The sequence below is a fragment of the Muscardinus avellanarius genome (assembly GCF_963383645.1).
Source record: "Muscardinus avellanarius genome assembly, chromosome: 14".
Taxonomy (NCBI): domain Eukaryota; kingdom Metazoa; phylum Chordata; class Mammalia; order Rodentia; family Gliridae; genus Muscardinus; species Muscardinus avellanarius.
Window position 1 is genome coordinate 8,969,728 of NC_137800.1, and position 57,041 is coordinate 9,026,768.

The 57,041-nt window shown below is 51.8% G+C and overlaps 2 protein-coding genes across 2 annotated transcripts; one reads left to right on the forward strand and one right to left on the reverse strand.

Moving 5' to 3' along the window:
* Positions 1–17,726: 17,726 nt before the first annotated feature.
* CLU (clusterin) lies at positions 17,727–30,153 on the forward strand (the record flags this gene model as incomplete). The annotated part of the gene is made up of 7 exons (XM_080709800.1): positions 17,727–17,838; positions 19,892–20,040; positions 21,863–22,033; positions 22,671–23,079; positions 24,566–24,670; positions 28,179–28,408; positions 29,977–30,153. The coding sequence occupies exons 1-7, from the start codon at positions 17,745–17,747 to the stop codon at positions 30,151–30,153; spliced, it is 1,335 nt and encodes a 444-aa protein (XP_080565926.1). The 5' UTR covers positions 17,727–17,744.
* A 5,954-nt stretch (positions 30,154–36,107) lies between these two features.
* LOC308273084 (L-gulonolactone oxidase) lies at positions 36,108–56,123 on the reverse strand (the record flags this gene model as incomplete). Its single annotated transcript, XM_080710201.1, has 14 exons — positions 36,108–36,236; positions 36,912–37,002; positions 39,066–39,230; positions 39,352–39,501; positions 40,879–40,955; positions 41,864–41,971; positions 44,530–44,715; positions 47,698–47,788; positions 49,947–50,041; positions 51,542–51,667; positions 54,467–54,568; positions 55,242–55,440; positions 55,759–55,881; positions 56,083–56,123. The coding sequence occupies 14 exons, from the start codon at positions 56,121–56,123 to the stop codon at positions 36,108–36,110; spliced, it is 1,683 nt and encodes a 560-aa protein (XP_080566327.1).
* Positions 56,124–57,041: the final 918 nt, after the last annotated feature.

Sequence of the window (57,041 nt, forward strand, 5' to 3'; positions counted from 1 at the left end):
TTCACTTGCGACATCTGCTTTGGTCTGCTGGCCTGGGCTCTCCTAGTACTTGGAGGCCTGGGATAGAGGACCCGGCCTGCCTGCTCAGGAGTGGATGCAGTCTCACCAGCCAAGCCGTGGGGCAGACACAGAACTGGACTTCCACAGCCCCTGTCTGTCTCTGCCTGCCCCTCACCTGGTCACTCCTCTTGCGCTCAGAAGCAGCCCAGTCCCAGGCAGGCGGGCAGGTGAGCTCTCTTCCCAACACCCACCACGGACTCACTTCTGCTCCCCAAGTAGCGGTGGGACCCAGCGTTGCTGGGCCTCAGGGACCACCCAGGAGGAGACTGAGACCTAGAGAGGGATGATGCCAGGACCGGGAATGGAGCCCACACCCTTGGCTCTCAAATCAGGCATCTTCGTGGCAAGCCAGGCTGCCCCTTGGGTTTCTGGGAGGGCTCTTCCATCTAGACCCTCTTGCAGGCGGGGTGGACGCAGGTGTTAATGGCTTGGACAAGGGGTAGGAAGCTCCAAGGTGGGCTTGTCACCAAGGGGCTGGTGGCAGCTGCGCGCCCCTTAGGCTTACACGTGTGTGGGACCAAGTGCCAGCTTACATCAAAAGCTGTGGCTGCCTGGGAGGCCTGGCTGCCTGGCTCTCAGGCAGGAGGGGTCTGGGGGTGGAGCTGGCTCTGCTGGAAGTGGGGGCCCTGGCACTCGGCCACTGGTGTGTTTGCTTGTGTAAGCACGCTTTCCTCCAACGCCCCTTCCCCACAAAACATCACATCACCATGTTTGTTTTGCGCAGGGACCGTAATGCTGCCGACAGATGTGACTGAAGGCTGGCCAGGCCAGCCTGCTCTCGGGGGAGGGCCTCTCTGGAAGGGGCCATAGCCCAGCTCCAGGGGCACTTTGCTTTTTCTACTTGGGTGAGAAAAACCCTGGCTCTTCGCACTCCGCAGATCCCAAAGGCCAAATATTTACTGTCTGCTCTGCCGATTCCATCTCAGGTAGAGGTGGCGGGTCCTCCTGGCTGCTGGGGAGGGAGGTGTGTGGGAAGGCAGCCCTGGCCTTTGCACCCCGAGGGGTCCTGGGGGGTCACGGGAGATCACTGAGGGTTTCCAAAGAGCTGCCTTAAATGGCCAGTGCTGGAGAGGCGGCTGGAGAGGAGGCGAGAGATCAGGGCTGGGCCTTCTCTCTGCCTCCTCGCCCCACAAAGGAGGTCCCTGAAACCCAGCGACACATCGACACACCCGCGGCTCCATGGGCACGCCTCCTATTTACTCACCCTGGCCCTCTCCTCCTCCTCCCACGGGATTTTGGCCCTGCCCGTCCTGCCTTCGCTATTTTCTCTTCCAGGGTTTGTGTGGAAAGTTAGTGGAGTCAAAGCCATGCTGAGAATGTACTGTATCTTACGGCCCTGTCGTGTCCAGGGCATCCAGGGCGCCCACGGCCCGCAGGCTCCAGCTTTCCAGAGCCTTTTGGTAATGGTGTGCCCGGGGGCCTGCCAACCCAGGAGGGGAGAGTTCCAGAGATGTGGCAGGCTGGCCAGAGAGCCGGAGCTCAGTGGGGAAGGCTCCCTCTGCCTGGCCAGGGAGCTCCCGGGCTGATTATAACTTGCTGGGCTCATCCCAGCAAGTTATAATCCAAGACACTGGGAGGCCTTGAGGATGCGCAGGCAGAAGGGGCCAGAGGGGAGGGGGCGGCAGAGAGGCGGGGGCGTGTTCAGGGCAGGATCCCTGGTCCCCCAGCTAACTGTGAGTCCTAAGCTCGTCTCTTCCCCAGCTACATAGTTTGTGGGGCCAATGCAAAACAAAAGAAAGGGGAGGCCCCTTGTTAGAAAATGAAGGATTTCAAAACAGCACGGGCAGGGTTTTAAACCAAGTGTGGGGCCCTGTGGGTCTGTGTGGGTCACGAGAGAAGCCAGCCCTACGTCGCTGCCGGGGTCTCGGTTTCTTCAACTCCACAACGTGGAGGATGCGGTCAATCAGAGATCTTTCCGTGGTGCTTTCAAATGAATCCCCAGACTCTCAAGTGTCAGAGAGGCGCAGAGCTGCTCAGGTTGAAGCAGGCTGGAGATGCCCAGGCCGCCTGCTGCCCCATACCTTCCTTAGCAACACTGAGGGTAAAGTTGAGAGCCCTGCAGATGGCCCGAAGGTCCTCGTGGGAGAGGGGTTCTCACTGCTGAAAACACAGCATCAGGGGGCCCCTATAAGATGCCAATTGAGCTGCACTGGGAGGGTACTCACCCCCTCCCCAAAGGGTCTCTCTGTCCCATAGCATGACTCAAAGCTTGCCTCTCCTTTAGTCATAAAATGAGCTTGAAGACCATGCATGCTTTCCCTGGGGCCTCAAAAATGCTAGGCCTGGGAGCCAGCACTGGGGACCACTCTACCTGGGGAGGGCTCTGATGTGGCTGACCACTGCTCTGTCCCAGGTCAGAAGGCAGGGTTAGAGCCGGGCGTGGTGGCGACGCTTGTAATCCCCGTGCTTGGGGGAGACAGGAGGATCACACAGGTTCGAAGCCAGCCTCACTGGCTTAAGAGACCCTGTTTCCAAATAAAAATATAAAATATAAAATAGGTCTGGGAGTGTAGCCCGGAGGTAGAAGAACCCCAGTACCACCAAAAGAAGGTAGGGTTCGAAGGTCGGGAAGGGCAGGGCCCTCTCTGCTCAAAGTTCTGTCTGAAGGGTCTCTCTTGGGGAAAGGGCTGGGATTGGTGAGAATCCTATCCCTAGGGGGCTAGGGGGTGGTAGCAGAAGGCTGGGTGGGGCTGGGATGGGCCCTGGGGGTGGAGACACTGCGAGATTGTGCAGGTGACACCTTCCGGTGCTAGCTGCCTAACGGGATCAGAAAGTTCTCTGGACTTTTAAATTTGTTTTTGAGCAATTGTATGTGGTGGCCGTCGCCTGTGACCCCCAGTATATGGGAGGCTGAGGCAGGAGGATGGAAGGCAGGGTTCAAAACCAACATTGGCAACTTAGCGAGGCTCTCAGAAATGTAGCAAAGTCCTGTTTCCAGAAAGTAAAATAAAATAAAATAATAAAAATAAATAAAATAGGGATGAGGGTGTGGCTTGGAGGTAGAATGCCCCAGCATCACCAAAAATAAAAATCATTATCATAATAAAACCAGTTTTGAAGGATAGGCAGGGCTTCCGAGGGCCAGGGGCCTATGTGATTACTCGGGGGCTCCAGCCTGGTCCCCGGAGCCTTTCGGGGGGATAATGCCCAAGGCAGGGGGAGCGCCGGAAATCCTGCCCGGACCCCCTGCTCTCAGCCCGGCTGGTCTGCCCTGCAGCTCCGCTTACCTTTCATGGTCCCCGCTGCCCGGACCTCGGGAGGCCCGTGCCGGCGCTGCAGCCGGGTGGACGAGGGAGCCGCTCGCCGCCCTGAGGCCGCCCGCGGGGCCAGGCTGCGGCTGGGGCGCGCCCTGGAGGGTCCCGGGGTCTCAGCCCGGGGACGCCCCGCCGCGCTGCCCGCCGAGCCCGCGAGGTCTGCGGCCGCCGGCCCGGGCTCCCGCCTCGCGCATCCCTGGCGCCCGCCTCCTGCTCCTCGTCACTCCTTGGGCCCTGGCCCAGATCAACTTCCTCGGTAGTTTCAAAACTGCCGCGGCGGCCCGGCCTCTTCGCGGCTGCAATGGGGGCCCCAGGGGGGCTCTGTCGCCCTTGAGGCCACTTACTGGGACCTCCCCCGCTTGTGGCTGGGTCAGAGACCCCGGATTTTATAGCTCTGCACGTTTCTCTCACCCATCCATCAGATCGAGGGACTGGGGGCAAAGGAGACCCCGACCGTTCCCCGTGCTACCCCTGAAAGTCCCCATCCCCAGCAGCCCCCCCCGGTCCCCCAGACCCGCAGAGTTGGCACCCTGGTTCTGCCAGCGTGATGCTGAGTGACCCGCGGCATCCATTAGTCTCCTGGTCCCTGTCTCTCTCAGAAAAGTGGTCCAGGAGCACTCCCAAATTCTGCCCCTTTGGGCTGGGATGTAGAGCTGCAGCTCAGAGGCACCCAATCTCTTAGGTAATGCAGTGCCCTGGGTTTGACCCCCAGTGTGCAAAAGACAAAATATTTAAAAATTTAAAAAATTTAAAAAGACCAAAAATCTGCCATTGTGTGTGTGTGTGTGTGTGTGTGTGTGTGTGTGTGTGTGTGTGTGGTGGGGGAATGAAGTGTTATGTAAACACCGACATCTGAGAAGTGACCTCAAGCAGGGAGCTGTGACTGCTGCCACTAATGCTCATGGACTGAGCGAACAGAGGTCCCAGGCCTGGCCCTAAGGGCTGGGGAATATGAGGAGCACGTCACAAAACCTGGACTTTGCAGAGGAAAAGTCAAGGGTAAGCCAGCAACAACACAGAAGCATGGGAACCCACAGGGCCACAGCGTGGGGACCGCCCAGCCTGGTCTCTGGAGGCTACCCTCAGCCCCTGCTCCATGCCCATCCCAATGAAGGCTGGAGCCAGCGATGGGGCCCAGGGGAGAGAGCAGACTCCGGCTCACAGAGCCCAGCACACCCCGAAGGGGCCCTGCTTGGCTCTTCAGTGCTGCAAGGGCCAGGCTGCCTCGCCTCCGTGGTTCAGCAGAGCCACACAGCTGCACAGCCACCATAGCCCACCGTGCTGTCCACTTTACAGAGGCTGAGGTTCAGAGGACATTGCCTGCCTGGTGGTCACGAGGTACTCTGTGACCTTAGATCTAGATTCCCTGCCGCGTGGGCCGGAGCATCCCAGGCCCCTGGCATGGATCAGGGAGCTGCTTTGTAACTCCAGGCTATCACGGCAGCCAGAGGAAGCTAGCTTGGAGGTTACCTGTGCAGAAACTTGCTCAACCTGGCGGGCGGTCCTAGGCGACAGCACCTTGTTTTCATTTTTCAGAGGAGAGGTTTAATCAGATTGCTATAGGAGACCCCATCTTGGGATTTGAACCCAGAAAGATGTGTGCTCAGCCATAAATATACACAGCCATCAGGTGTGGTGATGCCTACCTGTAACCCCAGTTACAGGGGTTACTTGGGGAAGCTGAGGCTGAAGGATCGCAGGTTCAAGGTCAGCCTCAGCACCTTAGCTAGACCTCAGCAACTTAGTGAGACTCTATTTCAAAGTAAAATAAAAGGGGCTGCGAGGTGTAGCTTTAAGGAACAGTGCTTCTGGTGTTCAACTCCCAGTACCCCTCCCCCCAAAAACGTTGACAGATAGCAGTGGCCAAAGCTTCTGAGAGGTTGACAGCCCAGCAGATGGAGCAGGAGCAGGGCCCCGCATCACAGTACAGAGAGGACCCGGCCCCGCCAGCCTTGGGTGGCGCTTTCAGCTGAAGTTTCAAGTCTGTTTTTACCAATAACCAAAGGGTGGACCCAGGGCCAACTGGAGCACCTTCTCCACCTTCCCTGAGTGACCAGATCATGGGGCTTTGGGGACAAGATAAGAGCTGGGACATCATCCCAGAGGCATGGTGGGGCCCAGATGGAGCAGAGCGGGCTGGGGGCTCAGCCTTGTTTTTACCTCGAGCCTGGGTGGCAGCTAATTGTAACATGAAAGCCACACCCAGGCCGGGAAGACATGGCTGAAGAGCAGCGGCCATTCGGAGGGGACACGCTGGATGGCGGAGCAGTCAGCATAGTCGTCTGATCAGTATCCTTTGGTTAGTCCCAGACCCTGCTGTCCCCGTTCCCAACCCTTTCTCTCTTCTGCTTCAGGCCCAAAACATCTCTCTTCCTCCAAAAGCTCAGTGCCTCCACCTCTGCCTGTCCCCTGGGATCCTTCGGGAGGCCCCTCTCCAGCCGTGGCCCCACACGGCATCTCCACTTTTCCTTCTCCCTGTCTCTCTGCCCTCAGCTGGCCTCAGAATGTGGCGTCAGCCCGCAGAGCTCAGAATTGTAGCCACGTCAGCCTCTGTAACCTCTTCAGTCCTATTGTGGCTGTTAACAGAGCTCTCCAGGGAAACAGAACTCATGGAACGGAGGTGTAGTGGTCCCTTATCCTCAGAGGAAGCGTTCCAGCCTCTCGTGGATGCCTGAAACCGCCAACCGCACTGCATCTTACATATACTATGTTTTTTCCTGTTCAGACACACCAGTGCTAAGGTTCAATATATAAATCAGACATAGTAAGAGATTAACTAGTAATATAATTGGACAATTATAACAATATACTGTATCAAAAGTCATGTGACTGTGGTCTCTTAAAATATCATACTGTAGGCCAGGCGTGGTGGTGCACGCTTGTAATCCCCGCGCTTGGGAGGCAGAGACAGGAGGATCGTGCAGGTTCGAAGCCAGCCGTGCGTGCTGGCTTAGGAGACCCTGTTTCCAAATAAAAATGTAAAAATAGGTCTGGGAGTGTAGCCCAAAGGTAGAAGGGCGCTCTCTCTCTCTCTCTCTCTCTCTCTCTCTCTCTCTATATATATATATATATATATATATATATATATATATATATATATATCATACTGTATACCTGGCGTGGTGGTGCACACTTGTAATCCCAGTAGTACTTGGGAGGCTGAGACAGGAGGGTCCAGGTTGACGGACAGCCTCAGCTACTTAGTGGGGCCCTCCACACCTTAGTGAGATCCTGTTTCAAAATAAAGAATAAAATAGGGCTGCTGGGAGTGTTGCTCAGAGGTAGAATTTCCTTGATTTAATTCCTAGCACCAAAAGAAAATAATAATAATCACCATCATAGTATATATACTAATGAGCGGGTAGTACTCATAGTTTCTATGTACTGGGAAAAGGGATGCCCCAGGAAGAACAGAGAAGATGGTGTGAGATTTTACCATGTTACTCAGAAGAGCATGCAATTTAAAACTTATTGTCTGTTCCTAGAACTTTTTTTGAATTTTATAAAATCTTTATTTTTTATGTTGATCATATTGAAAATGGCATACATTCAGATAGTGCTAGAACTTTCTATAACATATTTTCAGACAACAGTTGACTGCAGGTAACTAAAACCAATAGAAAGCAAAACGGGAATATACATGCATATGTATAGACACACATATACATATGTATATCATATATGTGCACCTCTGTAGCTAGATATGGATATATATCTAGATATGGATATATACCCTATAGATATGTATATCTAGGTATAGATAAAAATGTGTATGTATATATATATATATATATATATATATATATATATATATATATTAGAGACAGCCAAAGAGATAGAAGTTTTAAGCCACTGGCTCACATAACTGAAGGGTTAGCAAGTCGAAGATTTGCAGGCCAGGACTGGAGACCCAAAGAAGTGATTTTATCAGCATCCAGAGATAGAATTCCCTCTTTACCAGCAAACCTCAGTCTTTTCCTTAAGGCCTTGAACTGATTGATGAGACCAAGACATTAAAGACGGTAACCTACCTTACTCGAAGTCTATTGTGTCTGTGTCTGTGTCTGTGTCTGTGCCTGTGTCTGTCTGTCTGTCTGTCTGTCTGTCTGTCTCTCTCTCTCTCTCTCTCTCTCTCTCTCTCTTACTGAATGTTGAACCCAGGGGCACTCTACACACCCAGCCCTATCTTTATTCTTTATTTTGGAATAGGGTCTCACTAAGTAGCAGACAGTCTCACTAAAGAGCTGAGGCTGGCCACAAACCTGTGATCTTCCTGTCTCAACCTCCAAAATACTGGAATTATAAACGTGTACCACCACACCGGCTAAAGGCTATTGATCTAAATATCACTTTTATCTAAAAAATATACTTTCTTAGAAACATCTAGCTTAAATGACTTACGAACATACTTCTAAACAGGAAAAGAGAATATAAATTAGTTCCTCCAATACTAATATGTAAATTTAATACAATTATAGTTGCAAGGCCATTTATTTTCAACTGGGAAAATTAATTTTAAATTCATACAGAAGAGTCCGGGGGTGGTGGCGCACGCTTGTAATCCCAGTGCTTGGGAGGCTGAGACAGGAGGATCGCGCAGGTTCAAAGCCAGCCTCAGTTATTCAGTGAGACGCTCAGCAACTTAGTGAGACCCTGTTTCCAAATAAAGTATAAAATAGGTCTGGAAGTATAGCCGGGAGGCACAAAAGCCCCTGGGTTCCACCCTCAGTACAACACACACACACAAATTCATACAGAAGAATCAGTGTCCAAGAATCACCAAGAAAAATTGAAACAGAAGAGTGAGGAAGAATACCTTCCCAATATATTAAAGCTTTATGATGAAAATAATACTGTGTCCATCAACAGATGAATGGATTACAAAACTATGGAATATATACACAATGGAATTTTACTCAGCCATAAAGATGAAAAAAATGATGACATTTACAGGGAAATGGAGAACATTGTGCTAAATGAGATTAGTCAGTCACAAAAAGTAAGACATCGGATGCTTTCCCGAATACGTGGAAACTAGGGAGAAAAAAGGTCAGAGGAGGAACACTCTAGATGAAGGAGGAGAAGCCATAGATGAGCACGTAAGGAGGCCAATCTGAGGGTGATGAGAGGGGGAGAGGGAAATTCCCAATGTGCATGATGGACATTCACAAAATATCAAAGCCAATCACTAAGCCAAACATAAGAAGAACAGAGAGGAATGAGGTGGGACTTGGGGAAGGGCTAAATGAGTGATGTGTGCATGTACATCTCTACCATCTTGTACCCCATTAAGATGTATGACTGCAATGCGCCAGTAAAAAATAAAATAAATAAAAAAGAAAACAAAATATTGCACATGCATATAGAAACATATCAGAAGAATAGACCAGAAGGTCCTGATGTGGATTCAAGTTTATTTGATAAACTACTCATATGAAAAAAAAAATGGCATTTCAACTTGGTTTAAAGAGAATGATTTGATAATAATGTTGATATGATTTGGCCAAACATCTGGAAGAGATCAGTACCCCATCATCCTCTTACAGATGTATATATATACACATATATGCAAATTTCATTTTTGCGTGTGTGTGTGTGTGTGTGTGTGTGTGTGTGTGTGTGTGGTACTGGGGATGGAATTCAGGGAAATTCTACCTCTGAGCTGCATCTTCAGCCCCATTTTATTCTTTATTTTGAAACAGGATCTCGCCAAGTTGCGGAGGGCCTCACTATGTTGCTGAGGCTGGCTGTGAACTTGCAATCCTCCTGTCTCAGCTTCCTAAGTACTGGGATTAGACGCGTGTACCGCCACGCATGGCTACAAATTTCATTTTGATTAAATAGTTAAATATAAAAATAAATATAACAGAAAGCTGGATGAAAATTAGGAAAGTAGCTGTCTATCTTCTAGGCAGGGGAAGACATTCTTAAATAAAATATGAGCAGTAGAAGCTATAAAGAAAAAATAAACTTCACTTGCGTAACAATTGAGAATGTCTCTGTCATCAAAGGCAAAAAACAAATAAATGACAATCCGTGAGGAAAGACATTTGCATCACACAAAAGTTTGCTTTCTCTGTTTAATTAAAAGAGCTCTTACACCGGGTATGGAGGTGCATGCTTGTAAGTTTTGAGACTAGCCTCAGCAACCTTGTGAGGGCCCTGTAACTTAGTGAGAACCTGTTTCAAAATGAAAAAATAAAATAAGGCTGGGGATGTAGCTAGGAGGTAGAATGAATGACCCTGAGTTCAATCCTCAGTACCACAAAAATTAAAAGAAAAAGAGTGCTTATAAATTGATAGGGAAGGCAGGCCTGGTGGTACATTCCTATAATCCCAGTACTTGGGAGGCCGAGACAGGAAGAGCAAAGGTCTGAGGCCAGCTTCAGCACCTTAGTGAGACCCTGTTTCAAAGTAAAAAATAAAATAAAAAATAGGGCTGAGGATGTAGTTTGAATGTAGAATACTCCCGGGTCAACCAAAAAAATAAAAAGAAAGAAAGAAAGAAAGAAAGAAAGAAAGAAAGAAAGAAAGAAAGAAAGAAAGAAAGAAAGGAAGGAAGGAAGGAAGGTTGATTATTCACTACTTCTACTTGTTAACTTTTTCCCCTAAACTTTTGAGGAAGCCAGAGCCAGTGGGTCCTGTGTCTGTGCACTCCTAGCACCATATTCTGTCCTAAAGATCAGCTTAAACCATTAGAAAAGCACAGTATGTTGCAAGATCACACACACACACACACACACACACACACACACACACACACACACACACACACACAGCATGCCTTGGGGACACAGGGGCCAGCACATCAAATCGGAAATAGGAAGTTCTTGTCCTCCTGCCTGACTGGCCAGGGCTGGTGCTCTCTGATTGGACTAAAAGCCACACAAAGGAAACACTGATAAAATAGAGCATCTTCAAGGCAGAGACAAGAGACCAAGGTGTCTGGCAACCTTGCTCTATGACATGGGGTGGAAGGATCTGTACAAGAAAACATGTTGAAAGTGAGATACAATTCCAGCTCTCAAATATTTGAGAAGGGAGGGCTGTCGTACAGAGGAGAGGCTGATTGTGTGTGTGTGTGTGTGTGTGTGTGTGTGTGTGTGTGTGTGTGTGTGATTATTAATATATGTTATTCCTTAGAAATAAGAAAAAAGAGGCTGAGATAGGAGGATCTCATGTTCAAGGCCAGCCAGCCTCAGCAACTTAGCAAGATTCTCAGCAATCTAGGGAGATCCTATTTCCAAATTAAAAAATAAAAAGGGCTGGGGGTGTAGCTCGGACGTAGAATGCCCCTAGGTTGACTCTCTAGTGAAAAATAAACAAACAAAAAACACATACACATACACACATACAAAGGATTAAGAATAAGCTGGGGTCATTTTTTCCTTAGGGCTTTTTTTTTTTGGTGGTACTGAGGGTAGAACCAGGGGCTTTCTACCTCCGGGCTATACTCCCAGACCTATTTTATATTTTTATTTGGAAACAGGGTCTCACTGAGTTGCTGAGAGCCTCGCTCAGTAGCTGAGGCTGGCTTCGAACCTGTGCGATCCTCCTGTCTCAGCGCGGGGATTACAATCCTCAGGGTTTATTAATCTAACAACTGGAGCTAAAGGTTAAAGTTGAGTAGTCTGAACTGAAATCCAGAGCACATAACCAGTCCCTGCACGAGCAACAGTGAAGTCAGAGTCATATTTGTCTACTTCTAGGCACACGATAAGCAACCCAGGACTGGCTGGCTTCAAACCTCGCCCCTAAAAGGTCCTAAGTGGGAAGATAAAGGGGCCAATGATGAAGTCTAGGAAGGCTCAGAAAAGCACACAGGATAGCTCTGGATCAACTGAGGGCTGGTTTTATTTTTTATTTTTATTTTATTTTTATTTTTTGCAGTGCTATGGATGGAACCCAGGAGCATTCTGCCTCCGAGCTACACCCCAAGCTCCTATTTTTTATTCTTTATTTTTAAACAGGGTCTCACTGAGTTGCAAAGGGCCTCACTATGTAGCCGAGGCCGTTCGCAAACCGTGATCCTCCTGTCTCGGCTTCCTGAATGCTGAGATTACCAGCGTGTGCCGCCACACCCGGCTTGTGGGCTGGTTTTACTGTGTAGGATTTTATGATCCGTGATTCTCTCTTGGGTCAGTAATTAATCGACTGTGGCCATTGAAGGGCTGCTTACCTCAGGCCCCAGGATACTGCTCTCATCATTTTTATCTGGCCCTGTTCTGTTCATGGTGGCTGAGCGGCATGCCGCTGGTGCTGAGCTGGGTAATGGCAGGGATGTCGGGGGCCCAGCAAGGACACTGCACGGCAGACCAGACCTCAGGCCATTTGAGCAGCCAGAGATGGTGGGTAAAGCACGAAGCTCGAAATAAAGTCCTTACTCCCCCAACACGCTCCTCTCATGAAGCCCCAAGAAATCAAGGTGAGGACGTTCACCGGGGGAGGAAAGAGACTGGCCAGCAGCCACTGCCAGAAAGATGCCATTCGCTTTGGGTGAACCAGCCAATGACTCAGCAGCTGAACACAGGCTCATCTGAGTGTTTGGGGCAAGGGAAAGACGTTCTGCTCCATGGCCGGCTTACTCCTGGCACTGGAGGGCCCAGTGCTGGTGCCGGGGTTTCAAGAGAAGCAAGGTCCAGAAAGCCCAAAGGACAGGGAAGAGGCTTCGAAGAAAAACCAGACAAGGAGCCTCTAGTCTGAAGGCACAGGGAAGACCAGCTGGAGAGAGCTGGGTTGGGTTTTTCTCTGTATGCTTCTAGGGGTCAGAACTGGGCTAGCCTTTACAGAAACCGGACTGTGCTTCTACCAAAGATGCGCGGACTCCATCAGCAGCTGTCTTAGAGAACTGCTTACACGGTGGGTAGGGAGTTCCCAGCTATAGGAGGCATTAAGGAGAAGCAGAACGACCCCCAGGTGGGGATGTTGGGGTGGATGTAGGAATTGAGTCATATGTGAGGGTTGAGCCAGTTGACTCCTGCAGTTTTCTTGAAATATTAAAAATTCAGGGATGCTGTGTGGTGTTTTCAGAACTGACCTTTCTTTTCTTCGAGTTTTATCTTCTGAACCTCGTTTGCTTGGGACCAGGAGCGATCAAGTAATCATTCCCAAAGGACACAGTCATGGCTGTGAATCATGCTATTTTCTTCCCAATCTTTTCCTCTCCTTCTCTCTTCCCCTCCTCTAGCTGACTAAGGCAGATTTCCCTGCCTGACCTCCAAAATCCAGTTTTTAAAAATAAAATTATCGCAGATCTATGCCTCCTATGCAGAATGCCAGGGGAGCTACAGAACAAAACGGTTGCAAGGATTGGCCTCAAAAACAATGTTTCTTACCCCAGGCACTGATATGCTAAAGAAGAGGCAGTTTCCCCAGAAAATGTAGCTGTTACTATCAATACAACCTCATTTTTTTTTTAAAGGAAAACAAAGAGTTTTTTTGTGAGAAGCAATATTGCTCCAAGATCTTGCTGCGTTTGTTTTTCTTCTAGGCTAATGATCTTGCAACTTGACACTGTATCAAGTTAGGTAGAAGGTGGCCTTAGAGATGGTCCAAATTCCTTCTTGTCTAGATAGAAGAAACAGAGGCCCAAGGCCAAGGTCAGACGCTGGGATTACAGTCAGGCTTTCAAGCCCAGGGTTTTCCAGCTTCTTAATAGGTCTGGAAGCTTCCACCAGGCTGCATCCTACAAAGGGATGAGGTCCCAGTACCCCCGGACCTTCGGCAGCCGGAAACTAGGTCTCAAGGTAGTGCCTCCATAGACACAAAGAAGGAAACGCAGGTCCTGGCCTCACGGCTCTTCTTTCAGCATGGCTTTCAAATTCTGCCACCCCAAACCAGGCTGCCTGGTCCTGCTCCATTCACCTATCTCCCCACTAGCATGAGCGCAAGGCCAGCCCCTCATCCTCTTTCCAGGCGGTCCCACAGCCTGGGGTCCAGAAGCTGAACTCAGCTTCTATCCCAAGAAGTGGCCTGTCTCAGCATTCGAGAGGCTGAGACAGGAGGATCTGGGTTTGCAGACAGCCTCAGCGACTTAGTGAGGCCCTTTGTAACTCAGTGAGACCCTGTTTATAAATAAAGAATAAAAAATATGCCGGGCGTGGTGGTGCACGCTTGTAATCCCAGCATTCCGGAGGCTGAGACGGGAGGACCGCAGTTTGTGGACAACCTCAGCTACTTAGTGAGGCCCTCCGCAACTTAATGAGAACCTGTTTCAAAATATGGAATAAAAAATAGGGCAGGGGGTGTAGCTCGGAGGTCAAATGCCTCTGGGTTCCACCCCAGACCCTAAATAATAAAAAAATTATAAATAAATAAAAATAAAAATAATAAAAAATAAAAAATAGGGCAGGGGGTATAGCTCGGGGGTCAAATGTCTCTGGGTTCCACCCCAGACCCTAAATAATAATAAATAAATAAATAAATAAATAAAAATAAAAATAATAAAAAATAAAAAATAGGGGCTGGGGGTGTAGCGGAGGTAGAATGCCCCTGGGTTCCATCTCCAGTAACACACACACACACACACACACACACACACACACACACACACACAACCAAACAAAAAACGGTGGAGAATTTCAAGTCTCTGCCAATAGCACTTTAAGGCAAAGGGGAGGGGGACGACTGTGCTGGTTTCCAGGAAGCACTCTGCTTGGCTGAGTCCCAAGTGGACGGGGACCATAACTGCGTAGGTGTCCTGGATCAGGGCGCCTGGGGAGGCATTCTGGTGCCCCATACGCCCCGCTCATCCTTAAACACATTCCTACTTCTTCCCGGTCCAGCCAGTCCGCCCAGGGCGCAGCCGCTCCGCGCCCGCTTCACTAATTCACGTGCCTTCTTCCCTAGCCGGCGCTCTCTCCATCTTCCTTATTATTCCAGACACTTTCGTATTTAAATAGGAAAGGAGAAGTGGAGAGTGTTAAGTGTGAAAGGCGGGCGGGGCCCGTGCGACAGTATTTTGGGCTGGGGACCGGCCGGGACCCCGCTCAGCTCGGGTTCCCGGCCCTCCTCTCTGGGCGCGGTCCCTGCGCCCTGAGCCCCTCGGGTGCCGCGAGTCGCGGGCGCAGCACCTCGGGGTGCCCGCGGGAGCCGGCTCGCCGTGCGCGGTGTCGCTGCGCCCCCCGGTGCCCCCTGCCGGGTGCTGCAGGCGCCCCCCCCCCCCTCCTGTTCCAGAAAGCTCCCGGTGATTTCCAGGGCGTTCTTGGGGCGTGAGTCATGCAGGTTTGCAGCCAGTCCCCAAGGGGGTGTAAGCGAGCCCGGCGCTATAAATAGGCGCGTCTCGGCGCTCGCCACCCGGCGTCGCCAGGAGGAGCGCACGGGAGCCGGCGCCGCGGACCGGTGAGAAGCCCTCCTCTTCCCTAGTCTAGCGCAGAGCCACACAGGGCCGACGGGATGGCGGGGCCAGCAGCCAGGTGGGGAGAGAGAACAGATCTAGGGTCCTGAGCTTTAGGCCGGACTCCCAGGAGACCCGGGGCCGGGAGGTGGCCGGTGCCCCATCCCCAGGGGGCTAAGCCACGGGCCGAATCTGGAGGTGCGCAGGCTGAGTCGGGAGCCCCCTGCGCGCATTAGCGCCAACCACAATTTTGTGGCGGCGATTCGGTGCAAAGATTCAGGTGTAAAGATTCCTCTTTTGCCAAAGTGGGGAAACTGAGTCTTGGAGGCCGGTGCGCGCGTTGCGGAGGCTCCGGGGCGTGGTGTTGGGCTGCGTGTGGGGGCTGCCCGCGGGGCTGCCTGATGGAGGGAGGAATGAGTCATCTAGTTCTCTCCCGTGTTCTAGTCCTCGGGAGAGTGTATTATAAGTACGACGTTGTGGATTTAAGTATATGTTGCAGCCTAAATCCCACTAACTTGCGCCTGCTAATCCATTGAGGTGCCTTAGAGAAAAGACACAGGCTCACCAGGCCCCAGACGTCTGCCTCTGCCGCCTAGTTTTATAACCTGACAATCGGAGGTCTGGGGAGGCTTAGGGAGTTCTAGAATCGGAATGGGAACTGCTGCCTCTGGACGTTCCAGAGTTTCTGGACCCCCGTATAAAAAAGAGCCAATGCCGCTGCTGAATTTTTTTTCTTTTCTTTTTAGAAAGGGAGAGGTTAGGAATTTAAGAACAGATACTATAAAAGGATGCTCAGGAGAGGGCAGCTTACATGCCCACTTTGCCAGGACGGTGAAATAATCTCCCATATGTCAGTAAGTAGAATATTATCCAGCCACAAAAGCATGTCTTTAAAGAAGGGGTGAAGACAGAAGATAAAAAGAATCTTATGTATAGAAATGCATAGGAATAGAAAGAAGTCTAGCCCAGAGGTTGAGCCGAGTGCCCAGGAAAGGAGATCCTTGGCCTTGATGTGGGCAGCCAGCAGCAGGCCAGTCCAGAGGAGATGAAGGGCAGCGGGTGGAGAGGGACGCGCCGGCTGCGCCACCCACATCTGTGTGCCGTCTGGGACCAGTGGTGTCCATATCCCCTGCCAGCTTGGAAGGGAAGCAGGTTCTGACTTGGAATCAGCATTAGCACAAGACCCCAGGAAACTTGTGAGTGCTTGAAAAAGTACTCCGTCATTTCACTCACACAAGCGTTGGGGGGGCACAGGTGGCTCTGCCCCTCTGCAGACCTGCCAGTTAGCTGCTGCTAACACCCAGCTAGGTCCTCCAGTCAGGTTTTGAATAGTCAGAATCTACTATGATTACATAAGACCTTTGGTTTTATAGGGGACGTTCACGACTCTGAGATCTGGTATTAGGCTCCTTTGAAAGATAAGGAAGTGGAGGGTCACAGGTTTAAGTGACCTGGTGTCAACGAATACTAGACAGGGAGAGCGGGGAGCAGGGAGGCTGGCCGCTCCCCCTGGGGTGCCCCAGCTCACTGTGGTCTTGGGGTGCTCCGCCCGTCTCTGGGCTTGGGCCCCACAGGGAGCTGGAGCAGTTGTGTGGGGGAGTGACCCCTTTCCCAGCTCAGAGCTGGTGGCCCCCAGGCCCCAGGCTCCTGGTGACTGTCCCGGAGCCAGGCACTCGTGTCTAGACTCCACTGGGCTCTGCCCCTGCTCTGCCCCCTAGCTCTTCAGGGTCCAACTCTGCCTTCTGCTTGGAATGGGTTTCCCAGGGGTGTTGCTGTGGGGAGTGAGGGAGGACCTTTCCCAGAAGGTGTTTTTGGCTGGCTTTATACCTCTGGGGAGACAAAGGTTTTGTCCCGGCGGAGGCATTTGAAGCCTCAGTGAGCTGCGGCGGAGTCCTTCCCGATGGGCGCCCTTCCCGATGGGCCTGAAAGTGCGCCAGGCTCAGCCACCCACCCTGGCTGGGGAGGGCACCGCGCTCTCTCCCACCCACTCTGTCCCTTGCCCTGGGCTCCTAATTGCATCAGGGAAGGCTTTCCTCGTTAATGATCTACCCAGGGTCCAGCCGGGTTTAGATGGGCACCCTTTTAGGACAGGGGACCCACCTCCCCCTTCCTTCTGCCCTGGGATATGAGTGAGTCCAGAGAAGCAGCTCAAAGTGGGGTGCAGGGGGTACAGGGGGAGGATAGGGGCTTCCGCTTTGGCTTCTGGGAAAGGGTCCGTTGTGTAAGACCCGTGTCCCCTGGCTCAGGGCAGCCAGCCAGTGGAGGAGGCTGGGGCCCCTTGGCAGGACACACTGGTGCAGGCTTAGAGGGACCGCTGTGTGAAAAGGAGCTGGCAGAGCCAGGGGCCTGTCCCCTCCTCTTCCCAAGGGACTTTGCTGCAGAGCCTGCTCCTCGGGCTCACAGTTAACCCTTGGCTCCCTGCACCATCTTCCCTCCTCCACTCCCCTCTTAATTGACACCCCGGATCCACCACTGGCCTGGCTCAAGTCTCTCACTAAGGACGGCGAGTGGATTTCATTTCCTGTGCCAAACAAAGGGGATGGGTGTTCTGGGGCTCGGAGGGGAACGGAGCTGTGATTGATTGGTAATGTCTGCTGTGGGTGGGGGTGCAGGCCCACCTGAGGGACCAGGGGAAGGACAGATGAGCGATGGAGGGGGGGGGTTCCTTATCTGATGCCTAGATGTCTTTCTGGAGGAGGAGGGAGGCCGGGAAGCGGAAGCCAGTGTGCCCTGCTTAGGCAGCGATGGCTCTGTTGCAGAGGAGGCTTGGCCTGGTGCCCAGCCCTGCTGACTCCAGGGGCCTGATGTCCTCTGTCCAACACTGCCGTCCCTGTTCCTCCCATTCCTCCTGTACCTCCTCTGTCTCTAGGAAGTGTCAGTAGCAGGTCTGATCTTTGCTCCCAAGTTCCTCAGGGCTAACCTTCCAGGGGTGCTGGCTGAGGAGATGGCCGGTGGCCCCATGTCCCCACATCCACAGGCCACAGCAGGCGGCAGGCCAGGCAGGAAACCAGCAGATGGCCGGGCCGTTACCATGACGGTCTCCGTTCTCTCCAACAGAGGCCAGCTAGCATTCCAGAATTGGAGCAGACGGCACCATGAAGGCTCTCCTGCTGTGTGTGGGGCTGCTGCTGACCTGCGAGAATGGACAGGTCCTGGGAGAGGACCTGGCTTCCCCCAAGGAGCTTCAGGGTGAGTAGACCCAGGGCGAGGCCCCGGGTCGTGAGGCCTGTCCTACGCCCTTCAGCCTGGGCCCCGCCTCTCTGAGCCCCACGTCCTGGCTCTGCAGTCAGGTAACTTCTAGGCTACAAGCCATTTCACCATTGGCATCCCTGTCCCCTGGAGGCTCCTGTGTCTCCGCTCAAAGCTGTGGCCCCCCACCCCCGCGTCCCTAGCTCTTCCCGCAGTCTTTATCTTCCACCCAGGAACGAGGTCCACACTCTGCTCAAGGACAGGAAGGGGAAGTTCGTTTGGCAGGAGGGGTCTTTGAAGCCTCTGGGGCTCCTCCAGAGGTCTCTCCTGAAACCTGTCCTCCCTCCAACTGGCCTTCTGCTCCTAGCAGACCAGTTCTCTGGGTCATAATGAAAAATCCAGACTTCTATCCCGGGGTGGTGGTGCACGCTTTCAATTCCAGTACTTGGGAGGCTGAGACAGGAGGATCACATGTTCGAGGACAGCCTCAGCAAGCAATAAGGCTCTCATCAACCTAGTGAGATCTTGTTTTCAAATAAAAATAAAATAGGGTTGGGGTGTAGCTAGGAGGTAGAATGCCCTTCGGTTCCATCCCTATTACAAAAACAAACAAACAAACAAACTCAAAAATCCACATCAGACCTGAGGGTGCGTCTCCCTGCCACCGGCTTAGACCCCGGCTACTGTCTGAGTCCCATGACCCTCCTTGTCTTCTGCCCTAGCTTTATTGGGGTTAGCTGACAAGTAAAAATGCTAACATTAGGGTTTACAACTGGCTACTTCGATATCGTGCCTACATGGTGAGAGTTGCCAGGAGCTAACCAATTAGCATCACAGCCATCACCACACCACGCGTCTACCTCTCACTTGCTGGTGAGAACACTTAACATGTGTTCGCTAAGCAAATTCCAAGCATAGGACGAGTGGCCCTAACTCTGGGCGCTACTATCCAGGACTTGCTAGGGGCTTCTTTTCCGCCCGCACCTCCCTCCCCCACTTCTTTTTCCCCACGGCTGTGCACGGCGATGACGTGTGAGTGTTTGGCCAGGGCTAGGCACAGGCTAAGCACCGGGCAGGTGGCGCCGCAGCGACAGTGTCTTGTGGCCTTTATCACCCGCTGCTGTGCTCTGGGGGCCGTCGCCCTGGTGACAGGGCCATCCAGTCATCCCCCTGTCCCCGCCACCTGGTGCTGAAGAAAAGAACATAGGTTACACGGAATTCCAAAAAGATCTGCTTAAAAGTTTGCACACTCAGTTTTTTTTTTTCTTGGAAATTTTCTTCTGCAGGTGGTGAGAGCCCTGGGCACTCGGAAACGGGCAGACCTAACACCTCTCTCTCTCTCTCTCTCTCTCTCTCTCTCTCTCTCTCTCTCTTTTAGGGTAGGAAGAGATTTAATCCAAAGGCTTTCTGCCTCTAAGCTATACCCTCATTTCTATATTATTATTATTATTATTATTATTATTAGTGGTGGTGGTACTGGGGTTCCTGGAAGCCCTTCTACCTCTGGGCTACACTCCCAGACCTATTTTATATTTTTTTATTTATTTGGAAACAGGGTCTTTTAAGCCAGCGAGACTGACTACGAACCTGCGCAATCCTGTCTCCGCCTCCCAAGCGCGGGGATGACAAGCGTGCGCCACCACGCCCGGCTTATTTTTTTATTTTGAAACAGGATCTCGTTAGGTTGTTCAGTCTTGTTACTCTTTGCTGAGGCTGTCCCTGAACCTGCCATCCTCCTGTCTCAGCCTCCCACGTACTATACTGGGTGTAGGCGTGGGCCCCCGCCTGGCCTGCGGTCCCTCCTTTGAGGTGTGCCGTTCCCGAGGGAGGCTGGCACCACCGCCGAGCAGTTGGGTGGAGCCGCCCAGGAGCTCCATGATGGAGCTATGTCCCCTGAGGCAGAGTGGGGCGCCCCAGCCTTGACAGCGCCCGGACCGCAGAGGCGTTTCTGACCCTTCCTTCCCGTTGGTGTCCGGATTATCGCCCCAGCGCTTCTTCTTCTCATCTCATCTCTTCTTCTCATCTCATCCCTTCTCCTGCCCTTCTCTTGCAGAAATGTCCACCCAGGGGAGCAACTACATTAACAAGGAAATTCAAAATGCTGTCAAGGGGGCGAAAGAGATAAAGAATCTAATAGAGAAAACCAACGAAGAGCGCAAGTCACTGCTCAGCACCTTGGAGGAAGCCAAGAAGAAGAAGGAGGTGGGGATGAGGGGCCTCCCTGAACTCTCCCTGCTGGGGGCCCGAGCTGGTTGTCATGGCGACACGCGGTCCTCCCTGGGACTCGTCACCTGATGCTCTGGCTGTAGTGGGAAAGTTTATTTGCTTTTGAAAGACTCGGGGTGAGATCTTGGATATGGTTTTGTTACAAGCCTGGCCCAGGGCCTCATGCCCAGATCCATTTCAGTAGACTTTTCTAAACCCTGATGGGGTAGGGTACAGGCTCCAAGTGAGGTTCTGGTGGTGGCAGGGTTGGGAGCAGGGAGCTCTGGTAATGCCAGATGTATTTCTTACTACTCTTTTTGACAATGGCTGTATTCAACACTGTTTTTTGGTATTGGGGATTGAACCCAGAAGGCATTCTACATCTTAGCTATATACTCGGCCTTTTTTATTTTTTCATTTTGAAACAGGGTCTTGCTAAGTTGCTTAGGCTGGTTTGATCCTCATGTCTCAGCCTCCCAAGTACTAGGATTATAAATGTGTGCCACTGTGCCCAGCAACATTATGAATTTTTAACCTAAAATGCTTACCATAGTATTTAAAACTTACTAGAAACATTCCTTGTGATGATGTCCTTGTCGACCCTTTGTACATATAGTGGTCCCTTGTTAACCACATAGGGTATGTTCTAAGACCCCAGTGGACGTCTGAAACCAAGGGTAGTACCAGGCTCTGTAGAAATTATATTTTCCCCCTATGTACATACATATGATAAAGTTTAACTTATAAGTTATGCACAGTAAGAGATTAACAACAGCAGTAATAACACAGAACAGCCGGGCGTGGCACGCACGCGGAGACAGGAGGATCGCGCTGGTTCGAAGTCAGCCTCGCTGGCTTAAGAGACCCTGTTTCCAAATGAAAATTATAAAAATAGGTCTGGGAGTGTAGGCCAGAGGTAGAAGGGCTTCCAGGAACACCAGCACCACGAAAAAAATAAATAAAACAGAACAATTATAACAATATACTTTAATGATAATTTTAGGAATGTGATCTCTCTCTCTCTCTCTCTCTCTCTCTCTCTCTCTCTCTCTCAAAATAATTTCTCACTGCTGCTTGGTAATATTTTTGGACTGTGACTGACCTTGAATAGCCGGAGCTGCTGATAAGGGGACTATAGTTCTAGAATTTGTTTAACTTGTCCTCTACTTTTTTTTTTTTGGTACAGGGGATGGAACCCAGGGCCATTCTACCTCCAAGCCACACCCCCCCCCCAGCCCTATTTTTTATTCTTTATTTTGAAACAGACTCTCACTGAGTTGCAGAGGCCCTCACTAAGTAGCTGAGGCTGTCCTCAAACTGCGATCCTCCCATCTCAGCCTCCTGAGTGCTGGGATTACATGTGTGTGCCACCATGCCCAGCTTAACTTGTCCTCTACTTTTGAGCCTTTGGCTTTATTCTGGAGTGTGTGTGTGTGTGTGTGTGTGTGTGTGTGTGTGTTGCCAAATGAATACTGGAGCAAATATCTTTCAGTATAAGGAGTTTTTCTTTACTTTGGGAATCCCTTGGGGTACACTCGTAGGGTTACTGGGTCACGTGGCATGGGCTTGTTAGTGAGCGTTGAAGGTTGACGTGACTTTGTTTTCCTGGCCTGCTGATAGCTTTGCATGCCAGAGGCCATGGTTGCAGTATGATAGGAGGTCAGGGTAGGCGGCAGTGAAAGCACTCAGGTTAGAGCAGGGTGGAGACAAGCTTGTTGTGGGCAGCACCACGGGGAGGTCTGTGGGCGTGGTGGGCCGGAGCATCTCGGGAGGGTAAAGTCGTGGTCCCTGTGGCTCACCTGGCCTCGTGCCTTTCTAGGATGCCCTAGAAGAGACCAGGGATTCTGAGATGAAGTTGAAGGCATTCCCGGGTGTGTGCAACGAGACCATGACGGCCCTCTGGGAAGAGTGCAAGCCCTGCCTGAAGCAGACCTGCATGAAGTTCTACGCACGCATCTGCAGAAGCGGCTCAGGCCTAGTCGGCCGCCAGGTAAGAAGGGTCTCTGAGTGGGGAACGAGAGGAGCCCAATGAAACAGGCTCCGTTCTGCACACCAGGTACAATTGATTAGTACTGCCTGGCTGCGTGCCCCACCCTGTGCTGTGATTGATTGGTGATGTCTGACACGGGTGCAGGCGCTGGTAGTCATCACTAGTGTGTGAGTCAGGTGTTTAGCCATCGCATAGGAGACCTTTATCCAGCAGCGATTAGCTGTGTACCACAACAAACAGCTTCAGGTTGTGACAGAGCCCTGCACCCACGGAGGCAAAGGAATTAAGAATTTTTAGTGAATTAATGTTGATGCTGCCTTCACCGTTGGTCCTTGGTCTGGACTCAGTGAACTTTGCTGTTGCCTGAAGGCTGAGCAGCCGAGCAGGGCTGGGTATCGTGGGTGGTCAGAGATGACCGGGGACCTAGTGAAGTGAAGGGGCTTGTGAATCTCCTGATCTCCGGGTGCCTCTAAGCGTTCCCAGTTTAGCGTGGTAGCTGGAAGGGAGCAGACTGACAGTTGGGGTACCGGGGGCCCATCCAGAGTGGCCTTCAGTCACCCGCTGCGTGACTCAAAGGGAGGGGTGGGGAGGCGAGGCCCCAAGGAGCACCCGCTCACTGTGCCTTTTTGGGGTCTAGCTCGAGGAGTTCCTGAACCAGAGCTCGCCCTTCTATTTCTGGATGAACGGCGACCGCATCGACTCCCTGATGGAGAATGACCGCCAGCAGTCCCACATGCTGGACACCATGCAGGACAGCTTCACGCGGGCCACCGACATCATGGACACGCTGTTCCAGGACAGCTTCTTCAACCAGGAGCCCCAGGACACGCTCTCCTTCCTGCCGTCCCGCTTCCCCTACCGCAGGCCTCACCACTTCTACTACAAGTCCCGCCTGGCCCGCAGCTTGCCCCTGTCCCCGTACGGGGCCCTGGGCTTCCACGACATGTTCCAGCCCTTGTTTGAGATGATACACCGGGCCCAGGAGGCCATGGAGGTCCCGTTTCACAGCCCCGCTTACCAGTCCCCGAGCGTGGACGTCATAAAAGGTCAGCGATGTCTCTTTCTTCCCTAGATCTAAAAACCACTTTTGTCATCTCCGTTTCTCAGCGCCCTGTGAGGGTGGTGTTACCCCATTTAAAGAGGAAAAACACTTAGACAGAGGTAAAGAACCCATCGGAGGTTTCCCGGCTGACAGTGTGAGGTCTCTTCCAATGCAGGGCTGTGCTCTTTTAGCCACCTGTGTCCATCGACAGCTCCTCCTACAGGATCAGGCCTCTTTCCCTTGCGAACCCGGTGGGGTGAGCGGGGGAGCCAGACGCTTCCTGGCAATGAGTTCTAGCCCAGTCTGTATCACACTCAGGGAAGCTGAGCATGGCTGAGACCTCGGGGCTTTGTTCAGAATGGAATGCGCAAAGCATATATTTCTTTTAAAGAACCAAGCATAAGCCAGGCATGGTGGCTGTAATCCCAGTATTTGAGAGTCTGAGACGGGACGATCACAGGTTCCCGACCAGCCTCTGCAACTGTGAGATGCTTAGCAACCTAGCGAGACCCTGTTTCGAAATGGCAAATAAAAAGGACTGAGGGAAGCCAGGCGCGGTGGCGCACACTTGTAATCCCAGCATTTGGGAGGCTGAGACTGGAGGATCACTGTTTGCGGACAGCCTCAGCTACTTAGTACTTAGCGAGGCCCTCTGCAACTCAGTAAGACCCAGTTTCAAAATAAAGAATAAAAAATAGGGCATGAGGTGTAGCTCAAAGGTCGAATGCCCCTGGATTCTATCTCCAGACCTGCAAAAAAAAAAAAGGACTGAGGGCAGCCGGGTGCAGTGGTGCAGTGGGCACGCTTGTCGTCTCAGTACTTGGGAGGCTGAGACAGGAGGATTGCAGGTTCACGGTCAGCATCAGCAACTCATGAGGCCCTCCGCAACTTAGGGAGACCCTGTTTCAAAAGAAAGAATATAAAATAGGGCTGGGGGTGTTGCTTGGAGGTAGAATGCCCCTGGGTTCCATCCTCAGTCACACACATACACACTGAGGACTTGCAAAGCCAGTACTGTAAGGAGTGATTTCCTTCAGCAAAGCTTGGTCGGCCGACGCCATGTCCTACGTGGCATGGCTTAGCTGGGAGCAGGGTGCGGTTCTCAACGCATTGGCAATACTTCCACGAGGGCCTTGCCCTGCATGAGCCTGTCCTGCAGCTCCATGGGGGTGGAACCCTGGGGTGGCAGGAGCTCTAAGGAGGACGCACTCCTGACTTCCAGGACTTGCTGAGCGGCCAGTGGGAAAGCCATGGGCCAGGTAGAATGCGGAGGAAGGCGGGTGGGATGCCAAGGTGCACAGTTAAGAGAGATGGCAGGAATGGAGGCCGGATCCAGCCGGAGTCCATAGACGCCCCGAGCAAAAGCCTATCTCTGTGGGCAGACAAGCAAGTTCAAGCTGCTCTGGCCGCTGCTCTGGTCTTAAAGGGCCAGACGTGGTGTGAAAACCGGTGAGCCGGGTACTTCACCTCCCCCTTTCTCCCCTCTCTAGAAGGCCATGATGACCGCTCCGTGTGCAGGGAGATCCGCCACAACTCCACGGGGTGCCTGAAGATGAAGGACCAGTGTGGCAAGTGCCAGGAGATCCTGTCCGTGGGTGAGTGGGGGCCACCGTGCAAGCCGCCCCTGCGATCACCCGTGTCCTTGGGTCCTCGCTGCCTCCCGGGGGCTCTCAGAGTCCAGGTCTGTGCTTCTGAGCTGTGGCCCAGGGCAGGTCCTGGAGCTCAAGTAGCCTGGCACCCTCATCTGTAGACTTGGGCTGAGATGCAGAGACACATGGAATGCGCCCACCACCCTGATGTGCCGAGAGAAACAGGCCAAACAGTTGGGTGCTGCTCTGGTGTTTAAAAAGCCACTCTCATTCAATTTCCCCAGTTCTTCTTGTTCTAGTGTCGGCATGGTAGACATACTCATTTTCTGCTGTAGGTTATGACTTTTTTTTTTTTCGGGTCTAGGGATGGAACCCAGGGGCATTCAACCTCTGAGCTACACCCCCTACCCCATTTTTATTCTTTATTTTGAAACAGGGTCTCACTAAGTTGCGCAGGGCCTCACTAAGTAGCTGAGGCTGGCTGTGAACCTGCACTCCTCCTGTCTCAACCTCCCAAGTACTGGGGTTTCAGGCGGGCACCACTATGCCTGGCTTTGGCTTCTGTTCTGAAGCTGCATGCAAGACTCGCTCCCCGGGAGCCCTAGGGAGCTGGTCCACATGGGTTACTGGTAGTGATACTTGGCATCAAGCAATATTTATTCTTTTTGGTGGGTTTGTCTCCCAGGCAAGGGAAGTATTTTCCATCAACTATTTCCCTCCATCTTATCAGATCTGGAATTGGGTAAATTCTCCCTACTTTGCGGTCACAGTTCTACAGGGCTTTAGGCTTTCTGGACTACAGGAGTTCCTGCTCAGAAAACATTACCCCGTCTCCTGGTCGATGCCTGTTGATCTGTGGCTGCCTTCTGCGTCACAGCCTTGCGTTTGCCAGGCCAGGCCTTCAGAGCATGGTTAAACATTCCTAGCCTCACTCAGCAGCTAGTGCAACATAAATACTAGAGCTTTCAGAGGAGTGCGAGAAGTTGTAGATGAATACGTGACCCAGCCTGAAGGCTTTCCCATATAAATAGCACAGATGAGCACAAATGGCATAGAAGCACATCACGAGAAAGTGGCCTCCTCGAGCCGGGCGTGGTGACACACACCTGTAATCCTGTTTTTTTATTTTTTTGTTTTTTTTTTTTGGTTCGGGGCTCAAACAAAAGATCACAGATTCAAAGCCAGCCTCAGCAACTTAGCAAGGCTCTCAGGAACTTAGCAAGACTCTTTCCAAATTAAAATAATAATAATAATATAGGGCTAGGGGTATGGCTTGAAGATAGGATATCCCTGGATTCATTACCAAGCTTTCTCAAAAAACAAAACAAAACCCAAAAGTGTTAACCTTAAGGCCTAGACCCAGATTGGGCTTTTAGCACCTGTTTCTCTGTCTCGTTTTTCTTTTCTTCTTCTTCTTTTTTAATGGTCCTGGGAATTAAACCTAGGGACATTCTGCCTCCAAGCTACACCCCCAATCCTATTTTATTTATTTTTTATTTGGGAACAGGGTCTTTCTAGGTTGTGGAGAGCTTTGCTAAGTTGCTGAGGCTGGCTTCAAACCTGTGATCCTCCCGTCTCAGCCTCCCAAGTACAGGCATGGGCCTCCATACCCGACCCTTTTGCACCTATCTTAGGGGTCATTGATCACAACTTAGCTAAAAGGTTACCTCTTTTCTGCCTTGAGGAAGACTTACCAGCTCTTCATTAAGGTACTTGGACCTATGTGAACATATGCCCAGGCTTTAGCTCAGAATTTCTCCATTTCTGCCTGTTGACGGTTAGGACCATATCATTCTTTGTCACGGGGCTATTCTGTGCACTGCAGGGTGTATAGACCCCTGCCCTCTCGCTGTTTGCTGGCAGCAACCCTCCCCCAGCAAGGACAATCAGAAATGTCTTTAGAATGTGCCAGATGTCCTGGCGGAGGGGGGGGGGCATGGTCCCAGAAGAGAATCACTAGTCTATCTCAACTCTCAAGGACTTTTTTTATTTTTAAATATTTCTAACCTGCCTTCTTATCACTAACCCTAGTTCTGCCCCATGTAACGTTTTATGTATGTGTGCATGTATTATTTATTTTTGAGGTATTAGGGATTGGACCTGGGGCCATTCTACCTCTGAGCTACATCCCCAGCCCTATTTTATTTTTTATTTTTGAAATAGGGTCTCACTAAGTTGTGGAGGGCCTTGCTAAGTTGCTGGGGCTGGCGTTGAACCTGCAATCTTCCTTTCTCAGCCTCCCAAATACTCGAACTACAAGAGTGTGTCATGGTGCCCAACTTACTTTATTTTATTTATTTATTTCTTTATTTACTTTTTTGTGGCACTGGGCATAGAACCCAGGGACATTCTGACTCTAAGCTATACCTCAAGCCCTATTTTATTTTATTTTTATTTTGAAAAAGATCTCGCTAAGTTTTTGAGGGCCTCGCTAAGTTACTGTGACTATCTTCAAACCTGCGACCCTCCTGTCTCAGCCTCCCACGGACTGGGATTACAGGTGCTTTTTATCTTAATATTCATAACTGCCAGCCTCCAGCAGAAGCAGGCTAAGACCTCCTTTCCCCTGACTTGCTTAGGTTTGAGGCACTCTTTCTGATATTTTTGTAATATTTAGGTAGAGAAAGCAGTAGTTTTAAGAGACAGTGGTCATTTCCAACTCTTCTGTATTTGACAATTGGCAGTGAGCACATAGGGGCCAAAAGGAATGATTTCTGTTTTTCCTGCTGTCTGAGCTTGGTGACCAGCCGTGGGTGGCCCGGGGCACAGGCAAGGTCTCCCAGCCTTCTACACTTGGTGGCTCAGAGGCCCAGCCAGCTCGTCTACTGCGTGGGCTCTTGGGAACCAGAATTGCCAGCTCTGCAGGTAGACTCAAACGATAAGCTTGGAGAAGCACAGACCCAGAGTAGGAAGAGCCCAACTTAATGACTTGGGTTCAATCCTGGCCCCTCGATTGATTCTTCTGTGGCTTCAGGCAAATTACTTACTTCCCTGGGCCTCCTTTCCACTGTTGGTAAAAGAGGATTGTTAATACTTAAATCAGAATAGAGCTGACTGTCAGAGAAAGAGGGGCATTCATTCAGTGTACCTTCTGCATGGGTGATGATTCCCCCGGAAGCGATTCTTGGGAGGAATTGGGGTGGCAAGGGTGTCTCCAGGTCTGCAGACTCATTTGAGCTCAGAGTTTTTCCAAGTGTGGTCAACACTGTTATCAGTTGTCAAGGAGATAAGGACTCCTTATCACATCACTAAGCATAAGGTTTAGTTCAGCTTTGTAATTTTTTTGTTTGTTTGTTTTTAGAGCAAAGCTTTCTCAGTGAAGGAACCTACATGTTGACTCACATTCTGGAGAGAGTGCTATTCCACTGGGGACCATGACAAATGGGTTGTTGACCATCGTTTAGGACTGTGATGCTTCAGGTCCTACCAGGAGAGCTAGTTTCCATTTGCATCTTTCTTTATCCCTAACTTTCCCCTCCCGTCTCTGCCTTTTGTCTTCTCCACCTCGGGACAGACTGCTCCATCAATGACCCGGCTCAGGCTCAGCTGCGGCGGGAGCTGAACGAGTCCTTGCAGATGGCGGAGAAGATGACGGAGAGGTACAACGAGCTGCTCCAGTCCTACCAGCGCCAGATGGTCAATGCCTCGGCCCTGCTGGAGCAGCTCAACGAGCAGTTTAGCTGGCTGTCCCAGCTGGCCAACCTCACCCAGGGCCAAGACCAGTACTATCTCCGGGTCTCCACGGTGAGTCATATCCCAGCCGCACACTGACGCGGCCCCGAGGTGTGATCTGGAGACGGTGTGAGCCTCCCAAGGCCAAAATGGGATGGAGGGGTTACAGAAGGCCACCTAGGCTTTTGACTGGGCATTTATCAGATGGCAGGAAAGGTGAAAATCGTGCTCACAGCATTACGTTAAAAGGTACCACCGCGCCAGGTGTGGAGACGCACGCTTTTAGTCCCAGTACTTGGGAGGCTGAGACAAGAAGATCACGGGTTCGAAACCAGGCTTAGCACCTCAGTAAGGCCCTCTGTAACTTAATAAGACCCTGTTTCCAAATAAAAAATAAATTAGGCCGGGTTTAGTGGTACACGCCTAATAACCCAGTTCTTGGGAGGCTGAAACAGGAGGATCAAAGGCTCAAGGACAGCCTCAGCAAGTAGTGAGACTCTCATAAACCTAGAAAGACCCTGTTTCAAAAAAAGTAAAATAAAATAGGGCTGGGGATGTAGCTTGGAGGTAGAATGCCCCTGGGTTCAATCTCCGATACCGCAAAAATGAAGAAAGAAAGAAAAGAAAGAAAATCAAGCAAGCAAGCAAGCTGGGCGTGGGGGTGCACGTCTGTAGTTCCAGTATTTGGGAGGCTCAGATAGGAGGATTGAAAGTTTGTGGCCAGCCTCAGCAACTTAGTGAGGCCCTCTGTCCGCAACTGAGTGAGATCCTGTTTCAAAATTTAGAAAATAAAATAAAATATAAAATAAGAATGGGGGTGTAGCTCAGAGGTAGAATGCTACTGGGTTCAATCTCCAGCACCACTATAACTAGTAATAAAATCATCATCATCATCATCATCATAAAAATAATAATAATAAATAAGAATAATAAATGGGGAGGGAATTCAGGAAGGGCTAAATGAGTGATGTGTGCATGTATGCCTCTATCATCTTGTACCCCATTAAGATGTATGACTACAATGCACCAACAAAAAATAAATAATAAACAAAATATCCCACCAGTGAGGCTGAATATTATGACCCCATTTCCCAAACAAGGAACGTGAGAGGTTCCATAGCTTGCCTGAGATTGGAAACCTGACTCCCCTGGTAACTGAACCTGGCTGCAAGGCCCAGACCCTTCTGGAAGCTGCCTGGCTGCCTGGGTCATGAAGGATGGTCCTGGACTGGCACACCGTCCTTTGCCAATGAGAACAACTTCTCTCCAGCGCTGAGGAATACCCATCTTTATTCTAATTCCTTTTTACCCATAGACTGGCCAGCAGGTGCACACAGAAACACACACACACACACACACACACACACACACACACACACACACACACACATTTGGAAACCACCTTTACTCACAGGGTGCCTACTGGGCTGGTCATTTGTGGGTGGCATTTGTCCCTTCCAATGGGTGTCTGAATGAGGACATGTCTGCCCCCACCCCTGAGTTGTACAGATGTTTAGTAACCAGCAACAGGCCAGCTGTCCAGGTTTCCTCGAGGGGATAGGGGGACTGCCCCTCCATGGGCCTGTGTTCACTGTGGCTGTTGACACTGTAGCTCTTCTCTTCCATCTGTTCCGGTCTAGGTGACATCCCAAACTCCTGACTCAGATGACCCCTCCAGTGTCACCAAGGTGGTTGTGAAGCTCTTCGATTCGGACCCCATCACCGTGACCATTCCAGACATCTCCAAGGACAATCCTAAGTTCATGGACACCGTGGCTGAGAAAGCACTGCAGGAATACCGCAGGAAGAACCGGTAAGTGGGCAGGTCTCCTCTGCCGCCTGCGGGGCCCAGCAGGTCCCCGGGGGCCATGCTGTCAACATGCCCGCCCTGTGGCCAGAGCCCACGGGCAAAGCCAGGAGGCCCCGGGGATGTTATGTTTCCTTTAGGGGATGCGCTGGCTTAGTGGATAAGAGTGTGGGTGTTGGTAGTTATTTTTGGTGAAAACTGATTTCCTTCACCGTAACCCTGACTTTTTTTTTCAGAGAGGAGTGAGAGCTGAGTGTTGCTTTTCTACAAACAGGGGCATCTGAGCACAGCGGCCTGTGATGAACCACCGCCCCCAGAGAGCTCTGCATGTCTCCAAGTGACCAGGCACCCGCTCCACCTGGCCCTCCTCCCTCTGGACTCTCCATGCTAATGCCTGTTTCCGTGTGCAACTAATTCAATAAAACCGCCCTGTGATCCCAGTGCCCTGAGGTCCTCTGTTTTTCTACCACCTGCAAAAAAGAAAAGAAAGAAGGAAAAACAACATAGCACTGGCTAAGGGGTTATCACACAGGGGAGAATAAAATGGATATGTAGGTGACAAAGGTGACCCAATAAAGAACAAATTATTGCTGGGCGTGATGGCGCACGCTTGTGATCCCTGCACTTGGGAGGTGGAGACAGAAGGATCGCGCAGGTTCCAAGTCAGCCGTGCTGGCTTAAGAGACCCTGTTTCCAAAAAAAAAAAAAAAAAAAAAAAAAAAATAGGTCGGGGAGTATAGCCCAGAGGTAGAAGGGCTTCCAGGAACCCCAGTACCACCACCACCAAAAAAAAAAAAAAAAAAAAAAAAATATATATATATATATATATATATATACATATATATATATAAAATAGGTATGGGGGTGTAGCCTGGAGGTAGAAGGGCTTCCAGGAACCCCAGTACCACCACACACACACAAAATATATATATATACACACATATATATATAAAATAGGTATGGGGGTGTAGCCTGGAGGTAGGAGGGTTTCTAGGAAGCCCAGTACCACAAAAATAAGAAAGAAAAAAAAAAGAGAGAAAGAAAAAGAAAAAAAGAAAAAGAAAAAAAAAGAGACCCTGTTTTCAAATAAAATTATAAAAATAGGTCTAAGAGTGTAGCCCGGAAGTAGAAGGGTTTCCAGGAATCCCAATACCACCAAAAAAAAGTTATATATATATTATTAGTTTTTTAGGAGATGTGAGGTGTATTCCAACAAGCCAACTCAGATAAATTCCTGAAACAAAATTATCCCATGCTATTATAAAACCTTTGAAGTACTTTCTGGGCAAGGGCAGTCTTCTGAAGGCACACACCGAGGATTAGGCAAAGAGAGGTAATAGGCTGGGTGTTTTAATACCTAGTCGATATTTTCCCATGGAAACCGTAGTCTGCCAAAGACCAGATGAGACAGTTTTCTTTTAGTTGCAAAGGTTTGGGATCCCCGGACACCTCTCTGACGGTGGAATTCTCAGTCTAGTGTTTCTCCACCCCATCTTTGTCTTTCCTGGGCCTCTGGCATTTCTCTACTTAGGTCTTTATAGCTGAGCCGCAGTACCCACCACTGCCAGAAGGTGGTCCTGCCTCACCAGGCTACACATCTCAGTCAGAAAGCAGCAAGCTAATCATTGATGAATGTTTTCTAATTAAATAGACTTCTGCCCATCAAATACACTGCAAATGGGTAAAAAAAAAAAAAAAAAAAACCCTCATCTGGCTGCATCCCAAGCTTGCAGCAAAGTCCACGTGTACACTCACAGCTTAGAATAGCCTTGGGCGGATGCCCCTCTCTCTCCCCTCCCCTCTCTTCTTTCTTTTTCTTTTTTTCTTCTTTCTTTTTCTTTTTTCCTTCTCCTCCTCCCCTTCTCCTCCTCCTCCTCTTCCTCCTCCTCCTCCTCTTTCTTCTCCTCCTGCTCCTCTCCCTCCTCCTCAAGGACACTCAACCAACTCTGAGGGCTCGGCACCTGTCCTGTGTTTCTGGTTAGGTCTGCTGTGGAGGGAGACCAGAGGAAGTCAGCACACTCACTTAGGCGCACAGTAATCAGGGCTGTGAGCTCGGGGGATTTGCCTAAACAACCATGACTATAAACTGCATATCCCACTAATGTCACATAACATGTTTAAAAAAAATTCTTTGTTTTTCCCATTATTGGGTTGCTAGGTTTGGGCAGTTATGGAATCAAGCGTTTGGGCTTTATTTTTTATTTTCCGTGTACCTATTTTGACCTCTCATATGCTAGAACCCTAAAAAAAAAAGTCCTACAGCGGATTCAGCTTCCCTGGGAGCCCGCGCTCCATTCTCTTTCCCTTTTTGCACAGTGGTGTGCGTTTGAGGTCCGGGTGATACTCCCCCCTACACAAGTTCCAGCCGGAAGCACAGTGCTGAGGTAGGACACCAGGTCATTGAGGTGAGGAGAGAGGCGGCTCCTTCTGGGAAGGGGCTGCGGATAGTCTGCTAGAACTCAGGTGGGAGCCGGGCCAGGTGAGTGGAGCACGGAGGGCTTGGATATCTTTCTGGAAAGAGGACCAGCCGTCCTGTTAGCCCTTTTGTGGAGGCTTGACTATCTTCTGCCAGAAAACTGCACCAAGATACAATCTCTGCAGCTGGACATGACGGTGTCTCCTGAGCAGCGGTCCAGTTGCGGCATCCCCTTAGACTCCTGGGGCTCACCTGAACCCCTTCTTTGTTCAGCTGTGCACCTGAGGAGTATAGGGATGAGGGCCACCGGTAGGGGAGAAGCCGCCCGCAGTGGGTGAGATTGGCTGTTTCCTTTTGGCAGAAAAAATTCAACTTTGGGCCACTCATAGCTTAGCAGCTCCGGTGCCGCAGCAGGATTCAGTTTCATGCCGGCCAGGGAGGCACCGGTGGGTCTTCCTCCTCTCCCTCTCTCAGAACCTTGGATATTGCTGGCATTACCGCCCACCATCAGAAGTCACTCTTGTCGGGCGTGGTGGCACACGCTTGTAATCCCAGCATTTGGGAGGCTAAGACTGGAGGATTGTGGTTTGCGGACGGCCTCCGCTACTTAGAGAGGCCCTCTGCAACTCAGTGAGACCCCATCTCAAAATAAAGGGAAAAAATGGGGCTGGAGGTGTAGCTCGGAGGTAGAATGCCCCTGGTTCCATGTACAGTACCACACACACACAAAAACTCACTCTTCGAGAAGGCTGATGCAGATGGTCTTTTTAATCCCTTCCGTCTCCAGGCCCTCTGTATGTCCCCAGGTCCTGCTGTATGTCCCGCCTCTGCTGAAGTACCCCGAATTGCTGTTAGGGAAATGGGGCAACAATCACACTACCTGTTTCAAGCCAGCAGGGGGCGCTGCCAAAGTACTGCAGTTTAGGGTCTCCAGGGAGGATCATCTAGGGAACTGTGGAAGAAAAAATTCTTTACATGACATTTTGTTTTTACAATCATCAGGAGATAGAAGGCGGAAGGAGTCTGTTAACCTTGGTTCAAAGTCACTCATAGTGGATCAGTCCTGAGAAACTGACACATTAGTATGTTATACAATAATACAGATATCTCACCACAATGTGTTTTTTTTTTTTAATAACCCTTTACCTTGGGCCATCTACCTGTTAGCATTTTAAATTGGAGGCCAGGAAGAGACTGGTGGATACCAGGGGAACAGGGCCTTGACCAGACCACATATAATCATCTAAATTAAGGATTAAAATTGTGCAAAAGTCATTGGTTCCCCCAAGCCCAATTCTGACCAATAATAAAAGGACAAAAAAAACCTCAGGAAAGTTTAAAAGTTCACTTCCCAAGAGCTTCAAGTTCACTTTTTTGGGGACCCCCCCCTTGGGGGGCAAAGCTGCTTTGCTTTTGATCTTCCCCTTACCAAATAATAAACTTTTACATTTCTATTACAAAAAGAAAAAAGAAGTCAGTCTTCAAAGACCTCTTCAGTCTCTGCAGCCAGGATTTCCATCTCCAGAGGTGAGGGAGTGCTGGCCACCAGGGGGCAGAGTTGAGCTGTCGCAGGACCCCTCAGCAATCTGAGGCCACCTGCAGCAGGAGGGGCGCGGCCTGTGGCCACTGGGAGCGGGCGTGGGAGGGAGAGCTAGGGGACAGAGCAGACGGCCCGGCTGGACCCGCAACACACCCGGGAGCCCAACATACTGGCCACGGCGCACCACTCGAAGTCACAGGGACTCTGCCAAGAGAACCTTCTTTTTTTTTTTTTATTTCTTTTTTTTTAATTTTTTTTATTATTTTATTTTATTTTTTTAATTAATTTATTTTTTAAATTGGTGCATTGTAGTCATATATCAATTACATTGGAGTACAAGACTTGAGAGGATATACAAGCACACATCATCCAATTAGCCCTCCTCCAGCCCCCATCCCATTCCCTCCCCCTCCCTCCATCCCACACTTCTTTGGTGATTTACTTTGATACATTTGTTTATGTACCTCCTGTGTTTTAAAGAGGCTCCGTCCTAATGTGACCAAGAGAACTTTCTAAGAAAGATGGCCTTCAGGCATCAGAAAATGTCAGATACAAGAAAGAGTAAGGTATGTTTACCAAAAGGCCAAGCCAAGAAGGGCATGCGGCTTTCCTGGTGACTGCAGTGTCTTTTCCAAAACGTTGTATTCCTCTAGGTTTTACTGAACCTCGGGGTTTCAGACTCCCCCTTGCTTTCTATAACTTTGTCCACTGGGAAGATGTGAGGTACCAAAAGTCCACAGAGAGCCGGGCGTGGCGGCGCACACTTGTCATCCCAGTACTTGGGAGGCTGAGACTGGAGGATCGCGGTTCGCGGACAGCCTCGGCTCCTTAATGAGACTCTGCAACTTAGTGAGACCCTGTTTCAGAATAAAGAATAAAATATCATGCTGGGGCTATAGCTCAGAGGTAGAATGTCCCTGGGTTCAATCTCCAGCAGCAACACACACACACACACACACACACACACACACACACACAGAGTCCACACAGCAGGCATGGCCCTCCTTCCTGGAATGGAAATGACACTTAAATATTTGGAGAATGAAACATTACTTAAAAACATAAAATGTAATAATATAATGGAATAGATGATAACACTCACAGAGTTTAAAAATTAAAATGTAAACTATATAAAATATAGGGGAGCTGGGGGGGGGGGCGCACGCTTGTCATCCCAGCATTCGGGAGGCTGAGACCGGGGGATTGAGTGAGGCCCTCTGCAACTCAGTGAGACCCTGTTTCAAAATAAAGAATAAAAAATAGGGCTGGGGGGTGTAGCTCAGAGGTCGAATGTCCCTGGGTTCAATCCCTAGTACAGCAAAATAAATAAATAAATAAATAAATAAATAAATAAATAAATAAATAGTTAAAAATATAGGGTTAAAAAGCTCCAAAGAATGATCATGGTAAAGAAGCAAGGCACACTCAGCGAGTCCATTGTTGGTCTTTATTAAGAAGAGGATGAGGAGACACTGGCCCTGAACATCCCCTGCAGGTGACATGCTGAAGGTCAGGTGGTGGCAGACAGAGGGCCAGGAGGAAGCTTCCAGAAGGAGTTAATTCCAGGCCTCCATTCTCAATTCCAGAGATGGGGAAAGTCGCACAGGCCTGAGCTTTTGGGAGGCTGCCAAGTGAGCAGAGCGCCCAGCACAGTGTACATCACCCCTGCGTGATTCCTCGGGGGCTGGAGAGGGGACGCCTGAGGCTGTGGACCTCTGACTCTCCCCACCACACCCCGCTGGCAGCCGAGACCTGTCAGCGGCCTGGCTAGTAGACACGTGCTGGGGAGGCCCCGTGTCCAGAAAATGGGGTGCGGCTATTGAAGGCGCAGGAAAGGAGGCCCCTTCACAAGATGTAAACAGGGCCTCGGGGGGCCAGGCCTCCTCTTGCCAGGGCTGCTGTGGGGATAATGGGAGGGAGGTCTGTCCTGCGTGCCAGGGGCCTCGGGGCCTCCATTGTACCAAGCTGGGCCTGGGAGAGGCCTGGGGTGGTTTGCTTTTTTCCTGCTTCAGTAAAACACCTTCTCCAGGTAGGAGTTCAGGAACATCCCGGCGGGGTCCAGCTTCTCGCGGATGGCGCAGAACTTGGGAAAGGCAGGATACATTTTCTCAAAGTCCTTCCTGGTGCAGTTGTGGGCCTGTGGAGGCAACAACGGGCCTTGTTCCTGGAGCCGGGAGCTCGGCAGGGCTGCAGAGCAGGTGCCCCCGAGTCCCGGCCTGCGGGAGATGCGGCTTTCCCCAGCCACAAGCAAGCCAATGTGGAGACCCAGACGAAAGGGAGGGGTCTTGGGAAGTAAAGCAGGAAGGATTAGAGCCAGCACCGGACTGCCTTTTGGCACCCACATTTTCCTATCTGTCAAATGGGCTCACGGAGCCAGGCGTGGTGGCACATGCTCGTAATCCCAGCATTTGGGAGGCTGAGACCGGAGGATCACGGTTTGTGGCCAGCCTCAGCTACTTAGTGAGGCCCTTTGCAACTCAGCGAGACCCTGTTTCAAAATAAATAATAAAAAAAATAGGGCTGAGGTTGCAGCTGGGAGGTAGAATACTCCTGGCTTCCATCCCCAATACTGCATAAAAAATAAAGAAAATGGGCTCACAGATGTCTGCCTTATCTTGCTCGTAGGCTTCCTATGAGAATCAAATGAAGAAAGAGATCCAATAGTTCCTGGGCTGCTGAAAACAGGGCGGGAAGGGGACCAGGCCCGGAAGGAAGAAGCTTAGCTCTGTGAGGCTACTGTGGTGCCAGGCGCTCAGAGGAGTGGCTCCCTCTGCTGGAAGCCACAGTGCACAGCAGCTGCCCACAGTCCTACCTTGGCCCAGTGGGGCCGGCCGCCACACTTCTTCATGATGGTCTCGTAGGCTAGCCAGTAGTCCAGCCGAGGCACGTCCTTGCCATAGGGCCTAGGCCAGGGAAGCAGAAGGAGGTGAGCCCCGCCCAGCTCTGCCGCACTCCACCATGGCCATCCACCACCAGGCCCCTACCCTGTGCCTGCCAAGTGGGGACCAGGGCTGGCTCTGCTCACTCCATCCCCAAGGGATTCCGAAAGGGGTGTGTGCTCAGGCATGACTTCACTGGCATCTGAGCTTGACTGTGAGTTTAAATAATCTTGTCTGGGTGTGGTGACACACACTTGTAATCCCAGTACTTGGGAGGCTGAGACAGGGGGATCACAGGGTCTCACTCAGTTGCTAAGGGCCTTGATAAGTTGCTGAGGCTGGCCTTTAAACCGCAATCCTCCTGTCTCTCCCAAGAACTGAGATTACAGGCAGGCACTACCACGCTCGGCTCCTATCTTTAATTTAAATTCAGAAGTGAGAAAGTTGCCATGGAGATTCAGCTTAACATGTTCAGCCGAGTTTTTAAAAAATGGAGTCAGGCCGGGCGTGGTGGTGCACGCTTGTAATCCTCGAGCCTGGGAGGCTGAGACAGGAGGATTGCACAGGTTCGAAGCCAGCCTCAGCTACTTAGTGAGGCTCTCAGCAACTTAGTGAGACCCTGTTTCCAAATAAAAAATATAAAATAGGTCTGGGAGTATAGCCCGGAGGTAGAAAGCCTCTGGGTTCCACCCCAAGTACCACCCACCAAAAAAAAAAAAAAAATGGAGTCAGAGTCAGGCGTGGTAGTGTGCGCTTGTAATTCCCAGCGCTTGGGAGGCTGGGACAGGAGGATCACACAGGTTCGAAGCCAGCCTCAGATACTTAGTGAGGCTCTCAGCAACTTAGTGAGAACCTGTTTCCAAACAAATAAATTATTAAAAAAAATAGGGCTGGGGTAGCCCAGAGGTAGAAAAAGCCCCTGGTTTCCACCCCCAGTACATACATGCATACATACATACATACACACATAAAAAAAATAGAAAAGCCCCTGGGTTCTACACCCCAATAACCCCCCCCAAAAAAAAAAATTGAGTCAGATTGTGTGGGCATTGAGGCTGACTGGTATGGCCCACTAGGTTATATGTTTTCCAGACATAAAGGAGGTTGTCCCGGGACCTCCAGGCTCTGTCAAAAAGACACTCTGTGTGTGTGCGTGTGCGCATGCGCGCATGTGTGTGCACGTGTGTGTGCGTGCATGCGTGTGTGTTTGCATGCACTCACGCACATGCATAGCCATGCTTTGGTTCACAATGGGATCACGTTCTAAGACACGTGGCATTAGACGATCGTGTCCTGTGGAATGAGTGTGCGTACCCACGCCCAGGTGCTCCTGCTCACTGCACACCTCGGCGAAGAGGTCAGCTCCTAGGCTGCAAACCTATGCGGCCTGTGACCGTGGCAGGCAGCAGCACGTGGTAGGTGTTGGTGTACCTAAGCAGAAAAGCTGTAACAAAGATCCCGGGAGAAAGGAACTTTTCCGGCTCCTCTCTCTTAGGGCACCACCACTGCGTGCTGCTGTGTCATTGACAAGATTATTTATTTATTTTTTCATTTATTTTTGTGGTACTGGGGATGGAACCCAGGGACCTTCTAATTCTAATATCTGCTTCATAAATGGTAGCTATTGCCAGGCGTGGTGGTGCACGCTTGTAATTCCAGTACTTGGGAGGCAGAGACAGGAGGATCATGGTTCGTGGCCAACCTCAGCTACTCGGGCCTTCCGCAACTTAGTGAGACCGTTTCAAAATAAAGAATAAAATCAGGCTGGGATGTAGCTCAGAGGTAACATGCCCTGGGTTTCAATCCCCAGTACTACAAAAAAAAAAAAAAAAAAAACCAAAAAACTAAATGGTAGCTATTCCTAATTAACTCATAAGTAATATTAATATTAAACTAACATACTGTAGGCCAGGCACGGCATTTGTCATGAGAATCTAGAGAGGGAGTGTCATAAGGAAGGCAAAGGAGAGAGAGACCATCTTCAGTACTGCCAGGTTCAGAGAAGTCCCCTAGAGACGCAGGCGGTGCAGCCAGAACCGAGGCTGGGGAAGGGCCCGGGTCAGCGCCCGCCCTCGGCCCTCCGGCACCTGTACATGATGATGTTCATGTAGCAGCTGTCTCTCTGGAAGCAGGGGCTCAGCAGGATGTCGTCGGCCCGGGTGAAGCGCACCTCCACGGGGTAGTGGGCCACCACCTTGGGGTTGGCTTCCAGCATGGCCTTCAGCTCCAGCAGGGCCTCCTTGGTCTTCTCTCTGCCCTCGGCCCAGGGCCACAGAATCCAGACCTCAGGGCGGGAGCAGACAGCTGGGGCCCCACCCGGCTTCCCGGCTGCGGGGCGGCCCACCCAACGCTGGCGCCCGGGAAGGGGCCCACCTGGGAATGGCCCAGTCCTGGACGTGTTGCTTGAAGCGGCACTCGTAGGTGAAGATCTTGTGGCTGAGGTTGCTGTTTTCCTTCTTGCGGGTGAAGAGGAGCCAGAAGAAGAAGCGGTTGATCCAGCCCACGAGGCACGGCACGAAGGTGCTAGGGGACAGTGCGGAGGAGGGCGTCGGGCCGGGCCGAGCGGGCATGAGAATCCTATGCCTGGCCTTTAGCATGCACTCGCTGTGGCCGAGGGCTGGGCTGAGTTCTGTCCAAACCAGGGTCCCCTTCTCAACACCTAGGATGCCTTTATTACCCATCCTTAGCTTTGAACCTCCCCGCCCCCGACGGTGCCTGTGTGAATTAAACAATCTTCCGATAGCCGCCTGGCCGGCTGCTATCTCACCCCACCGTTCACCCCTTGATGATTATCTGCCTGGTTCTCTTGGCCTGTTCAAGTGCGGATGAGCTGAGTCATCTGGATTCTCTGGCAAAGTGCCCCCCGCCCCCGCCCAGCCTGTCTGTCCTCACCCGTCCCGGCCATCTCGATATCTGCTATAAATTTATCCCAGCTGCTCCGAGCACCCACTGTGGGATTGCGCAGGGCTCCAGAGCGGGAGGGCTTGCAGGAGGCACGGGGAGCGCTCGTTTGCCACGGGGAGAAGGAAGGAGAGTGTTGAGCAGATGCCCTTCCTGTGGACTTCACCTGGGATCCGCCCAGAAACTCATCTGTCTCAACAGTTCTGCTTTACGGGTGAACCCTAATTGCTGAGCGATTCGCCTGGAGTCACACAGCAGGAAGTGAGGGTCAGGGTCTCAGGCCACTTGAATCCCCCGCTTGTGCTCTTTCCCCTGGGCCATTTGGCCTGTGTTTCCTGGAACTAAGCTCTGGGCACACGCTGGGCACAGGCAGGGAGAGGGACCATGTCTCTTTTGAGGCAGACACTCTCTGGCGTCTCAGGGGCCAGCTTGGCCATGGTGGGCTTCCATGGGCCCCAGGGCACAGGGTCGCTCTAACCAGAAGCTGAGTGTGGCCTTGGTGCCAACCCAGGAATCTGATGCCCGGGACAGACAGACAGAAGGATGAGGTCAACAAAATGACAGACGCTGGGTGTGGTGGCGTACGCTTGTAATCCCAGCATTTGGGAGGCTGAGACAGGAGGATCGTGGTTTGCAGACAGTCTCAGCTACATAATGAGGCCCTTTGCAACTCAGTGAGACACTGTTTCAAAATAAAGGGGGTGTATCTTGGAGGTAGAATGGCCCTGGTTTCCATCCCCACTGCCAGGGGGTGGGGGAAGAAACATAAATAAAAATAAAACACACCCTCCTTCAAACCCTGCTAATGACTTTTGCTGCCCTTAGAATGAGCTCCAGGCTTGGCAGTTGATTCAAACAAGCACCCAGAGATGAAAACCGCTGCCCCAGACCCAGGAGATGTCCAGCTCGCATGCATAAAGGTGGGGTGTTAGTCTTTGAAGGACCACACCCTCAGCAGTGTCTGGCAGATGCTGGAGGATGGTCCCTTTGCATTCCTACCTGGTCCAGAGGAGGAACTCCAGTAAGTAGAATCCAATGGCGTAATCCCAAAACCAGCTCGTTGACGAGGAGGGGGGCTGGGAAGGAGAGTGTGCCATCAGCTGGGCACCAAGGCTGAGCTGCCTCCTGACCTAGTCATCACTGGCCCCCGAGGAGGACAAGTGTTCCACGAGTGGCTTCGTGTGGGGGAGGGAGGAGGGAAGAGGGCGGTTCATCCACTCGGACAACTGAAGACCTTACTTCTTGGTGGCGTAGCCAATTTCCGTGCCTTGCCTTTCCTGCTTCTTTACATGTTTATGCTTTTATTTTGCATAAAACAGGGATGTTTATCTTTCTTTCCTCTTGAGAGCCCGAGAGCCATGTGTCCAGCAATCACCCTTGAGGGACCCTACGAGGCTGCCTCCACACAGCAGGGGTCACGGTCCCATCTACACTTATCCCAGGAGACAGGTGTGTTTTCTACTGCCTGGAAGCAGCCTGTTAATTCAGGACATGGGAGAGGAACAAATGAAGCTGCCATCAGGAGCTGGGGAGAAGGGGATGTTGGGGGAAGAAGGGAAATGTGAGCAGCTACTGAGGCCCAGACAGCTGCCCAGGGCTCTCAACTGTCCTGCCCTGTCCTGCTGAATTTCAGTCCTCTGCTTCCCTCCCCGTGTCTACGCTTTCCCTGACCACAGCCCCACATGTCCCTACTCTCAGACACTCAGGGACCCTATTCAGCCACCTTCCCCCAGCCGGCCTTTCTGTGTTGCCTATACTCAGCAACACTCCAGCCTTTCTGTGTTGCCTATACTCAGTGACACTCCGGCCTTTCTGTGTTGCCTATACTCAGTGACACCCCATCTCACTGAGCATCTTGATGGTGTCAGGTGTCAGTCGCTGTGGGAGCCAGGAGGGGAAGGCTGTGAAGGGGGTGAGGAAGGGGAGCACATGCTGGTTTGTGGCGGCCCCTGTCTCCAGATGCTGTGCAGGGCTGGGCAGCTACCTTGTTGGTGTGGTCCTGGTAGATGACGCTGACGTTCTCACTGTGTGGGAACCAGAGGAAGCGAAAGTACTCAGATTTCTCCAGGTGACTGTCCAGGTTGTCAAGGACCTGGAGCAACGGGAGAAAAGGGGAGGGCTGTGCTGATCAAAGGAAGATGGTGGGGAAACTGAAAGTCAGCGCCCAGGTGTGTCAGGTGTGCCTCAGTATCCCCTCTTCAAAAGAGAATACCCAGAATTGTCCCAATGTTACCAAAAGGCACGAAATGAGTTTTAAGATATGCTGGGCATTAAAATGGTGTACTAACATGTTGACTTCTCTCAGTAACTTAGAAGGCACAAGCGATATATCTTCCTGTTTCAACCTCCCAGATACTAAGATTACAGATGTGCACCGCCATATATATAAGTACACTCCACCATGTGTGTGTATGTGTGTGTGTGTGTGTGTGTGTGTGTGTGTGTGTATTTATTCTTGGAACTAGGGATTTCTTTTTTGAGCCAGGGGCATTTTATCTTTGAGTCACCTCACTCCAGCTCCATTTTATCTTTCATTTGAAAACAGGGTCTTGTTTAATTGCTAAGGCTGGCCTCAAACCTGCGACCTTCCTGTCTCAGCCTCCCAGATACTGGGATTATAGATGTGCCCAGCATAAGTAGTTCTTATTTGTCTTGACTTAAGCAATTACTACCTGTGTGAGTTTGGGAAGTTAGATATTCTATGCTTTTGATTTCTTCCTCTGTAAGATGGGGGTTCCTGTGTCAGGAATGTCAGGAAGATCTAATGAGCTAATGGCTTGGAAGTGTCTCAGATGCTAGTAGACATCTGTTAAGCACTGTACAGGACTGAGCTCCTGCTCCTAGTACTCCTTCTATTGTCAGCAGCAGCATCTCTTAGCTACTTAGTGAACAGAAGTGTCCCGCTCTGACACCATTACACACACTGAGATGTCTCAGAGCAAACCATGCCTCCCTGAAGCCCACCAAGGACAAGTTTGGGGCCAAAACATATATTTTAGGGGTTGACAGGTAGCTGTGGTTGGGGAAGGGAATACGTTTTGGATTCAAGTCCAGAATCCTAGCAGTAAATTCAATGGTGGCCTCTTCTCAGCTCTGGTTTCAACAGAGGCCTGTCCACCACCTACGATGGCCTCACACTGCAAGAATGCCTTGGTGCTAAATTAGCGTCATGGTTTGCATCTGGACTGTCCTCCAAACCTCATGTGTTCCAAGCGGGGGCTTTTAGGTTAATGTTTGGCTCTGGTGAGTGTGTGTAAGCATGTGTCTGCACGCGTGTGTATGTGTGTGTGCATGCATATGTGCATGCATGCATGAGTGTGTGTGTATACCTGTGTGAGCTTGTGTGCACGTTGGGGTGTAGGGAGGCACCCCAAGACCAGGCTTAAACAGAACCAGCACTATGTTCGCTGGGCTGATGTCGCCCCCCACCCCTGCACTTCACACGCTCATTATCTACAAAGTTCCAGGCCTTGGCTGGAGTCTATTGGGTCCGTCATGGCCAAGTCAACATCATGTTGACAGAAGAACAAGGCTAGCTAGAAAGGAGACAGATAGGGACGGGAAAAGACACTGTAACTTTAAGAAGCTCCATGAACACCTCCACTTTACTCCTCAAGCCTGTTTTCTTCTCGGCCTAAATTCTTTAAAGGCCCTTGAATCTTGGAGTATTGTGAGTCCAGTGATCAGTGGTACAAGCATTGCTGATTTACACAATGTATTTAGTTTAGACTAAATAAAGCCATGGGGAAGCACTGTTAGAAGCACAGGTATAGAGCATGCATTATCCTTTGGCTAGATGACGTCAACCGGAGATCCTGGGAGGACAAGACCACCAGGACCCACCCAAGCTCGGTGAGGATGAGCACTGTCCTCGCTGGGCTGACGTCACCCCTACCCCAGCACTTCCCAAGCTCTCTATCTACAAAGTTCCCTCTACAAAGAAGAGTCTAGAGCTGGGTGTGGTGGCGAAGGCCAGTAATGCCAGTACTTGGGAGGCTGGGACAGGAGGGTCTCGGTTCACAGCCAGCCTCAGCTACTTTTTTTTTTTATGGATCTGGGAATGGAACCCAGGGGCATTTGACCTCCGAGCTAAACCCCCTGCCCTATTTTTTATTCTTTTTTTGAAACAGGGTCTCACTAAGTTGCGGAGGGCCCCACTAAGTATCTGAGGCTGTCGGCAAACCACTATCCTCTGGTCTCAGCCTCCCAAATGCTGGGATTACAAGCGTGCGCCACCACGCCCAGCTCAGCCTCAGCTACTTAGTGAGACCCTCTACAACTTAGTGAGACCGTTTCAAAATAAAGAATAAAAAAATAGGGCAGGGGGTGTAGCTCGGCGGTAGAATGCCCCTGGGTTCTATCCCTAGTACCACACACACAAAAAGAGTAAGTTCTGATCTGAGTGAGAGGCAAGAAACTCGATTCATCAGCCCCGCAGAGTGGCCCCTCTCTGATTGGAAGTGGTCACTGCTGAGCTCTCCTCCTCTCCTGCGACAGCCACCGCCCTTTGCATGCCCAGTGCCGCACTGAGATCATTCCTGCAGAGCTCAGCTACTTGGGCTGGGCACCAGATCCCAATCTTCAGTGCTGTTTATGCACCGAACCTTCCATCTCTTTTCTGAGACTGAGCGGCGTGAGGGAGGGCCGTACCTCCTTCAGGGTGGAAGGGAAAGATGTCTCCTGCAGGTGGAACTGGGGCACGCACTGCAGGGTGACCGTGAGGATGACCCCCAGGCAGCCCAGATGCACCCGTGCAGCCTGGAACACCTCCGCGTTGCTGGACTCGGAACATTCCAGAAGCACCCCATCAGCCGTCAGCAGGGTCAGCGCCACCACCTGGCGGAGAGAGGAAAGCCACTTCCGATCCAGCCCCAGCAGGGTGTGTGGAGAACGCTTGTAATCCCAGTACTTGGGAGGCTGAGATGGGAGGATCGTGGATTCGCAGCCAGCCTCAGCTACTTACTGAGGCTCTCCACAACTTAAGAGACCCTGTTAAAATAAGAAGATCCTGTTTCAAAATAAAGAATAAAAAATAGGACTGGGGGTGTAGCTCAGAGGTAGAATGCCTCTGGGTTCAATTCCCGGCATCAAAACAAAACAAAGAAATCACAGCCCCAAGCAGCCCCTGCTTCCTGCTGGTCCTTAGAAGAGAGGCCGGCTGGTGTCACCTGTTCCCGGGACCCTGTGGGACTTCGATGGTTCTCCTGCGACCATCCTGGGGGCGCTGGCCCTCAGCAGAGCGTGGCTTGCAGCCTTTGCTCCTCCTAGCCTATGGGTGAGCGGCGATGCGTTTCTCCTCCCTCGACTCCCTTCCCTTCCATTTGCAATCAGAAACCTCTGGCTTCTGCCAGGACAGGGACACTGGCTGGAAATAGATGATAAACGTCAGCGTCTCTCCCTGCGGCCTCCACTTCCAGGGGGGCCCCTTTCACTGCCGTTGAAGGCTTTTGCCACGCTCGGCGGCCTGCTGATTTGGACAGAAATTGCTTCTGACGTGAAGTTGGTGGCTGGGGGCTCCCGGTGAGAGAACAGACGCAGGGAACTAATTCTGATTAGCGGTGACCAAAGACCAGAGAGCAGGAAGTGGCAGAAATGGGGCACGGCAGCCAGCTGCGGAAATGAGGACGTCACAGTGATTTCTACAAAGACTAATTCTAAGGTCCGGAGCGCTGAGCGCTGGCCTGCGGGATGTCCTTCTAGCATCTGAAAACCTGTGAAGAGGGGATGTTGTTTTACTGCTTGGGTAACCTCTGCAATCTCATCTGCGAGATGGGAGAGTAGGAGCAACTAGCCCTGCACAGTGGCGCATGCCTGCCATCTCAGTCCTTGGGAGGAGGATCACGGGTTCAAAGCCAGCTTCAGCAATTTAGCAAGACCCTATTTCAAAATAAAGAAGAGAAAGGGCTGGGGGTATAGCTCAGAGGTAGAGCACCCCTGGATTCAATCCCTAGTACTTCTTTCGTGCTGATAATGATAACAACCATCTCGGAAAGTGTGGTGAGGATTCATTGAGACAATATGTCAATTCTGACATGGTGGAATCCATGCCTGTCATCCCGGTGCTTGGGAGGCTGAGGCAGAAGGATCACAGGTTTGAGGCCAGCCTCAGCCATTTAGTGAGGCTCTCAGCAACTTAGTGAGACCCTGTTTCAAAAGAAAAAAATGATAAAAAAAGACTGGGATGTAGCTCAGAGGTAGAATGTCCCTGGGTTTAAATCCCAGTACTGCAATATATATTATATATGCATATGTGTATCCCCATATACATATATATGGATATCAAAGGTGTCAGCCCCTCCCCTGGCTCCCTGACAGTGGTGTAAGGTGTGAGATCAAACAGTAACCTTCCCTCCCTGGTTTCCGAGCCTGCTCGACTGGGCTTCCAAAGAGAGGTGGCTGGTACTTCTGCGGGCATCTTGGCGTGTGGCTGCTCAGAATCACTCTCATACTCTGCTGATCATTTCGTAGAAACCGCAGCAAGAGGCTCAACATTGGTCCTGGATAGTGGACTAGGGCTGGGGCCAGATCTCTGGGGCTGTGGCTCCCAGATGGTCCCCCCGCCCCAGTTCCCACCGGGCTCTTGTGGGTAGGGGAGAAATGGCAAAGTCCACAGAGGACTCCAAGAGCTTGGAAATTGCCCCTCTGAGTGCCCTATTGAAAATAAGGGCCTTTGCCCTTGGCTCCTGATGCAGGCAACCTGGAACTGCCATTGGACCCGCTGCCATTAAAAGTGTAACCTCAAGTCAGGCGCGGTGGCACACGCTTGTAATCCCAGCATTTGGGAGGCTGAGACAGGAGGATCGCGGTTTGCAGACAGCCTCAGATACTTAGTGAGGCCCTCCGCGACTTAGTGAAACCCTGTTTCAAAATAAAGAATAAAATATAGATAGGGCTGGGGTGCAGTTTTTGGAGGTAGAATGCCCCTGGGTTCCATCTCCAGTACTGCAAAATAAATAAATAAATAAATAAATAAATAAATAAATAAATAAAGTAATCTCATGGTCATTTCTCACATGCTACCTTTCTGAGAGTTGGCTTTACTCCATATTTTATTTGATATATATATATAAACTTTATATATATATATATATAAAATAAAAATATACATTGGTATTGGGGATGGAACTCAAGGGAATTCTTCCAAGCTACACCCTCAGCCCTTTCTATTTTTTATTTTTAAACAGGGTCTCCCTAGGTTGCTGAGGGGCTTGCTAAGTTGTCCAGGCTGGCCTTGAACCTCAATCCTCCCGTCAGCCTCCCAAGTACTGGGATTACAGGTGTGCGTTACTGTGCCTGGTTTACTCTTTGTTTTGCCAGACAATTTCTCAGCACTGTGCAGAGAATTCGAGCAGCTTGCCAACATGCACGGGCCCAATACGTGGGGAAGCTACTCGTTGATAGCAAGTTCAGTCTCAGAGCCCGGAGCTGGCCCGCTTGCCCATACTGAAGCCTGGTGAAATTAGGGAGCGCCTTTCGGTGAAGGTCAGGCGGGGTCCCTGCCCCCCCTGTGTGGGCCCTGCCGCAGGTCAAACTCCTCTGCCCCTGCTTGCTCCCTGAATGGTACCATCCCCTGCCCGGCTCCTGGTTTGTGCCTCTCCATGGAGACAGTACCCCTGCCTGGCTGCCCCTGCCCCGTGGTGCCCAGGAAGCTCTGGGGAGCCCACTGCAGGAGGACCCTGGTCACTGGGAGAGCCAGGGCCCCTGAGATTTGGTGGATGAAATGGTGTTCGGGAAGGCACCTGCCAAGTCTCCATCAGGGGTGAGTTGGAGAGCCCGGCACTGCTGAGCAGGGTCTGCCCACGGAGGCAGGGGACTCACCTGTGTGGCCAGGATGCCATGCTTGATTCCCGTGTTGTGTGTCCCAGACCCGATGACGCCGGCTGCGGTCACATCCGACACAGCCCCCATGCTGGGCTCGGCAGGAGACGGCGGGAGGGACACAAAGACCAGTCAGGAATCTGGGGTCCATAGGCTGCCCGGACCCCGCGGGCCCGCACCGCACAGCGAGCCTCCCCTAGCCTGGGTAGCTGCCCTTCTCCTTCCTGGGGCTCAGCGCCATCTCAGTGGACTGTCAGGGCAGTGAGGGGGCGCTCTGAGGGGAGCCCTGCCTGGGTCTGTAGCTTACAGGATGGTCTCTTCTATCCGCTAGCAACAACATCCCCACCCCAAGCCTTGCACTTAAAGGCCTCTGCTGCCAGCCCGTGGAATCCCCCAGGAACAGACAGACACGATGCATTCTCCCCTGAGATCCATGGCTCCCCAAATCTGAGCTGCGTGGCACCCCTGTGTCCTGAGCGAGGAGGAGGCCCTGTCATCCCCCCTGCTCGGAACCTCCAGGTGCTCTTTGGGGGCTTGGGATAAAGCTGGCATCCCTCCCCAGAATGAATGTAAAATGAGGCTCAGTGTTGGAGCCGGTCGTGGTGGCACACACTTGTAATCCCAGGACTCAGGAGGCTGAAACAAAAGGATTGCAGGCTTGCCGACAGCCTCAGCTGCTTAGTGAGGCCTTCTGCAACTTAGTGAGACCCTGTTTTAAAATAAAGAAAAAAAATAGGGCTGGGGGTGTAGCTCGGAGGTAGAATGCCCCTGGATTCAATCCCTAGCACCACAAAAAAGTAGGCTCCGTAGACATAGGGGCCAGACCCCCAAGGTGAACAGCAGCCCTTGGGGGGCCTGTCCTAAGGGGACAGAATTGGAAAGATTCACAGGGCACTGTGGCGCACACCAGTAATCCAGTGAGTGGGAGACCAAGACAGGAGGATCACCAGTTCGAGGCCAGCCTCAGTAATGTAGTGTTTATATTGTGGCTTGAACCTGGGGACATTCTACCTCCAAGCTACACTCCCAGCCCTATTTTTATTTTTTATTTTGAAACAGGATATTACTAGATTGCAGAGGACCTCATTAAGTAGCTGAGGTTGGCTGCAAACCTGGGATCCTCCTATCTCAGCCTCCCAAATACCAGGATTACAAGCATGTGCCACCATGCCCAGATTCTTTAAAATTTGAAATAGAGCCTCTCTTAATTAAGGGTCTTCCTAAATTCTGTGCTGATTCTCCTGTCTCAGCCTCCCAAGTATTGGGGATTACAGGCATGCAGCCACTGCAGAAATTCTTTATTTAGCCTCCCGAGTACCGAGATTACAAGTGTGCGCCACCGCACAGATTACAAGTGTGCGCCACCATGCAGATTGCAAGTGTGCGCCATCATGCAGATTGCAAGTGTGTGCCACCGCGCCCCGCTTACTGAAACTCTTTCGAAAAGCAGGAACAGAGGGTTTCCAGGATGCACAGGAGTCGTGGTGCCCCAGGGCCTCTGACAAGAAGGCCCAGGCCACCCAGCGCCAGTGAGCTCCTGGCACTACGGTACTGAATTCCTGACTTTCTTCTCATGCCTGAAATCCAGTTAGAGACTCACTCCTCTGGCTGCATTTGACTTCCGTTTCCATGGAGACTCCCGATACAAAACCTGACCCAGGAGCCCTCGCGCTGTCCCGCGCTCCTCTGAGCGCTGACTTTATCCGTCACTGGGTTTTGATCCCTAGAGCTGGTACATTTCCAGGAAGACTTCATCTGACTGTGCCACTCCCGTGCAAAACTGGGATTTAATGCTCAGCTCAACTCTGGTTTCTCTTTTTCTTTTCCTTCCTCCCTTCCTTCCTTCCTTCCTTCCTTCTTTTTCCTTTCTTTTGTCTTTCCTGAGGATTGAGCCCAGGGGCATTCTACCTCTAAGCTACATCTGCAGCTCTTTTTATTTTGTTTTGAGTCCAGGTCTTGCTAGGTTGCAGAGAGTCTTTCTAAGTTGCTGAGGCTGGCCTTGAACCTGCGATCCTTCTGCCTCGGCCTCCTGACTACTGGGATTACCCTGTCAGGCTGCCTGTTTCCTTCTACTCCTGCAGCACAGCCCCTGGACCCATAGGAGCTGAGAAGGCAGGCATCCTGAGGAGGGAGAATGGGTGCACCCTGAGAGGTGTTCCTTTCAGGCTCCAGTCAGATCTTTGAGTTTCTGGCGCAGGCCAGGCTGGGGTGCAGCAGCTCTGGCCACTGGGCTGGGGGTGGGCACTTACTTGGACAGTGCCAGGCCGTGCTTGTCCAGCTGTGGGTGCAGTTCGGACAGGAGGATGCCAGCCTCCACGGTCACCTGCCTCTTCTCCTTGTCCACCTGGAGGAGAACAGCGGAGGGTGGGTGGGGCCCACTCAGAGCCAGGCTCCTTGGGAGGAACAGACAGGAGCATGTCTGCCCCAGCCCGCAGCCTGCAGCCCGCTGGGGACCGAGCCTGTGGACCCTGGAGCCATAGAGTTCTGCACAACCCTTCCCTTCATGGGAGAAGGGAAAGAGGCGGGGAGGGGGGTGTTGCTCAGCTCCCTGGGGACCTGGGGCTGGGATTCCGCCACACCTGGTAGCACCCTCCCACCTGGGCTGGGAAGGTGGGCCCTTTCTGCAAGTAAACAACTAAAGGGGTCTTGGCGCCAGGTGTGGTGGTGCACGTGTATAATCCCAGCACTTGGGAGGCTGAGACAGGAGGATTGCGCAGGTTCAAAGCCAGCCTCAGCTACTTGGTGAGGCTCTCGGCAACTTAGTGAGACCCTGTTTCCAAATAAAGTATAAAATAGGTCTGGGAGTATAGCCCAGAGGTAGAAAGCCTCTGGGTTCCACCCCTAGGATCACACACACACACACACACACACACACACACACACACACACATATGTCTTGGCTTTCCTGGAAGGGGGTTGAAATTCTCCACTTTTCCTCTCCCCAGGAAGACCAAGGCAAAGACCAAGACCTGGGAGGGGGAGGGCAGAGATGTGGCGTCTGGTAGCTGCTGTGCTAGGGGGTGCCATGTGAGGAGACCCCCACGGCAGCCCTGGTGGGAGGGCTGGTCTCTGCACTTCAGAGAGTGAGACCGGACTCAGAGTCACATGGACACGGCGGCAGAACTGAGACGAGGCTCAGTTCCAAAGCACATGCTCCTTCCATTGACCCGGAGCACCAGGTGCAGGAAAAGCAGTGGCCGGAGCTCACACCTCACTGTTGAGCAATCAGAGTGAATTACTGCCATGGCCAATATCTTGGCCCAGGCGCGTTCTAGAAGGTAGAGACTGTCAGTCTGAACAAATAAGGGCTAGTAGAGAAACCTGGTAGCGATGAGAACTTAAGGGACCTGGAGCCTTCAGAGAACAAACTCCCTGAGCTGCTGCAGGAGCCAGGTGCAGGCTGCATGGCACGATCAGCCTCCGGTACAGAGTGAGTCAGTCCAGAGGCCGTGTCTAGCTTTGCTTTGCTGCTGATCAGACCACTGACTGTGTCTGACCTCCAGTTTCTCCATTTGTAAAACGAGCTAAGAGCCCGTCTGGATTTGCCATTGCAGGTTGCCTTTTGGGAGTCTGGTTCTGGGCCTAGTGAAGCTGCAGGGAGGCTCTGGTGGGAGAGGGGGCACCATGGGGGGAGGGCTTGCTGCCTGAGCCTGCAGGGAGGGTTCCAGTGAGGGCTTCCCAGGGGTCAGCCAGGAATCAGGGTATCGTCTCTTTGGGGACTCAGGGGCAGGCAGATGTTGAGGGCCCAGGGGAAAGGTGAAGGAATCAGGCCCTCGGTGGGGTCTGGAACAGAGGCTGTCCAGCCTAGAGGGGAGCAGAGGTGGGCACCCAAGGGCGCCGGTACCTGGAGGACCCGGTTCATCTTGCCCATGTGGATCATGAAGCCATCGGTGCAGGCGATGTCCGAGGGCGAGTGGCCGCCACCCACCACCTTCACCCTCTTGTTCTGCTGCCTGGCCAGGGCCAGCACCTGCCGAGACACCAAGACAATCCATGCCTGAGAAAGGCCTTTCTCAAGGGGAAGCCAGAGAGCTGCAGGGGCTCATCCTGGCCCGCAGGGGGCGCAGCAGCCCAGGAGATGCACCCAGGCCTCCCAAGCCACCTGCTTCAAGCTGCTGAAAGATGGGTCACAGGGTGAGCGTACAAGGGGACCCAAGGAACCCTCCCCATCCGAGGCGCTGGCCCATTCCTCTCCCTAAAGCGTGTGCTTTTCTTTCTTTCTTTCTTTCTTTCTTTCTTTCTTTCTTTCCTTCCTTCCTTCCTTCCTTCCTTCCCTCTTCCTTCCTTTCTTTCTTTCTTTCTTTCCCTCCCTCTTCCTTCCTTCCTTCCTTCCTTTCTTTCCTTCCTTCCTTCCTTCCTTCCTTCCTTTCTTTCTTTCTTTCGATGGAGCCCAGGGGAATTCTACCTCCAAGCTACACCCCCAGCCCTATTTCTTATTCTTTATTTTGAAACAAGGTCTCACTAAGTTTCAAAGGGCCTCACTAAGTAGCTGAGGCTGTCCACGAACCACAATCCTCTGTTTCAGCCTCCTAAATGCTGGGATTACAAGCATGTACCACCATGCCTGGCTGGAGCTTGGGTTTTTTTTTTCTTTTCTTTTCTTTTTTTTTCCAGTAAGGGGATGGAACCCAGGGACATTCTACCTCTGAGCTACACTCCCAGCCCTATTTTGTTTCAGTCTCCCTAATTCTGGCATTACAAGTGTGTGCAACCACGCCTGGTGAACTTGGGGCTTTCTAAAGGCAAGCCCAGTCGCATCTCTTGCCAGCACAAGACCTTCCTGGGACACCCCAGTGACCTTAGGGTAAGACCCAGGCTCTGTATCTTGGCTGCAAGGACCAAGTCTGCATCCGAGCCTCTAATAAAGGCTGCTCAGGGACAGAGACAGTGGTTGAATTTGATTTTCTGTCTCCAGTGCTTAGTCCAGGCCTGGCACAAGTCGATGGTGTCCAAAGATTGTTGAATGAAAAAAATAAATGAAGCCGGGCATGGTGTCGCATGCTTGTAATCCCTGCACTCAGGAGGCGGAGACTGGATCGCGCAGGTTCGAAGCCAGCCACGCTGGTTTAAGAGACCCTGTTTCCAATTTTTAAAAAAAGTATAAAAATAGGTCTGGGAGTGTAGCCTGGAGGTAGAAGGGTTTCCAGGAACCCCAGTACCACAAAAAAAAAAAAAAAAAAAAAAAAACAGAAAAAGGAAAAGAAATGAATGCACGTCATCTCTTAAGTGAGTTCATCCACCGTTATGTCCCTGCTTAGACACTCCCTTTTCTTTGTGGCAGAACACTGGTTTTATAGTTCACGCCACAAAGTATTCAAAGGCATGGAAGACTAGGAAATGCCCTGGGGTTCTTGGCTCCAGCCCCACCCCAGCCAGGTGTAGGGCTGTTGAAGGATGTAAGGCCCTACAGGTAAAAACGTTCTGTTTGTGCCAGGCGTAGCGGAGCATCCCTGTAATCCCAGTACATGGGAAGCTGAGACAGGAGGGTTGCAGGTTCCCGGAGAGTCTCAGGAATTTATTTATTTATTTTTGTGGTACCAGGGGCATTCTACCTCTGAGCTACACACCTCCAGACCTATTTTTTATTCTTTATTTTGTAGCTTTTTTTTTTTTTTTTTTTTTTTTTTGGTGGTACTGGGGTTCCTGGAAGCCCTTCTACCTCCGGGCTACACTCCCAGACTTATTTTTACATTTTTATTTGGAAACAGGGTCTCCTAAGCCAGCGCACGTGGCTGGCTTCGAACCTGCGCAATCCTCCTGTCTCTGCCTCCCAAGCGCGGGGATTACAAGCGTGCGCCACCACGCCCGGCTTTTATTCTTTATTTTGAAACAGCTGAATTGCAAAGGGCCTCACTAAGTAGCTGAGGCTGTTTTGGACCTGTGATCTTCCAGTCTCAGCCTCCCAAATGCTGGGATTACAGGTGTGCGCCACCACGCCTGGTTAGAGAATCAGCAATTTAGCAAGACTCTCTGCAATTTAGGGAGACCTTGTTTCAAATGTAAAATAGGAGCCAGGTGTGGTGGCCGAGGCTTGTAATCCCGGTACTTGGGAGACTGAGACGGGAGGATCGCAGGTTCCAAGCCAGTCTCAGCAACTTAGGCTCTCAGTAACCTAGTGAGACCCTGTTTTCAAATAAATAAAATCATGCAGGAAGTGTAGCTTGGAGGTATAATGCCTCTGGTACTTCAAGGCTACTCGAGGTCCTGCTAGCTTTCCCTGTTAGCAGTTTGGTCTCATGGGTGGACTTTGCACAGAGCTGCACAGTACGCCTTTAAGCTTCTGCCTCCCTCTCCCTGGAAACGGAGCCCACTGCCCCAGCATGCAAGGCCCTTTGGCCCCTCCGAAGCTGCTCCGCCTTCCCAGCCTCCATGGCCACGGCCACAGCTGCGCAGATGTTCTGGGCCCTTCTAGGTCTCGCAGAGCCCTTCCCCGCCACCCTTGGATACTTCTTGGAAATCTGTTCCAAGAGTGTGAGCATGAGTGTGTGTGCGTGCACGTGTGTGTGTGTGTGTGTGTGAGCCTGTGTGCAACACAGAGCAAGTGCAGCCAGGGCAGAGGCAAAAAAGTCATGACGCGCTGTTAGGTTGCCCCCCAGTGGGGCAAGAGGGGACAGGAGCCCTGGATTTAGCCACTTCAAGAAACCCGGGCTCAGCCAGCAGTTCTGGGCTGGGAGCCTGATCTTAGCCTGAAAAATCCCTTTCCCCGATGCTTCAGCTGTGGGCTGTGGGCACGGGCTGGACTCTGTGCCGTTCAGAGATGGATGCTCACCTCCTTGACCTCCTCCACGGACGTGGGCTGATAGTACATCTCTGGGCAGCAGCCATAGGTCTTCGCCCAGTTCTGGAACCGGAATCCTTTGTGGCCGTGGACCTGTACCAGGAAAAGCGGGGTCTCTGCAGGGGAGCAGTCCTGGCCTTTCCGAATTCCCACCCATCTCCAAAAGTAAAATAGGGCTGCAGAGAGAAGAGGCTGGGGCCTCGGTGCCCCTCTCTGTCCTCATCGGCTCTCAGGTCAGGGCCCCTAGGAAGATGGAATGTCCATCAGAAGTTCCAGAGCCCACAGCTGCCAAGAGGGAGCCTGTCCTCTCCAGGTCAGGCTGACAGCAGACGGCCTGCAAAGTTCTGTCAGGCAGATGAGACCAAGGCCTGCCTGAGAGAGCAGGACTTGGGGTGCTGGCTGAGGGGTGCTGCTGCACAAGAGGCAGCCAGGGAGGGGGCTGGGTGCCCGGTGGCCCCAGCTGCCCACTAGACTTCTCCAGCAGGAAAAAAGGCCCTGGTAGCCCACAGCACGGGGCCCTGGGGATGAGGCTTCCGTCTGTGGGCCCCACTATATCGTACCCACCGTGCCGGGGTCCTCTGCCCAGCCCTGGCCTTCCCCTCCCAATCTTCTCCCAAAGTGCCAGCACCTCCCCAGTGCCTCAGGGCCCTTCAAGAGGGTGCCCGGGGCTTCTCCCGTGGCTCCATGTTACCCTCCCTCAGTGGGGTCACAGGCTCAGCCTGGACACAGCCCCGCTGGACTGACTGGCCATGCTACAGGCCCCTACCATGGCTCCAGTGGACAGTCCAATTTCCTTCGGCACCAAAGCCCAGGACAGCAGGTGAGGCGGTGCAGAGACCTCGGTGCAGAGACCTGGGTGCTGGGGCGGTTCTGGCTGGGTCAGCAGCTGCAGCACATCAAGAGGCCTTCCTTGGGCCCTGAGCAGAACTGGGACAGGCTCCGCCCCCACCCCCCCCTTCAGGCCTCTGATCAAACAGCAGTGGGCCCTGCCCCCTTACTCAGTCCCACCCTGCTGAGTAAGGAAGGAGGGAAGGCCCAGTTCAAGTGGTGGCCACTCTGCTCCTGACCCTAACCTTGGGGATTCTGGAGCTAGGGCATCTCAGACTCAAAACTGGGTTGTCAGGCTCGAGGTGTAGCTCAGTGGTAGAGCACTTGCCTGGTGTGTGTGAGGCCCTGGGGTTTGGGATGACTTCAGCACTATATAAAACAATCCCCAAACAGAAACTTGGGTGTTTAACACCACAGGTCAGGAAGGTTGTGAGGTGGGGCCTGCAGGGTCCTACTGTAGAGCTTCTGGGGCGCCCCGGCTGGGAGGAGGACCCATGACGATTTGCAGCTGAGTCCCTGACTGTGTGAGTTCCCTCATCAGCCCTGTGGGTGAGTGAACTAAGATGTTGTCCACCACTCTTAGGGAGACAGAACAGGACGTGGGGCTCCCCTCCCCCAGGCTTCAGGGTGCCCACACTCTGCAGGTCGGGAGCACCTTTGCCTCCTCCCTGAGGTCAACACACAGGTCGCCCTGGCTGTGTGAGAGGCATGTAGTCTATCTAAGGTCGGCGCTGGGAGGGGTAGCCAGCTCCTGCACCTGTTCCCAGCTGTGAGCAGACCTGAGGCTGGATCCTGAGGGCACTGCCGTCTCTGTCCCCATCCCTGGGCCAGCTCAGTGGCTGGCCCAGGTCCAGGTCCGGCACTCCAGGCACTCTTGTGCAATAAACGCTGCACGAAGTTCCTGAGTATCTTGGCTTTGAGGTCCTTTCCAGGAAGTCAATAGCCAGTGTCTGGGGGGGAGCCCCGAGTGTTAGCCCTTGGTTCTGGAGAAGGGACAGTTGGGCTGGAGGGGCGTGAGGCCAGGTGTGCGCACGAGAAGTCCTGCAAGAGGTGCAGAGCACACCTGTGTCCCCAAACAAGTATTTCCACCAGGCTGCTGTGTGCATATGTGTGCGTGCAGGCGCAGGGGTGCAGGATGGCGCCATCTGTAAAGGAAGCGCTATGAGGTGGTCGAGGAGGCTGCGCGTTCTCCACGAACATCTCGGCTGGTGGAGGTGCCGTTTGTGGGCGCTTGGAGCCGTTCAGTCACAGGCCTGGAGCCCCAGAGGCCAGTGAGAAGCCTAAGGCCTACAGGGGGCCACAATCTGGAACCCAAATTCATGCTCTGAAGTCTGATCCCTAGGACATCAAAAAGTGCCTGTATTTGTGAGGTAGGATAGAAGAAAGAAAATAGGTAGAAAGGAGACATGTAGGAAGAACAAGTTAAGTGTCATCTTAATATGGAAGCCTGTACGAAAATTCCCCAACAGCCTTGCTCCACGGCCAGGCCAGATAGTCCCAAAAGTTTCCCAGGAATTGCCAAGTCTAGTCCTGACCCGGAGCACTGTTGACTGTCCTCAGGGAGGTGTCTGTGGATCAAAAACTGAGATCTCACAAAAGAGGAATCTCCTTGGACACCACCCAAAGGCGTGAGCCCTTCAAGGCTGTCCTTGAACAATTTAAACAAAATAGCCGCCTACTGATAGGCGGTGAAGGCCAGGCCATTTTGTTATTACCATGACAGAAGTCCCGCTTCCAT